Here is a 64,593-nt window from a genome sequence, read left to right as displayed (position 1 = left end):
CCCCAGCGAGCCTCGGGCCGGGGAGGCCGCCGCGGCAGAAGGGGTAGCCGCTGCCGCCGCCGCCGCCGGGGAGCCCGCCGAGCTCTGCGAGAGTGACGAAGCCAAGATGCGCAGACAGGCAGTGGCGTCCTCCTCTTCCTCCTCGTCCTCGGGGGCCCCCCAGGACGGGGAGGGAGATGCTGCGGACGCGGCCGGTGCCCGGGCCTTGCGGCGGGAGGTGGGTCGGCTGCAGGCGGAGCTGGCGGCGGAGCGGCGGGCCCGGGAGCGACAGGGCGCCGGCTTCGCAGAGGAGCGGCGCGTGTGGCTGGAGGAGAAGGAGAAGGTCATCGAGTACCAGAAGCAGCTGCAGCTCAACTACGTGGAGATGTACCAGCGCAACCAGGAGCTGGCCCGGCGCCTCGGGGAGCTGGGGGCCGCGGGCTCCTCCCTGCCCGCGCCCATGCCCCTGCCTGTGCCAGTCCCTGTGCCCGCGGCCCACGGCGGCCCCGGAGAAGAGAAGAAGGCCTGGACCCCCTCCCGCCTGGAGCGCATCGAGTCCACTGAAATCTGACCCTAGCCGGCCCCGCCCCCCCTCAGCAGAGGCCGGTGGGCGCTGAACTCGCTCCGCATTTTTTTTTTTTTTCTTCTAGTTTGGACAAGATGACCGAGGCCCCTCCCCCAATGACCTATGGTGGCCTTTGGTCCGGAATCTAGGTCCGTGGCCCCGGCCCCTGGCCCTGGGGAACCCCAGCTTCCACACCCCTTCCCCAGAGTCCCCAGACCAAAGAGGTTCACGAAGCTCCGGTGACCGTTCCCCTCCCTACCATGTCCCCACTGTGTCAGCCCCAAGATGTTCCATTCCTGCCCTCTGGGCTTCCAATTCCAGTCTCCTGCCTGGAGGGGGAGGAAGGCACTGGCTAGTCTGCTCAGGATCCCTGGTGGGGTGGGGAGAGGGGAACCTAAGAGTCATAAGTAGTCGGGGAGTGGAGTGGGACTTGGAGGAGAAGCTGAGGCTGGCCCTGACCACCGATGATCCCAAAGCACACTTTAAGCAAATCTTGGACCAGTGTCTTCCTGCATCTCCCTATCCTTGCCCTTGCCGAGTCCCCAGACCCCATCTCCGTGCACTTTCTCTCTAATTGGGGGTATCAGCTCGGCATGACCAAAGACCCTAGGGCTCTTCCCACACACACCCTCCAGTAGTGGCAAGGACCCCTCCAGCACCCTCTTCTCTGGGGCAGTTGGGGGTTGGGATTGTAGATGAGGTGCAGGAAGCAGGGTTGACAGCTGCAAGCCTAGGAGTTCCTGTGTGGATGGAGGTGGGAGTTGAGTGTTTCTCAGTTTGTCTGGGTCCTGTCATCTCACCACCTGTTCCATCCCCTCCCCAATCTCTGTCTCTTAATCCCTGTCCTAGTATCTCTTCCCTCCTCTTCTCCCAACCTGCCATGGCTGACCACTGCCCCCAGCCTAGCCACCTTCCCACCCCTGCCCTTGGGACGAGGAGAAGCTTGATCTCTGATGCATTTCTGACACATACACACCTTTGGGGTTTGGGTTATTTTAGGGAAATTACACCAGGCCTTCCCATAACGGGGCTAGAGGTGGGGGCCTTCTTGGGATTCACCAGCAATAACAGAGGGAGGTTCAGCTTCGTCATCTCCCCCCATCCCAGAGCTGACCTGGGGGGAGCTGGTAAATCCTGTGCCCTCCCAAGCCCACCCACCCCAAACCAATGGGCCCCCACAACTCTTAAGCCCTGACTGCCCCAGCCCAACCAGGACTGTTCTTGAGTAACCAAATTCAACACAAATTTTTCAGACCCTTGAGACACACCCTAGTTACTCAATGGCCAAACTGACCCTCAAGATGGATGGGCCAGCCCCCTGGGAAGAGAGCAGAGGACCAGAAAAGCCCTGGGGTAGGCAGGACTGGGAAAGCTAAGCCCTGGGATGAGGGCCAGCCTGAAGCTGCACAGCCTATAAAAATAGGAGCGACCTGGGCCTTTGGGCAGAAGCAGGTCATAAAAGAACATGACCCTTGTCTATCTGTTTCTCCAACTGTGCAAGACTTTTGGGGTTTCCACAAAGAAATAAAAAAGAGAAAGGCCAACCCCTCTAAAGGGGCCTTCCCTGGTCTCTGTCTTTATTGGGACTTGGCGGATTGTTAAGCGGGAGGGCAAGTGAGGTTCCCAGGCTAGGAATCAGCTCAGCCTACTATACTGACCTCAGCAAAGGATTGGGTTAGACTTTCTTTGCTGGCACCAGTGAACCCTACCCATCCAGACCCAGTTGAAGGCTTCTCCTTGTTCAGCTTTATGAAAGAGACTAATTTGAAGGCCTTCCTCAGTTTGCACTCCATAACTCCTTCCTTGACCTTCACCCTATCCTCAGGTGAAAGTGATTTGTCCCTTTTCAAAGTTCCCACTGGGTCTTTGCTGGGTCCTCTCTTTGACACTAATCTAACACTACATTATAGTTATTTTCAAATTCTATTAAACACTTCACTGCTAGTTAAAAAAAAGCAATCAATTCTTGCCATCAATGAGTCCGTAGAGAGGAATAAGCAGGGGGTGTTGGTAAATTTTTAACAAGGGGGGAGGCAGATGTGTGTGCTTTACTATGTATTTTCTTAAGACAATCCATCAAAACAAGCCTGGACTTTATAGCAATTTTTGATTTCCTAGGTATAGATGCTGAGAGAAAATTTTACAATTGTATGGCTCCTACACACCTGTGATAAGGTACATACAGTCATTGAAATATTTGGGGAGGTACAGAATAGGGTATAGTGGAGTCAAAGGGGAATAGTAGACAAAGCAGGAGGGAAATTTGAAGGAGAAAATCTGATCAATTCAAGGAAGAACTGATCCCTGAGCTAAGCCTTGAAGAAGATCCTGAAGGTCAAAAGGAAAAATGCCTTCTAGGCTTGGGGGTGTGCCTACACAAAGTTATGTGATTTTGAGTTAAGCAAACATCTAACTGTCCAATTTGGCTACTAGCCAAAATGCATGGAGAGATGGAGGTGGTTATATGAAACTGGGCTGGAGTTATTCCATAGGCATTAGGGAGCCACTGAAGTGATACGGGCAGCTCTGTGAAGTAGGCACATTCTTTTGGCAGCTGCGTGAGGACACATTGTAGAAGGGAAGGAATGCAGAAAGAGACAAATTAAAAGTAGGTCATTATAATAGTGCAGATGAGAAGCCATGAGAGCTTCACTTAGGGTTAAGATTAGGGGGTGGCCATGAGAGATATTGTAGAGTTGGGATTGACAGGCAATGGGGGTGGGAGGGGGGCAGGTATGGAAGGTAAGAGAAAAAAGGAAAAAATGACTCCTGAAAGACTATGAAGATGGTGATGCTATCAACAAACATAGGAAAATTAGAACCAAGGGACAGTTGGGATGTATGTGTGAAGGGGATGAATCTGGGGAGAAGATATGGTCACTTTAATTTTAATTGCCATTGGGCCTCAGTTTCTTTAGCTATAAAGCAAAGGGGAAAGCAAAAAGCATTTATGGAGCAAGCTTAACAAATGTTATTTGGTTTTCACAACAACCCTGTGAAGTAGGTGTTATTAGCTCCATTTTATAGATAGGAAACTGAGACAGATAAGTGACTTGTCCAGGGTCATGCAACTAGCAAGTGTCTGAGGTCACATTTTTACTCAGATCTTCCTGACTACAGACCAAGCATTCTTATCTATGTGTTCAGTCATTTTCAGAATCTTCTTGACTCCATTTGGGGTTTTCTTGGAAAAGATACTGGAAAGGTTTGCCATTTCCTCAATCAACTCATTTTTAGGGATGAGGAACTGAGGTAAATGGTATGTAAGGACTGCAAAGAGTGAATTGAGGTAGAGAAGCCTTCTTGACTCCAGGTCTGACACTATCTACTATACCACCTAGCATCTATAAAAATGAGGGCATTGAAGTAGTTGATTTAAGGTCCCTTTGGGCTATAAATCCTGTGTTCTCAGATAATTTGGCCTCAAGGGTGTAGATGAGATCATCCAGGAAGAGGGCCTAGAAAAGGACTTTGGAAGATAACTGTATTTTTAGGAAGTATAAAGAGGAGGATGACCCAGGGAAAGAAAATAACAAAGAACAGTCAGACCAGTTATAGGGGATAGTAGCATCATAGAAAGCCAAGGGTGGGAGAGCTTTGAGGAGAGGATGTGCAGTGGTGTTGAAAGGTTCAGAAAAGTCAGGGAGGAAGAGGATTGAGAAAAGACCAACTGATTTGGCAGTTAAGAGTTAACCCATGATTTTTAGTGGAGGAATTTCAATTCAGGGGTGAGGTCAGAAACCAGACTGCAAAGAGTGGAGGAGGCAGTGGCATAGATGACTTTCTAAGAGTTCAGCAAGGAAAGAAGAGCCATAGGATGATAGCTTGAGGGAGTGCCAGGATTTTTTAGGCTATGGAATGCCTGGATGTGTGTAAGTAGTTGTTTCCCCTACCAATCTCTCAACATGAGAAGAAGGAAACATCAAGAGATATCTAAGAAGAGTGGGGTAATGATCTATATATCCCAGACCAAACCCAGTTTGGAGCTGCTCTTCCCTTCCCTCCACCAAAAACAAATAAACTAGCTCAAGTTCAAGGTGGGCTTCATAAGACAGCATCCACTCAGAAACACAACTCCTTGTCAGCTTTCTACCCTTCTTTTTAACTGATTAGCCCCCAAACACACTATTTCAAAGCTAAAGACATTTAATTAAACAATATAGCATGAATGACCCACCCCACCCCCACATACACACATGGGAGTAGACTCCTATTATCAGTGGGAGAAGGAATATCTATATAGGAAACACAGCCAAGAAGCACACATGGAAAGGTCATATACATGGGAAACACATGCACAGGCAAGGCAAATTGTACTAAGGTGGCATCCCTTTGGATCATGTGGACAGCCTGGCAAGTGTCATCCAGTTGTGGACTTCTGAGTGGTCCTATTGAGCTATTCTTTTTTTTTATTTCTTTTCTTTTTTTTTTTGCTCATTGATCTGTGTCTGGTCTGGTCTCTATAATTCCTCTAAGGATCTCTGCTGCCACCTATTAATTTTTGACTGACTTGCTATTACCATGTACCCAGAATTCCCTTTTCCGTTTTTGAGTGGGGTTTTCAGCTTTGTTGGCATAAAGCTAACTCCCTCTGGACGTTCTTCATTTTATCAGTAACCTTCCTAAAGTCTGGCACCCAGAAGCAAGCCGAAAATACCAGGTGTGTTTTCTCCAGTGCAGAATACAGAAAGACATTTCCCTCCTTATCTATGGATACCTCTCAACCCAATCTGGGATCCCATTAGCGGGCTGCCATATCACAGTGTTGTCTCATTTTGAGCTTGTACAGCATTAACATCATCAGATAGTTGGGGGTTTTTAATCCTTACCTTCTGCCTTAGTATCAAAGAAGGAAGAGTGGCAGAGGCTAGGTAAATTAAGTGACTTGGCCAGGGTCACACAGCTAAGAAATGTCAGAAGCCACATTTGAACCGGAGAGCTCCCAACTCCAGACCTGCTCTATCCACTGTGCTACCTAGTTGCCCTAGCATAGTTTTCAGGCAGAATTCCCTAGGGAATAAAACCTCCCCAGTTTTGTACTTAGGAAGTAGACAACAACAACAAACGCAAGTGTAAGACTGCAATTATCTCTATTGAATTTCATTTATTAGCTTCGGCCCAATGTTTGAGCCTGTCTTTAGGAGCCTGAGTGCCATCCAGCTACTCTTCCTAGCTTTGGCTGCCCTTGCATGGATGGAATGCTAAGTATTCAGTGGATACAAATCTGTCTTCTCCATCCTCCTTCCAGCCCTACTTTGACAGCCGCATCATCCTTTTCTAGTCAAAATGCCAACTTGGACCTAAGCATCTAGGTCCCGTTGCTTTAATTAATAAAAAAAAAAAAAAATGCAGAGGGCCACGACCCCTCGCGGACCTTCTGGCGCAGCAAACGGAAGCGGCAAAGAAATTGATCCAGAACGCGAAGGAGAATTTGGCCAGATTTGAGCCTTTGTAGCCTCCGTAACGCCCGCCAGGCGGAAGTGGAGCGGCGCCCCTGGCCGGAAGTGGTTGAGCCGCTCCGCCTGAGGTCTGATTGCTGCCACCGCCCGCCCGCGCGCCCGGGGAACTGATGTGACCCTTTCGGCCCGCCTGGCCCAGGTGAGTGCTCAGGGCGTGGGAGGTGGAGGCAGATCCTCGTTCTCCGGTGTCACGTCGTGTCGTGGCCGATTCCGGAGAGGTGCACACCCTTCTCTCTTGGCTGCCTGTAACTGCCACGGAGCTAGTAGGAGCTGGTGACGTCGTGGTCCCGGGCCCGGCGCAGATTGAGCCCCCGGTGCTCCGGTGGACGAGGCTTGGGAATTCCGACGCTGGGTAGCGAATGGAGGCAGCCGTGTTTCTGGGCTCTGGGAAGCGGGGTTGCGGGGCTGGGATTCCCTGCGTTCCCTCAGGTGGTACGGTGCACTGAGATACCTAAGCTACTGTGGGCGGGGCGTGAACTTGAGAATCCCTCGGGAAACCGTGGGGCTTGGAGATCCCTACTCCCGGGACAGAGTTGGAAAGGGCTCCTTCTCTATTGTCTGGCTCATCGAGACAACTTCCCTTCCCTCCCCCTGCTCCCAGCTCGGGTCTTAGAACCCCCTCCAGTCACCCGGGGGCACCTTTGGCTTTCTTATATAAGCAGCTGCCCAGTTTCTTGGCACCCTGGGGAAATGGGGTGCGGGCTTGGCTAGGCGTTTTGGCCTTGAGTTATCCTCTTCAGGCCTATGCGCGGCCCTAGGGAACCACTCCCCTCCATCCTCCCTCCCTCAAAACCTTGGTCCTTAGTTGGCACGTGATGCAGAATTTCAGAGTGAGGTTGCTTTAATGTCTCATCGCCCTTTTGACAGTTAGTAGAAATGACGAATTTTCTTTTTAAAAACCCAAAATCCCATTCTAAGAAGAAAGCAAGTGCCCTATTGAGGGGAGGGGAAAGCCTAGCTGGGCAATATGACCTTTTATCTCAGAATTAACAAAAAGATAATAGGAATAATTGAGAATTGGTAGAATAATCATGTCTTGTACCTCTTCACCATTCCTCTCTGTTTTCATGCTTATCTGACATACTGGTCTTTTTTGGCAGAACTGTCTGCATTATTCTCCCAAGATTTTTGTTTTTTTCCCTGTGGTTGAGCACAGAACCAGTGCTGGTGAGGGATGGAGCCTCCTTTCTGATGGGTTCTGGCTTTCCTGGGCAGTTCTTTCCATGCCTATGTGTAGGGGCTGCCCTATTATTTATTTTCTCCTCTCTCTTTGGGGAAGTAAGTATGCCTCACCCCATCCTTTGATAGGACACTAAAGTGGATTCAAGTGAATTTATTTTTGCACCCAGCTCTGAAAGCTGTTGACTAACAATCTAGAATAACTAGTGAAGTATATTGGGGCTATTGAATGGGACTCTGAATAAGGGTCCTGACAATATAAAGCTCTAATTGCCTGAGTTTCTTTTTGTCCTTCCACCTAACCCCTTATAATTCCTTAGACCTTCAGTTCCTCTTTCTCTGTGTAAAATGTAGGTGATGATACTGTAAACAGCAAGGAGATAGAGAATAAAAAGAGGGAGAGTAAGGAGAATTACTGGCACCTTGTGGCCATAAAATGGAATTGGAATATTATGTGACTGTAAATGAGCCAGCTTTTCAGAGTAGTGCAGTTCTATTTCCTTTACAGCATAGTTTTCTTCCTCTGATCAGTTTCTTTTTTTTTTCCCCTTCTTCTTTGTAAGTCCATTAAATTATGGCAAGCTTTTAGGTTAAACCACATTAGTATCAAAGGAAACGTGGTGCTAGAAATCTTGTATATTAGAGCTCTTGATCCCATAACTGAAATGGCTCATTCTGGGAAAAAGAGAGCTAGTTGTTGCAATGACATCCTCACTGTTGGAAAATCAGGGAAGAATAAATGAATATCTGTTTGAAAAGTGATAACTGATATCTTTGATCTCACCAGGGATTTTCTTAGTGTTAGGACAAGCTTCCCAAATTTTCAGTGACCTGTAGCAGCATAAGTAGATGGCACTCTTAAATCTTTTAATTATGACCTCCCTGTCCCACTCTATTAAGATGATGTATGAAGTATTCTTACACATAGACTCAGAGAATGTTAGAGCTAGAAGGAACTTGAATGATCATCTTCATTTTACATAAGAGAAAACTTCTATTGTCCAGATATTTTTTAAACTCTTCAAAAAGGGAGTAGAGAGAAGAGGACCTGCTGCCCAATTTTTTTGCTTGACCCAACTTTTTAGGTGATTGTCTAATTAGCTTGGACAAATTTGGAAAACTTCCTGGCTATATAATTTGACCTTCTAGGCAGAAGTGTTCGTGTTTTACTGTGCCCAACAGTGAAGCCCAAGGAGGAGAGAAGATTTCTTGCCCAAAATTCTCTTCATTGGCGTTTGACTCTCCAAGACAATTGCTGTTTAAGTATCCATGGTGTGTATTCAAAGTAGGGTTAACATTGTAGCTGGAGAAGCTTAAATAAAACCTAGTATCTGACCCCACCATTCCATGATAAAATACTTGCAGAGTCAAAAATAGAGACCCATTTTTTTGGTTCTGTTCCTAGTTCATTGTTTTCAGGAAAATGTAAAGTGCCAAACCTTTTAGCATCTCTAAATAATTTTCATCTGAGTAAGGGGAGAGGCAAGCCTTTCTCCTAGAAACATCAAATACCAGAGTTAGAGCAATTTAAGATCTCCTGGTGATCATATAGTGACTATATTGATAGTGTAATATAGGCAGTTTAGTCAGTCAGTATTGCCTCCCTGCCCTACTCCGGCCTTCTCCTTGACAGTATGAAAGAAGCAGCTACACTTTGCTCAGACTAGCAGCATTCTTGCTGAGAGGGAAGAAGCATTTATTTTCATGAAATCACCATATTCCCAAATGACTTACAAAGTGACTTCACCAAATAGTGTGATGTCCAGATCCTGGAGGATGGCTCTTGTAAAGGTCCCTAGGGAATGAGATGGACATTAGTAGAATGAAGGGGGAGGGGGGGAACTTTGACTGAGGAAGTTGTTCTGAGTGAGCAGTGCAGGTAGATGTTGGGTAAAGGTGAGAGGGTCCTGTGAAGCTTAGCCAAATGTCAGGTTCCAGAGATCGGAAAAAATGAAGGCACTGATTGTTTTGCTTCCAAAGTTCTGTGCTTGAGATTTTTTTGTCACCAAACAGCTCAAGAGATTTTCTTTTTTTTGTGGTCTCTTCTCCATCATACTCTTTCTCCACTGTTTCACCTTAACCATTTGTCACATCTTGCTTGGCTTCTACTTATTCCCTTTTCTCACCTCTGTTTTTTCAACAGTATTCAGGTCACAATTGAGAAGCCTGGACATAGGGATGCATTTCCCACTGAAACATAAAGAAGTAATGCTCATTTAGTTGCTCTAGGAAAGCATTTCTGATAGAGAGAACATAGGTTTAATGAGAAAAATAGTGGTGTAAGTAATATTTTCCCCCTCCAGATTATGAACTATGAAATTGAATGCATTAAAAATAAGTAATGCATTCATTAAAAGATGCATGCCTCATTTTTTGTATGAAAATAGATTTAGTTTTCTATTTTTGCTTTAAAACCCCAAGTGCTCCTCATTATCTGTTTTATTTCCTACCACCAGTTTGTGCCAACCAACAACGGTGGGGCCTTAGCTGTATTTCAATTCCTAAAATGCTTTGTAGCCAAATTCATTTTGAAAATGTAGCTCTAGAAATAGATCCTTCTAGACCCCGGTAACTTGCTGACTGTATCCTTGTCCAGAAGAAAGGTCTAAGTCAGACCCCTCAGCAGATGTTTAGAATGGAGAACAAAAGTCAAGTGCCCCCACCTGCTTGGGTGCAGAGGAGTGTCCCTGACAGCCTTTCACAGAAGATTGGAACTGCAGAATCAGAATGTTAAGTTAATTATAACCCAGTTTCCTTGTCAGAGGCAACTTAAGATAGTAGATAGAGAGCAGAACTTGGAGGTGTCAGGAGATCTGAGTTCAGAACTTGATAGACATTTCCTAGACTGTAGACAAACCACCTTATTTCTTGTGGTCTAGATTTCCTTGTGTATAAAGGAGAGATAATCTTATTTCCATTGTATATCTCACAGGTTTTTTTTTTTAAACCCTTACCTTCCATCTTGGAGTCAATACTGTGTATTGGCTCCAAGGCAGAAGAGTGGTAAGGGTAGGCAGTGGGGGTCAAGTGACTTGCCCAGGGTCACACAGCTGGGAAGTGTCTGAGGCCAGATTTGAACCTAGGACCTCCTGTCTCTAGGCCTGGCTTTCAATCCACTGAGCTACCCAGCTGCCCCCTTTACAGGGTTTTTGTGAGGAAATCTTAAAGTACTGTATAGATGTGAATTGTTAATATATTTTCAATATATTTCCCAATGTGGATCCAGAAAGGCGAGCTGTATCAACAAAAGTCTAAGTCTGTAGTGGAGTGCTTCAGAATCTATCCATAGTTCTATTCCATTCAGTACTTTTATCATTGATTTGGATAAAGACATAAATGACTTGTTAATCAGATTTGCTGATAACACCAGACTATGAAGGAAAGCCTGACAAAGTGGGGTCAAAAAAATCTCTCAATATGCTAGAACTATAAGACAAAACAAAGTGAAACTTATTGAATATAAAGCTTTATGCTTAGATTTTGTTTTTTAAATCCTTATTGTTTGTTTTAGGATTGATATTAAATATCAATTCTAAGGCAGAAGAATAGCAAGTACTAGGCAATTGGGCCTAAGTGATTTGCCCAGGGTCACATAGCTAAGAAATGTCTGAGGTCATATTTGAACCCAGAACCTCCTGACTTCAGGCCTGGCACTCTATTTATTCTACTACCTAGCTGCCCCTTTTATGCTTAAAAAACTTTTTTTAAATAGCTGGATAGAAGTTAATGCAAAAAACCCCCACTTTTAATGGGCTTTGAGCTCATTTGGACCTAGCTACCAAAAATCTAATATGATCTCAGGAGGCATTAACAGAGATATAAAGGGTAGAATGAGGAAAGTGGTAGTCCTGCTGTCCTCTCCCTTCAATATTTCATGCTTGGAGAATTGAATTTAGTTTTACAACACTGCATTTTAAAAAATAGTAATATCATTGCTTTTATATCAAAAATTTTATTTTTATTTTCATAAATAATCACTCTTCCTTCCCTACCCAAACCATCTATCCTTTATATCAAAGAATTAAAAAAAAAAACAGTTTAGCAAAATGAACCACCCTAATCTGACAGTAGATGAAATAGGCCACAGTCATGGTCCCTTACCTCTACAAAGGAGGGTGAGATGCATCTTCTCATCTCTTCCTCAGGGCCCCCAGCCTGGTCACTGGAATTAAATAGCCTATTCAGTTTTGGTTTTTGTTTTTTTCCTTATACTCTTATCGTGATTATCTATATTGTTTTCCTAATCTTCCTTGTTTTCTCTGCATCATTATATAGTAAGTCTTAACTTTGCTTCTGAATCCTTGCTATTCGATGTTTCTTTTTTCTTTTTTTTCACCCTTAGTTTCTGTCTTAGAATTGATACTAAGTATACTAAGAATTGATTCCTAGATAGTGGAGTGGTAAGGACTAGGCAATTGGAGTTAAGTGACTTGCACAGGATCACACAGCTTGGAAGTTTATGGGGCTAGATTTGAATCCAGGTCCTCCTGACTGCCACCTAGCAACCCCCTAATCATTGTTTCTAATAGAAAAGTAATATTTCATCATATTCATGTACCATTCTGCACACTGCATTTAAAAATTCATAATTTATTGATGCTTTTAAAAAAATGGCACTGTAACTTTACAGTGATCTGATCAAACCCTCCCTCAAAAAAAATAAAATATAAAGAACCAATTTAAATTTCAGTCTTCCTTTTTCTGATTAGAGAAAATCAAGCAGGATTGCTGAATACCTTATTTCATAACATTTCATCAGCTAGGATACATCCTTTTGGATCTTTCTGACTATACATATCCACAGATGCAGGCCAGTACACTTGTGTATTTTACCACTCGTTAGTATCCAGACTGCGTGGTAGAAAAATTTAGAGTACATGTTTTGTTTCTTTGTTTTGTTTTTTTTTTAATTCAAAGGAAACTGAAAAGATTGAAAATAGAATAATTAGAAAATATTTTATGATAGAGGTGTAAATTTTGCAATGCCCCAAAGTATAGGTAGAGATCCAAAGGGGCAAGAGGGAAGCAAGATTGTGGGGTTATTATATTCCTTTCCATTTGCTGATAAGTTGCTTTGTAAATATGGCATTGTGGAACAAAGTATATGTTCTCTCATTTTGAATTATTATATTATTAATTATTATATTCTATTAAGCACCAGATTTTTCATGACTAGAAATTCAAGTTTCAAATGTTTTGTGAATTAGTCTGTCTTCTTGTATGTGTCTAAAAATAAATAGATGCCCATGAACTTTCTTTTTTTTTATTTTCTAAACTGTGAAACATTCGGTCTGGAGACTGAGAATATGACGCTTTGAGACTTCCCTTCACCTTTTCAGAAACAATAAGGCAAGAGCTAACTTTGGTTGATTGTCTAATATGTTGTGTTGCCTTTTAACAGGAAAGTAAGAACTGAGGTAAGCAGCAAACCTTCCAACTCTGATAATCCTGCTCTCTGGGATGTTTTCTTGACCACTAAAAGTGACTATGCTTTTCCTGAAGCCACTCAACTTCCAGAATCTCACTGTAATAAATTTGGTCAGCAATAAAGTGCGGTCATGTGTGGATAGTTAAATAACAGTTGGTTTTCTGGCCTTCTGTCACCTGGATATCTCCTGCGTGGTCCTTCTGTTCATCTTTAGTATTCCTGGATTTTTTAGCCATTGCAAGGTCCAAGAGCCATTTGCATTATCAAAAATTCAGTTATGTTCAATGTAATTTTAGTGTGATGGGTGCTATATTCTAATTTTTTTGAAAATTAGGTATAGTATATGTGGTAACTCAGATGATTTGAATAACTAGGACATGTCATACCTCAAACTTGCCAAATAATAGGTAGCTTATTTGTGCTTAAGATTTACCTGGATACAATGCCTATTCCCACAGATTCTGCACAGACTAAGAATACCAGGATCTAGAATAGGTACAACAAGAATGTTGTGGGGAAGAATTCTATTTTAGTGATAGAACAGCAGGATTGTCTGCCATAATCTGCATCCCCTGTAATACTGTCTCACACCAGCAGGGACTTGTTGCATAAAGCCAAGAGTTTGCCTTCTCCTGACTTATGGGGTCATGTGTACATGACCCTTAAAAGAGGAATATTCCAGACCAAGGTCCTTTTTACTTTCAGATTTCAAAGAGTGTCATTTGTAAGCAACCTCCCTCCCACTAAGTCTATAACAGATTCACTCTTCCCCACTAAGGTGAATACTTCTTGCTGTTTAATAGCTTTCGTTTCTTGGCTTTGGCCTGTCTGACTACTGGATGTCATATGGCTCTCATATAGAGTTTCTTCAGTGGAAGAAGAAGGAGGAGGAGCTTTTAAGGAAAGCCTAGAGTGCAACAGGTTTTCCTGGGAATGAGAATTATGCTAAGGAAAAGTGGTAATTGATCGACATCTGACTTGCTGTAAGCAGACATATTCCACCTCTTCCACTGGGATAGCTGAACAGCCCCTGCTCTTTGAAACAAAGATGTGACAGACATTCTCCATTGGGAACAGAGCTTGATTCTGGGAAATAAGACTGAGAGTACTCGTGCCCTGTGACTTAGTGGAATTGGAGCCCAGGTGACAGTTACATATTTCCTCATTGGATGTTCAGATGCTGTCACAGCTCACCTGGATTGGTGAAGAGCATCCTGGAGCGTTGGAACAATGACCCTCTAGAATAAATTGTTTTCCTTAAAGAAAAGGACCTCCTTGACTTCCAAGAACAGAGATCTCTGGTCAGTCAGTGAGCACTTTATTATTTATTGAGCACTTACCCTGTGCAAGGCACTGTGACTACCACATTGGTAGGGTAGTCAAATACTGTGCTGTATTCTACTTTCTAGTTTGTGTTGCTCCTGAGACAACTTTTTTTATCCCCAAATAGCACCTTTTTACATCTTTCCAAACATGGAATTGGCAGCTGTTTTGTTCTCACATGTCTGAGAGGAAGTTTGGTTTCATACTTGTTCTCTGGGCTTGAAGTTAAGAAGTTTTGTTTTGGTCAGACATTACTTCTTTCTTTGAATGAGGAGAGTCGGAACCATTCTTCTTTCCCCTCCATCTCCTTTCCTGAATTCTTCAGAATTTCCTTCTGTAAATTCATCTATCATTTTCCTTTGGGATCTACCATGACTTTGTACAGAGTATTTTTATGTCATCCTTTTTACAAGCTGGTGCAGAAGTTAAATAAAACTTAACATTATTGCCAATTGATTGGGTGGTGGTTTACTTTCAGCCAGATTTGTTGTAATTGAAACACTTTTTGTGGGTTGGTTTCTGTGTTTTGTTTTTTTTTTAAGTCCACCACAATAGGTGGAAGCCACTCATTCTTCATCTACCCTTTTTTCAGTACCTGACACCAATTCTGGCCCAGTTACTTGGGATCCATGGCTACTGTGATAATATGCCGAAGATTTCCAAGCAAGATCTGCAGGATATCTACATTCTCAACCACAGCTGAGAACCAAACCAGGGACAAATGGCCCACTCAGACCCCACAGGATTGTGTTCAGAACCCTGAAGAGATCAACGTTAAACCCAAAGCTTCTGCCACTCTAAAACTCTTGACTCCTCCAGGTTACCAAGTATTGTACAATCCTTTCGCTTATACTGGTACTAAAAGAGTGGCCTATAGGAACAGAGATAGCAGCACAAGACATGGTGAACAAGATCCTCCAGAAAAGGACAGTACCAACATTACTGAAAAACAAATCCAGAATACTTATTGTGTCCCTTCTTCTCGAATAATGCCAACGATCAAAAATGCTTTCTTGGATTTGGAGACCAGTGAGCCTTCGGTTCCTCAGCCTAGTGTGGTACATCCTGGCAGCCTGGAGGTTATGAAAGATGATGATCAAGAAGTTGGTGTAGAAACTTTTGACTCCTTCGAAGACCCTAGAGTTTTCCTCAAGCTCAGACCTGAGTACCAGCATCACAGTTATAATACATCTGAGGCTGGGCAGGTCCTGTCCATTAAAGAGGGTGAACTGATTTTGCACAAAGTGACAGTATTGCGAAGTAATCTTCAGCCCCAAACCATCACTGACTATTTTGGCAAATTGAGCTCTTTGCCCTTGGAGCAGCATTCTGCACTCTTGTCCAATATCAAGTTTACAATACTGTGCCGTTTAAGCCTGAATAACATAAAACTCTTTGATACTTTGGACCTAATAGGTATTTTGAAAGCATTTGTTCGATTGAGGATTCCTTATTCCCACCCAATACTAGCTAAATATGAAGGAGAATTTTGTCGTCGGGTATGGGATATGAACCTAAATGAGCTTTTATTGGTGGCTGACCTGTGGCGGTGCTTAGGCTACAATGTACCATGCTTTTTAAAGATATTTTACAGTTACCTTAACTTGCATTGGAAAGATCTGTCCTTGTCCCAGCTGGTACACTTAATTTATATTATTGGTGAAGGTCGGCAAGTGCCCCAGGATTTAATGCAGAAACTAGAATCTTTGGTTCTCAAGTATTTGGATTCACTTAGTTTAGAAGAGGCTGGCACAGTCTGTTTAGGATTCTTCAAATCGAGTAGCAGCCTTTCTGAGTATGTCATGCGCAAAATTGGGGATAAAGTTTGTGCTCAGATGGAACATTTGAGCAACTATGCCCTAGTGAATATACTTAAAATGTTTCGATTTACTCATGTTGATCACCTAGATTTCATGAAGCAGTTTGGACAGATTGCCCCTCAGCGTATCCCTTCTATGGGGGTCCAGGGTGTCATGCACTTAACTCTAGCCTGCTCAGCTTTACGCTTTCTGGATGAAAGATTCCTGAATGCTGTAGCTGCTTCATTGCCTCCCAGGATGGCATATTGTCGGAGCAAAGATGTGGCCAAAATTTTGTGGTCTTTTGGAACTTTGAATTATGAGCCACCTAATGTAGAAGAATTTTATTCTAGTCTGATAGTTGAGATTCACAGAAAGATGCCCGAGTTCAGAAAGTTCCCTGACCACTTGTTCACCAGTTTGCTAGGCTTGGCATTTGCTGAACGCTTTCCACTAGATCTTCTTAATTTTGCCTTAAGTCCAGAATTTGTCAGGCTAGCTCAGGAGAGAAGTAAGTTTGAGCTCACCAAAGAATTGTTCACGCTTGATGGTGCTGTGGGGATTGAGTGCCCAGATTACAGAGGCAATCGTCTTAATGCTGAGCTACGGCAAGAGGGGGCAGGACTTCTCTGGAATTTAGCAAGACAAGATATGACCTCCAAACCAGAATTCCTAGAAGCTTTCTCTTTACTTCAGATTATTTTAGGTGGTCCTCAGTATATCAAACATCATATGATTTTGCCTCATACACGATCATCTGATTTAGAAGTTCATCTTGATGTCAATAATAAACCACTCCCTTTTAACCAAGAAGTCATACTGACCGATATGACTGACACTCACCTGAAACATATGGGAGTTAGTCTTACAGATGATTTGATGACTCGGCTGTTAAAGGGAAAATCAAACAGACATCATCAGGCTAAGGCAGAGGCCAATGAGAAACCAGGAGCGGTAGAGAAGAAGCTACTGCCTTTAGCTGGCTGTTTGCCCAGTGTTGGAACCTCAGAAGTGGCCAGCTTGTGTTCCTTAACAGGTCCACAGGCAGGAGTATCAAAGTTGGCCATTCAGGTAACAAATAGGAACCAGTATTGCTTTGGTACCAGGCACCTGCTGGGGCTGCATAACATGAAGAGAAGGCAGCTAAAAAGGATGGGCTACACTGTGGTGGAGCTGGCCTTCTGGGAATGGTTTCCTTTATTCAGACGGACACGTTCAGAAAAGCTTTCCTATCTCCATGAGAAAGTATTCAATTCTGGCTTATGAAGCATCAGGGGATAAACCCATTGTCCTCCCATGCCAGTTAATAAGGAGCACACTGTCCTTAGCACTTTGGAATGATTGTTGGAGCCAAAGTGGAAATGAGGCATTATAGAAAACCAAGTAGCTTATAGCAAAGAAGAAATAATGGACTACACTATCCATGTTAACTTCCCTTAAAAAGGCTAGGAAAACATGGTAACCAGAGTTAGTATGATACTATCTGATTACAAGAGTGGATGCTTGCTTGATGATGTTACTATTACATAAATAAATGATTTGAAGTTATCCATCTGTCAAAACCTATTTCTTTCATGTAGGTTAGGTGTGTTGTGCTTTCTCACCTGCTTGGACTTGTTTCTGAATTTTCAGAATGAAAACATAATGAAAAATCACTACTGTTCAGATTCAGTTTATTTTGGCTTGCAAATAATTCATTTTAAAATGTAAGCATGATCCTAATTTCCCAAGCTTTCTTATGTTTTTGGAACTCTTTAAAAGTCTGATGAAACCTATGGACCCCTCAGCAGAATAATGTTTTTAAATGCATCAAATAAAATACATAGGATTAGAAAGAAAACATACTGAAATATTTTCCTATTCAGAATCATTGATTTTTTTTTTGACTTTTACCTTCTATCTTAGAATTGATATATCAATTCCAAGGCAGAAGAGCAATTAGGGCTAGACAATTGCCTGGGGTCACATAGCCTAGGATGTGTCTGAGTTCAAATTTGAATAGGGTCTCCTGACTCCAGGTCTGACTTTCTGGCCTTGAGCCACTTAGCTGCCCTGGATTCATACATCCTTTGAAAAATATCAATAGATTCCAGTTTAGGAACCCCTGCTCTCATGAGAAACACATCTGGCCTCCAGCATCCTCTAGGAGCAACGTTAGCAGTTCCAGTAGCCTTTTGTTAAATGTGTGACCAGGAATTTATTTCTAGAATCATGGAATCATATTTTTAACAACAATAACTGACATATGGCATTTGAAGTTTGCAGAGCACTTTGCATACATATCTCATTGAACTTCATAACAATTCTGGGAAGGTTAGCACCACAAATATTCTCATTTACAGATGAGGAAACAGACTCAGATTAAATTGCTTGTCCATGGTGTTATAAAAAGAAGGGAGAGGATAATCTCTATATTGCTACTAATATTATTATGGCTAATTATTATAGTTGTTATTAATCTGTATATAATCTGAGGAAGCTTTGGTTTGGTTCCCAGATGGCTGGTGCAGGGGCACCCGAGTCCTGCCACCCAGCTGGATGTTATAATAACTGCCCTTCTTTATAACAGTGCCCAGGCAGGATCCCTAAAGGTCAATGGATGGGTAACCTTTTCAGGTCCCACCTGGGGTTGATTGATTATTGGTACTGGGCTCTATCAGCCTTGGATAACGTTCATCTGACTGTGTTGCTCCCTCCCCAGAGTGGTGATGGAATAACTACTCCAGGAAGGTACTTAATGACTTTTATCTATGTTGTATACCAGGGAAAGAAATGATCAGGAATGGGTTGGGGAATAGGAGACTTTATCACTAAATCTATGACAATAATCCCTCAGGACTGTAGGCTGTTCAGTAATGCTGGCTTGTTCTTCACCTCCTCTGGCTCAGCCTGGTCACTGCCAAACCAGAGTAAGTAATCCGTTTGGATGTCACAAATATTGATGATGGTTTCTCGCAGCTTCTTACTGCTAGTTGTTTGCCAGCCCAACTGCCTTCAGGAAATACCACGCTTACCACCCTCTTCTTCTTCTCCTACACACTTCCTGAATCCCCCTCCCTCCCGGGCCCGGGATACCTAAATATCTAGAGATGGTTTAGGTGTCTAAATATCTAGGGATTCAGAGAGAATCAGAGGATCCACAGTCTGACCCACAGGTCAATCTATGTTCAAGATCAAATGTCCAAGGCAAGAGTTTAAACAAAGCTCAGCCAAAGCCAAGCCAAGGGTTCCCAAAAGACAAAGGGGTCCAAGGGTCTCTGTTAGAGGGTGGCCAGGGTATTTATATCCTTTCTGGCCAACTGCCTTTCCTCCTGTCCTCATGGCCTCTGGGAACATTCTGATGTCTCCAACTGTCTTCATCTGTCAATCAAGGTGAGACTCTCAACTCCCAGAGTCTAATTATGACAATGGTTATACCAGTGTTAGAGGTAAAGTTTGACACAAGGCCAAGCACTTTATCTGCTATACCAGTGATGGTGAACCTATGGAATGGATTCCAAAGATGGTGTGAAAAGTGCTCTCTGTGGGCATGTGGTACCCTGGCCCCCCCAGTTTGTTACTAGAAAGGCAGAGGGACTTGAGCTGAGCTGCTCCCCTCCCCCTCTCCACCATGCCCAAGGACATTTTTTCACATCCCCCACCCTTTGCCCAGCAGCCAGTGGGAGTGGACAGTGGGTAAAGTCGGAGACTCACCGGCAGCAGAGCTGGAGGGGAGCAGAGTGCTCAGGCCACTCCCTTCCCCTCTCTACACTTGTGGAGGACATTCCTCATTTTACCTACCCCTCGGCCCAGCAGCCCAATCAGAGAGCTTCTTCCCTCCCCTGTGTGGGGTAAGGGTGGGGACAGGGCACACCCAACATTTGATGGGAGTAAGAAGCATATCATGCCATGGGGGGTCGGGGGCAGCATAGCACTCATTTAGGGGGGGTTGGGGCAGGGCCCAGCACTCCATCTCTAAAAAGTTCACCATCACTGTGCTATACCATACTGCCCATAATACCCCTTAAGAATTTGCTCTAGAGGGCAGCTGGGTGGCTCAGTGGATTGAGAGCCAGGCCTAGAGACGGGAGGTCTCAGACACTTCCCAGCTGTGTGACCCTGAGCAAGTCACCCCCACTGCTTAGCCCTTACCACTCTTCTGCTTTGGAACCAATACGTAGTATTAATTCTAAGATGGAAGGTAAGAGATTAAAAAAAAATTTTGCTCTACATAACTTCCTATACTGGGCAGACATTTGAGAAGACAAGTAAGAGACCACAGATAAGACCCTTCAGGCTTAGTATGGGAGAAGAGGCATTGTATAAATAAATATAATACTTTGACCACACTACATTGACCCTGACATAATGATATTTTGGTCCTCTTTGAGTACAAAGGACAATAACCAGCCATAATAATACTACATATAAACTAGAATGCATTAAGTACCTAAGAGAGGTATGACCAAGCCATACCAGACATTGCACTAAACATTGGGGATACAAAGACAATCCCTGCTCTCAAAGACTAACAGAGAGATAACATGCAAAAGATTAAGCTATATATAGTAAGTTGAAATAAATTATTTCCACTTACTAGTGTTTGAGAAGCATACTACAGTACCAAGTATGGTAAGAACCATGAGCTTAGCAAGATGAGAACTGGGTTTCAATCCTGGCTTTGCCACTTATTTTGATGTTGGGCAAATCATTTATCCTATGGATCTCATGTTTGTCCTCTGTAAAATGGGAATAATACTTGTACCTTTTTAGTAGGAATATAGTGTGATGTTTTTTTCCCCCAATATGTACCTTTGAAAGTTACATTTGCACTATATTTGAGCACTTCCAGCTTTGAAACCATAAGTTGTGTATCGTGTACCTCAGCATACGTAAAAAAACATGGCTGTCTCCTGGAGCAGATGGGACATGCTGATCAAATCCCTGTTTGCTTTGATATTCCATCAAACGTCACCATTAATACTAAAAGCACCAAATCAGTGTTGATTAAAACTACTGGAAATGAGAAAACTAGAATGACTGTGATGCTTGCAGTCATAGCTGACAGGTGAAAACTGACTCCTTATGTAATTTTAAGGCAAAAAACAGAACCAAAGGAAAATTTACCATCAGAAATGATCTTTCATGTGCAGGAAAAGGATGAATGAAGAACTTGTGTTAGATTGGTAAATGTGGTCTGGGGTAGGCATCCAGGTGTGTTACTGTGTCAGAGAGAAGTGCTTGTACTGGATGTGTTCAAGGGTGTTATAAAAATAAATGTAGATGATGTAAATAAGAGAGGAGAGAAACCCAAACTGGATACTACCACTGGAAATTGTGTGACAAAAGTGATAGCCCAGATAGGTGGCTAGGGCAAGATCAACTGAGGCTTGCCCTAGCTAGATGATATGACACCTCCCTCCTTTATAACAGTGCCCAGGCAGGATCCTTCAGGTCAATGGATGATATCCCTTCAGGTCCCACCTGGGGTTGATTGATAGTGTGTATTGGGCTCTATTAGCTTGGTAATGGTTTGTCTCTGACTGCGTATCTCCCTTTCCAGAGAAGCTATAAATAACCACTTCAGGAAGGTACTTAAAAGGCTTTGACTGTATTTAGTAAAGATGGGATATTGGGACAGGAAAGAGGGATTGGGAAACCCTATCTACTTGGATGATGATAAACCCTCAGATCCGTAGGCAGGTATTGACTCAGGATGGTTAGCTTCTCTGGTCCAGCCTGGCCACAGCCAAACCAGAGTAGGCAAACTGCTGCTGTTTCAGCTTCTTCTTCTTTTGCTCGATGATATGCCTAACCAGTCTTCAGGATATCCACCCCTTTCCACCCACTTCTTCTTCTCCTGCCCACTTCCCGGATCCCTCCTGGGCCCTGGGAAACCTAGATAACTATAGATGATTGATTTCCTAATATATAGGGGCAATAGAATCAGAAGATGATGGTCTGGGAACAGGTTGATGATGTTATCAGGAACAAGACAGGAGGATCTTGCAAGGTTGAGCTCAGCAAGTCTCAATCCCACAAGACCAGGATCCACAGATCTCCAGTCCACGGGAAGGAAAGGACCCCTCAGTCAGGGCTACCAGGGAATTTATACCACCCTGGGCCAACTGCTCTCTCCCCTTTCCTCACGGCCCTCTGGGAACATTCCAATATCCAACGGACCCACCTGTCAATCAACAGTGTGGATTCCTGGCTCCCAGAGATTCAATATAACAAGGGTCACCTGACTGAGAATGTGAAGAGAATTGCTGAAATGTGAGGAGGAATGATGTTGCAATTACAAGTGTTAGATATAGTAATTAATAAGCCATTCAAAGATCATTTGAAGAAAGAATATAACGAGTAGATGTTGACCAATGTTATATTGAATCTCTGGGAGCTAGGAGTTCACTCGGTGATTGACAGGTGGATCAGTTGGATGTTGGAATGTTCCCAGAGAGGCATGCGGACAGGAGAGGGCAGTTGGTAGCCCTGGCAGAGGTTCTTGGTTCTTTACCTGTCCCTGAGGCGGGAGATCAGTGGATCCTGGTCTTTGGGGAAATTAAGACTTGCAAACTCAACCCTGCAAGCTTCTCCTGTGTTGTCTGTATCATCATCAACCTGTATCAGACCACCATCTCTGATTCTTCTGCCCCCAGATATTAGGAAGTCAATCATCTTAGTCATCTAGGTCTCTCAGGGCCTGGGAGGGATCCAGGAAGTGGGCAGGAGAAGAAGAAAAGGGTGGAAAAAAAGGGTGGATATCTCAAACTGATTAGGCTAATATCTACTGAAGAAGAAGCTGAAAGATTACACAGCAGTTTGCCTGCTCTGGTGTGACCCTGGCCAGGCTGTACCAGAGAGAAGCTATCATCTTGATTCCTTCATTTGCCTGCAGTTTAGAGATTCATTACTATCAGTTTAATTTAGGGTCTCCAATACCTCTATCCTATGCCATCATCCTTCTTTGCCAAATATATTCAAAGTTTTAAAGTACCTTCCTGAATTGATTATTCAGAGTTTATTTGGGAAGGGAGTCATGCAGTCAGATTACGTTACCCAGCTGAAGAACCCCATAAATAATACCAATTAACCCCAGTTGGGTCCTGAAGGGATATCATCCATTGACCTAAAGGATCCTGCCTGGGCAACTGTTATAAAGGAGAGAGGTGTCATCCTACCCTCTCTCTATATTCCATCTTCGTCTACATCTAATAGATAGTAGTAGCCTCCTTTTATTATAACACCAGAAACCATGAATTTACTCCATTGGGAAAAATAAACTGTCAGTCACTGTATTAGGGAACTGGATGAAAACTGCTTGGGACAATATCTCCACCCAGTCCATTGTGCTTGGATTTTAAAAATGTTGTATATCAAACAGTAGAGATGGTAGTGAAGATGGTGTTTTGTGGGAAGAGGGTGACTGCAATGACATTTCCACTTCAGGAGATGAGGAAATAAAAGAGGAAGGAGAACATGATTAAATATTGGAAGGTAGTTTCTCACAAGTATCTATATATAAAGTAATACATATTTAATAAAAATGTTGCCATTAAAACTAATCTGTTTTCAGGACCTTGTATTATTCACAAGTTAAGAAAAAGTTGTAATTTAAAAGGAGAAAATAAGTTTCCTCTTTTTGAGTTACCCTTCAAAATACTTGGGATTGCATTATATTCAGGGTCGTATTATATTCAGGCTAATATGGTAGTACCTACTATCTGCCTGTGTGTGAGAATCTGAAAATAATGGGTATCATGTACTTTGTAAACCTTAAATCATTGTATTAGTGAAAGCTGCTATTATTATCTAAGACATGCAGAATACTGTTAAGCCCCTAAGGGAGCTAGGTTTGGGACAATGCCCTCTCACTGAATTTTTGACTAGAGGAGAAAGATGACATAACTATAACATAATATTAGTAATATGGCTTAAATATAAATGAACATGCAATGAAAGTGTTAGGTAAGATCTGAAAGAATAAGATCTCCCTTCCAGCCCTCAGGGAGATCCATCATGGAGAAGGTGATACTGGCATAGGACTTTTTTTTTTTAATTTTTTAATTTTTGCCTAGTGTAATTCCTTTATTTTATTTTTTCATGTTATTAACATGCAACTTTATATGTATGTATTTTTTACTAGTTACTTGTAATAAATTTCCACACAAGTTTTCCTAAATCATATGATCAAACTTATCTCTCTCCCTCCCCCCTTTCCCTTCTCCCTCCCGATGTTGGCAAGTGATTTGGGCTGGGTTATACATGTATTATTATGGCATAGGATGTAAAAGGTTGGGTAGGAATGCATTAGGCAAAAAGGAAGGAGTTTGGTCATTCTAGGCATTAGGGACCATTATGAACTAAAGTACATAGGCAGGAAACTGAAACTTGTTATACCCTGAACAAGCAGTCAGTATTGGAGAGTTGGAAGGGATCTTAGTAGCCACTTCCCAAACATATATGAATGGAATCTCCTCTATAACATGCCCAGCAGTGTTCACTTTGTCTTTGTGTTAAAGACTTCCAATTAGGAGAAACCCTTTACCACTGGTAGACAATGCACGCTCTATCAGCTCTAATTGTTAGGAAGTTTCTCCTCTAATTGTTAGGAAGCTTCTCCTTGCATCAGGCCTGAGTCCACTTTGGTTGGAGCCTAGAGTTCATGAGAAGGTGTTCCTTAGTAGGACCTGATCCATGAGTATGCCTGGGAAACTGCTTTGGTTTTTGCTTCTGTACTTAATGGATCCTTAAATAAACATAGCTATATGCATTCTGAAGCCATTCTTTTTTGCGGTCCTGGTGTGCTCATTGTCAAGTGTCACATGGCAGTGCTTACGTTATGGTGATCCATTTAGGGCAAGCCTTGGTGTTGGGAGGTCCTCCACCTTACTTCAAAGCTCTTCTGTTAGACATTCTTTCCTCATTTCTGCCTGTTAGTGGGACACATTTAATCTGTGTTCATGTGATGAGGTTCAATGTGCAGGGAAAGGAAGATCACATTTCCAAGACCCTTGGTCATATGAAGCCAGAATGTTTCCACAATCCACAATATTTTAAAGAAAATAGTAATTTCACCAGCTAGTTTTTATATGGAGGGCTTGGATAGTTATCTAGCTCCATTGAATAAATCCAAATCTTCTCCCACCCCACTCCACCCCTTCCCCCACTGCCAAGTTCCTGCTGGTGAGGAAAACAAAAATGTTGATCCAGATCTGATCTATATAAGTGGTTTATCTTCATGTCCCAATTTACCAGTTAATTGTATGATCATCCACTTCTTGGTTTTGTCACACACCATCAAAAATATATCTGTGCTAATATACCTGATGTTCATCTCTTTCTTGTTTTCCAAGTATTGGTGGAATGATGTGAAGGGGGTTACTATAGATATATAAAGTAAAACAAAATTGTAGGTTTTCAGATGAAATCAGAACCTTGTCTACCCAACAATCTACAGTTTCCCATTGAGATCAGATTTCTACTTGCCAGAAGAGAGTTTCTCTCTATAAGAGTACTGTCATTACCAGAGACAGAGATCAGAAGTTCATAGATTTAAAGCTAGGAGGAACCTCAGAAGTCATCTAGTTTCATCCTCTCATTTTACAGATAAAAGAGTTAAGGCCAATTGGCAAGAACACTGGTCTGAGCTAATGATATTCTACTCTGCTGTGCATCTACTGCCTACTTACTTAATATTTGGTTGAAAACAGGAATTGTTAGTGTTGCCTTAGGTCCCCCAAAGCTTTCCCTTCTATGAAAGTTTCCAACCTAAAAGCTCTTTTTGAATCTCATAGATGGTGTCCTAGACATAGAAAACTTGAGACTTGTGCAGTGTGGAGAATGACAAGGGCCATTTGTGACTCCAGCCTGGTGATGTTTAAAGACTACAGGACAGACTTGTGAAAATTTCAGATTTAAAGATTTTCCCCATAGGAAAGGTCTTGGCTTCAGTGGAAAATGAAGGGAAGGCTTAGAGCCCTTTATTTTTCAGGTGTCTTCATCAGGTATTTCAGAATGGTGAGATTGCCTTAGGTTTTTATATACGTTGTCTTCTTTTGATGACTTTCTTCTTGGAATTATTTTTCACTAGGAAAGAAGTTTAGGAAGAACATTTTTCTGTCCTAAGAATAAAACCATATAGTTTAGGGGTACAAAATGGAGGTTAGTTTAGGTTTTTTTTAAATGCCTTTATATTGATTTTGATAGGAGATATCTAGAGGATAAGTATAAATTTTATTTTCCTTCTATTCAGGTACAGATTGAGGTAGGCGGGCTCTTGGTCCCTTCTAACTCAGAATCTATGATTCTGAGGAAGTGGGATTGTAAAGTAGGTTACTTCACTGCAATTACTTTATTATTCTTTTTGGCAACAGGAAGCCATGGGAAACTTTAGAGCAAAGCAGTGAAGTGATCAGAGCTGTGCATTAAGATTAATTTCATAACCAGGGAATGGATTGAAGAGGATAAGCGTGGGAACAGAGATTGGCTAAGGGGCTTGTGCAGTAGTCTAGGCATATGGCAACAACCTGAATTAGTGTAGTGGCAGTGGGAGAGAGAGAAGATTCATTGTGTCCCTGAGGTAGAATTGCCACTTGATGACTAGATGATTGTTGGTTGAGGGTGGAGGAAGGCAAGATCAGGCAAGGGGAGAGGACAGAAAAGAGGAAGCTTCAACAACTATTGTGAGGTTATGAACATAAATGACTAAGAAGAATACTATTAATCGAAGTAGGGAAGTCAAGGAGGAGCATATTTTAGAGGAAAGAGAATGAATTGGATTTTAGTCATGGTGAACTTGAAGTTCAGAACCTTAAGATGAAAATTTTATTCAGTTCTACAGCTATTGTTAGTTACCTGCTATGTAGAGAACAAACACTGCCCCATGCCAGAGCAGATTATTAATGAGGCATTATTTATTCCCTGGTGAAATTTAGGATCTTGTAGGTGTAATGGGGAAAAAAGGGGTTTGGGGTCAAATATATTAAAGATTTGGTCGCCAAATTCCCTAATTAAGGAATAACCTCAAGTCAAAATTGACTTTTATGTAAATTTATTTACAATTCAGAAGAGGTAGAAGAAATAAGGAAATAAGAATCTAACACAGTAGTTAAATTGCTACAATCCCCTAGTTAATCCAGGGAGATCTAATTAAACCAAGCTGAGAGTCAGAGGGCCAGAGGCCCAGAGGTGAATGAAGCAAAAGCTTCGGTCACAGAGTCTCTATTAAAGGGAATTTCTTTAAGAGAAGTTCAGGAAGATTCAGTCTTTAAACTCACCACGTGGAATTCCAAAGGAAGATTTTAAGAACAGTCTTGCCAAGGTTTCAGAGTCCCAGCCAGCTCTCCTCCACGAACCAGAAGAGCTCCTTCTCTAGTCGAAGACCTCCTTCTCCAGAATCCTTCTTCTCCAGAAGACCTCCTGACTCTCTCAACTCTCTCTTTTTAAAGGGGTCATTTATATGCGTCACTTCCTGTGCCTCCTTCCTAGTTTCTAGCAGAAGACCTTCTTCTCCAAAAGACCTCCTGACTCACTCAACTCTCTTTTTAAAGGGGTCACTTATATGCGTCACTTCCTGTGCCTCCCTCCTAGTTTGCGTGTCCAATCACAACATAGGGAAAATGTGACCTGCAGACAGATAACTGGTATATAAACTAAAACAGAGCATAAGAGGCCCCAAAGAAGATGTTATGTGAGTCTGAGAGCTGGGGCACAGAGGGCATCACAGAAAAGGTGACATTTGAACCTTTCTAAGAGCTATCATGTTTCTGTTCTAGAATGAGGGAGGAGATGATACCCTTGCTGCATTCCTCCCTGCTTATGCCACAGCTGGAGTGATTTGTTTACGTCAAAGCATCATGTATTGTTCTCAACACCACTGAAAAGCTGGAGTATAATTGGTCAGAATGGTGAAAAGATTTCTCAAAATCATAGCAAACAGGAATTAATTGAAAGAATTGCTTTGGAAATGGATAATGAAACACACTTCCTTTTTCCTGGCAAAGACTGGAAAAAATGAAGGCAGAATATTGTGCAGATTTAAAGACAAGGTTAATTGTATTAGTTGTCTTTACTTAAAATATTTTTAATTAAAATTTTTTTCCAATGGAAATCCACCTTCTTTTCCTTTCACCTCTTCCCTCTGTCTCCATTGAGAAAGAAAGAAAATCAAAACCCATTATAGACACGTGTAGTCACAGAAAACAAATGTTCCCGTTAATCATGTCCAGAAGTTTCAATCTGTTAACTATTTCAGTTTTGTGTCATCTATACATTTGATCATCAGGCTCTCTGTGTTTTTTCCAAGTTGTAGAAAAAAATGTTAATTAAAAGAACATTGGGGGCAGCTGGGTAGCTCAGTGGATTGAGAGCCAGGCCTAGAGACAGGAGGTCCTAGGTTCAAATTTGACCTCAGACACTTCCCAGCTGTGTGACCCTGAGCAAGTCACTTGACCCCCATTGCCCACCCTTACCACTGTTCCACCTAGGAGCCAATACACAGAAGTTAAGGGTTTAAAAATGTAAAAAAAAAAAAAAAAAAAGAACATTATTCTGTGCTCCTTCCCCTGATTTGAGCAGGTACTTTCTGGGCCAAGTTTGGCCCCTCTATTTCTTTTCTTGTCCCAGAAAACACAAGAGAGGCAGATCTACTCAGTCTGCCCCTCCAGACATGGTCTGCCCTCGTGGCTTGAGCCACCTCACTAATAAGGCCTTATTTGCTGCCTCAATCAAAATTTCTGAGAAATGGGAGAGATGAGCTATGCCAGCCTTTGAGCTCTCTGTGATCCAGGCACTAGGGCTACCTGGATAGATGGTTACAGAGATGTTAGGGGTGTGGAAGGGATTTTATTGATACAAAATAGTATTTGTTTTTATTCCCCAAATCATTGTGGTATAGCAAAGAAAGGAAATAGTAAGTTTATGTGTAAATTATAGAATGGGTAAATACAGAGGCAAATAATAATCATAGTGAAATCAGTGCCCTCACTGATCCAACATTAGGCTTTATCTTTTGAAGAGAGACTCATTGTTCCTGTAACTCTTTTCTTTTTAACTTTTACTTTCTGTCTTATAATGAATACTGTGTATTGGTTCCAAGGCAGAAGGGTGATAAAGGCAAGGCAATGGAGATTAAATGACTTGTCCATCACACAGCTAGAAAGTATCTGATGTCAGCTTTGACCCAGGACCTCCCCTTTCCAGGCCTGACTCTGTCCAGTGAACCACCTGGTTGCCCCTTTCTGTGAACCCTTTTGATCCCTTTTGGAAGATACTTAGGTTGTAGAATTGGGAGATAAATGCATTAGAGCCTTTTGGCTCTATCCATCAGAGAGCAGCTAGCCATTCAGGATTTTATAGTCCCAAAGAATGTGGCCATAACAGTGTGCGCTGGCAGAGCCTTGAAGACTGAATTCAGTAGGATATAGCTGGTAGAAGTTTGCTACTAATATAGGAATGATGTGGAAGGGAGAGGTTGAAAGGAGAGAAAATAAATGCTTGTTAATCTAAAAACAAAGCAAAAGAAAATTAGCATCTCCAAGCATTAGGTATTACTCTTGTTAAACTTAGGTGATTTGTAAACAGCCCCTTGGTGGCTCTCCTGTGCTTGAACAGTAAATGAATCACTTGTTAAGGCCTATTTCTAATTCCAAGGGAAGAATTTGAGGCATCTGATTTGTACGCGCATTCAGGTGAAGAAAGAGTGGTGCGAGTTAGTGGGAGGCTTCTGGAATAGTGGACACCTACCTATCTCTTCCTACTGTTGGTTCTCCAATACTGTATAAACGAAAATTCTGGGTTTATCTATGTATTCACTCTGTCTACCCCTGCTGCTAAAATAGCACGACTGCTTGTATTAACAAGAAGAAGGAGCTAGAGAACAGAAGAGAAGGTGGGGGTGGGGTGGGCACCTTTCTTGCCTGGGGGTTTCTCTGCCTTCTGGCATCAGCATTGTCCTCATGATCTATTCTAGTCTCAGATTTAGCCACCCTTCTCAAGGTAGCACTGGAACCACTACAATTCATAAAAATGAGAAAAGCCCAGTAATTATTAAGCCCAAGGAATCTTAGAACTTTAGATCTAGGAAAGGTCTTAATCCACCTTATTTCACATTAATGCAGAGGGAATTTGATTTTCCCAAAGTCACCTATGTAGTTGCTTCTATTAATGTCATCATTAACATTTGAAGGTTTTTCAAGCTCTTTACTCATTCTCTACCCCTGCCTCCAAAATGACCTGTTTCAATAGAAATTGAGAGTTTCCCAGTCACTCAGGCTTTTGAATTTTGACCAAGACTTTTCCATTTCACATCCCATATCAATTCAAAGTCTTTCATGACTTCCATAATATCTTTTCATCATTCTTTCTTCTTTACCCTCCATTTTGAAATAGCCACCTAATTGTACTGACAGTCTTTCCAGCAGCCAAAATAATTTTCTTAAGATGCAAATCAGACCTTATTCTCAGTACTGTGATCTATAATCTCCCTTATTTTACAGATGAGGAAGTTAAAGCAAAAAGAGCTTAAAGTTACTTAACAGGGTCTCCCAGATTTAGTGTTGAGACTTAAGTTTTCTTGACTCTAAGACCATCATTTTATCCACTGTGTTCCAGCAAGGCTGTATCTGGAGAACTTATGTTCAGTTTTTAAGAAAGGAACAGACAAAATGAAGCTTCACAAGAATGTCAGAACTGGAGAGTGTGCCATAAAGGACTGGTTAAAGGAGCTGAAGAAGTTTATCCTAAAGGAAAGATTTAGTAGTCAAATGATATTGTGCTTCAAATATATGAAGAGCTGTTAGGGGAGAGAGGAATTAATTAGACTTTACTATGTTTGTCTTCTGGGACAGGAAAAATGGGTAAAGTTATGGAAAACCAGATTTAGATTTTATGTAAAAAACTTCTGGACAATTAAAAGCTCTTCAGAAATGGAATGTATTGTTTTAGGGGCTGGTAGACCACTTAAGTGTGTAAGAAAGTAGATGTGAAGATACATGTTGGATTTGATAGGTTCTAACATTCATTTTCGATCTCATCTTTTTCCTCCTTGAGTTACTTCACAGGGAAGATGCAGAGATGGTGCAGAAGGGCAGTAGAGTTTTGAGAAGTCATTTCTAGATACAGACATATCTCTAGCATTCATTCATTGATTGAAGTATTTATCTACATCTCAAACACTGTTTTCAACTGTGCTCCATACTATAGTACTTTAAAATATAGACTTCAAATCCTGCCCTAAAACATCATGGTCGAATTCCCCAAATACAGCATTTATTATAATAAAGAAAGATCTTCTTAATATACTAATATATATTTCTCCAAACCTTTTTTTTTTTTTTTTTTTTTTTTTTTTTTTTTTTTTTGTAAAAATAAGTCACCTTGTTATAAGCAGCATGAAATAGTGGAAAAAGTACTTAATTCAAGTTTGGAGATCTGGATTCATGTCCTGGTTGTTGATATGAACTGAAAGACCATGGACAAATCTCTGAAACTGAATTTCGATCTTTTCCTCTATACAGCAGTATAACTAGTATTTGCTCTAGCTACCTTCAGGGTAAATTTACTTCAATATATATTGATTAAGAAAGCAAAAATTAAATTCCTGTACTCAAGAAGCTTGTTTTCTGCTGGAGTGAAATAATAGGTGCACAGGGATAGTACAAGAAAGATTAAAAGAGCCCCAACTCAGCTCTCAGAGAATGTTTTCAAGAGCACATAGCACCTGAATCTTGAAGGAAGACTGATTCAGAGAGAGAGAGAGAGAGAGAGAGAGAGAGATTGTTCATTTCAGGTGGGAGGGAGAGGATGTTTTGAGAGAACCAGGAGCCCACTTTTTCTGAAATGGAGAGGAAGGAAAATAAGACTAGAAAGGTAATATAGAAGCCAAATTGTTAAGGGCCTTAAATGATAAACTAAGCAGTCTGGACCTTATCTTATTGGCAATGGAGAGCCATCAATACAATTTTTTTAAAAAGGAAGAAAATCATAATCTTTGTAACAAATAATTTTTTAAAATGGATTTGCCCAGGATTACACAAGTAGAAAGTGTTTGAGGTCAAATTTGAACCCAGAACCTCCTATCTCTAGCTCTGGCTCTTAATCCATTGAGCCACCTAACAACCCCAGTTCCATCATTTCTCATGGCAAATTAATACTCCATTAATTTTCTATCCCATAATTTGTCCAGCCATTCCCCATTTGGTGGGTACCTCTTTTGTTTCTAGTTCTTTGCAAGAACTAAAGGGACTGCTACTAATAGTTTGATACTTTTGAATCTTTTTCTTTCTTTGATCATTTTGGGTGATTTCAGTGGATCAGAGGATATGCATAGATTGGTGATTTTGGGGGACATAGTTCCAAATTGCTTTTTTTTTTTTTTTAATTTTATTTTAAACCCTTAACTTCTGTGTATTGACTTATAGGTGGAAGAGTGGTAAGGGTAGGCAATGGGGGTCAAGTGACTTGCCCAGGGTCACACAGCTGGGAAGTGTCTGAGGCCGGATTTGAACCTAGGACCTCCCGTCTCTAGGCTTGGCTCTCAATCCACTGAGCTACCCAGCTGCCCCTCCAAATTGCTTTTTAAGATAGTTGGACCAATTCACAACTCTACCAACAGTTCTCCTGACCTCTTCAAGCCTCTCCATCGACAGGCATTTTTCATTTTTGTCATCTTTGACATTCTAATAGCTTTGAGGTAAAATTTCAGAGTTATTGTCACTTTCATTTCTCTGTTCATTTCATTACTTCCTTTGACAACTACTTGCCTATATTCTTTGACCATTTATCTATTGGAGTAATGGTTGCCATTCTTATGTTTGAATCAGTTCTTTTTCTTATTTTGGATATTTCACTTTTACCAAAGAAACTTGCTCTGAAGGTTTTCACAATTAACTGTTTCACTTTTAATTTTAACTATGTTTATTTTGTTTGTATGAAACATTTTATGTTTTAAGTAATCTAAATTGTCTATTTTATGTTCTGTGACACCCCCCCCCCCATTTCTTGTTTGGGAAAAAATCTTTCTCTACCCATAGTTGCAAAATATATTTTCTTCCTTTTCTAATTTGTCTATGTTATGACCTTTTATATATAGGTTGTATATCCATTTGAAGCTTATTGAGATAAGTAGTTTGAAATCTTAGTGTTGCTTAATTCCTACCAGATTGCATTCTAGTTTTCCCAGCAGTTTTTGTTGCATGTAGAGTCCTTAACCTAATATTTGTGTTCTTTGGGTTTATCAAACACCACATTATTATGTTATTTGCTTTAGTATGTTGTGTTTCTAATCCATTCCAATTTTTATATTTTTTTAGCCAATGCCTAATATTGTTATATTTTGTCAGAAGCATTTTCTGCATCTCCATATAATCATGATTTTGATTGTTGTTATTAATTTGGTTTATCATGTTTTTAGTTTTCTAATACCTAGTCAGGCTTGTGTTCCTGTTATAAAGTCTACTTGTTCATAATGTGCAGTTGTTTTGGTATTTTGCTATAGCTTTTTTTAAACTCTTATCAGATTCTGTCTTAGAATCAATACTGAGTATCTGTTTCAAGGTAGAAGAGTTGCAAGAGCCAATTGGGGTTAAATGACTTGCCCATGGGGGGTCACATAGCTAGGAATTGTCTGCCCGAGATCCTCCCAACTCCTGACCTGGTTCTTTATCTCTTGAGCCACCCAACTGCCCCTGCTGTAGCTTTTTTGCTAATTATTTTATTAAACATTTTTGCATTGGAGGTCAGCTGGGTGGCTCAATGGATTGAGAGCCAGGCCCAGAGACAAGAGGTCCTGGGTTCAAATGTGGCCTTAGATACTTCCTGGCTGTGTTTGCTAGGATGTCTGCTGCAGATGCTTTGCTGCCTTAGAACCAATACACAGTATTGATTTTAAGACAGAAGGTAAAGATTTAGAAATATTTTTTTTTTGGTATTGATATTCATTTATCCTGGAATCAAAGCATTTAGATGGGAAAAAATGTGTATCATTTTTATTTTCACACTCCTAACTGAAAATTGGCATTTCCTTTAATTATAACTATAGGCCACACTTATTTTAATAAGGAGTTTATAGGTTTTACCAAACTGTCAAAAGTGTCCATGGCACAAAAAAGTTAAAAACCTCTCTAAATTATGGTTATTGATATATAGGTTTCTTTCTTGGTATTGCCTTTCCTTGATTTCAGTACCCAGAAAATATTTATATCTAGAAGGAATTTGGTGGGATTATTTTTCCTAATTTTTATGAATAATTTATATAATGTTGGACTTCGTTATTCTTTGAGTATTTGATAAAATTCACATGTAAATCTATTTGATCCGAGGTAGATTTTTTTCTTCATTGCAAGTTCAATTTTGGCTTATTCATTTGCTTTTTCTGTAATTTGGTCATTTAAGTTCTTCCTTATTCTGCTAATCTAAGTTTTTATATTTTGATAGATAGTTATCCATTTGATTACATCGTAATTTGTGGAGCAAATAATTGGGTAAAATAGTGTTTGATAATTTTCCTTTCTTTTTATTTATTTGTGATTTCTCCATTTTTAGTTTGATACTGATAATTTGGTTTTTCTTTTTCTTTTTTTAGAAATCCTTACTCTCTGTCTTAAGGTCCATACTAATTATCTGTTCCAAAGCATAAGAGTGGCAAGGACTAGGCAATTGGGATTAAGTGACTTGCTCAAGGTCAAGTAGCTAGAAGTGTCTGATGCTAGATCTGAATTCCTTTTTTCCTAACGTCAGATTACCTAATAACTTTTCTTTTATTGATTTTTATTCATGTATTTTGTTTTTACATGGCCTAGATTAGCCTCTTAGGCTTGGTTTAATTTGCATTTATCCCATTACTAGTGTTTCAATCCTAACTATTCTTTCTCTGCATGCTTTGAAATATCTTCTCAGAATTTGGTCTATGTCAGATTCTACTTTAATAGCTAGTTTTCCTTGTTGCTTTTTTCATCTTTTAAAGGAAAAATTAGGAAATGGACTACTCAGGAATTGTTCAGTTTTTCTGCTTTTGGCAAAGAATGATCCCCAGTAACTAGATAATTGAAGTTTCCCCTCCACACAACACCATTCTTTCTTTTAATTTTGGATGAAGCATATTTTCCCAGGGTCATATTCCAGTCACCTGTTCCATTCCACCAAGTCTCTGTAATGATAATGAGAAGAATCCTTTTGTTTCTGATTAGTTTGCCTTTAGATTTGATGTAGCTAATCACTAATTAAGTTATTCATCCCTCATCACTCCAGGAAGTCATTAAGTAAAAGACTAGTCATTGGTTTGAAGGACAAAAGCCAAAAGTTTGAGGCAAACAGGTCCTTTTTCATCTAAGGACTTTTCCTTGGAATGGGTTTTCATTGATTTCAGTCCTAGGAACCAAGACAGCCAATCCCCCTAAGGATCCCTCTTTTCTGTGGTGGAGCCACTGGGTAATTAGAATAAGTTCTGCTTATACTTGCTGCCATGAAAATGCTCACAAAAGGCCAGTTTTCTCCCAAGATGGATAAGTAATACCATTTGGAAGGGCCCAGAATAGTTGTGCTCTTTCAAAGCTAAAGTGCTGACTTACCTAAATGATGTGCTAACGCTTCCATTGCTCACCCCCCACCCCTCCTTGGAGGTTAAATGCTTTTCTCTTATTTGAAAGGGAATATTTTTTTCTTTCTTCTTACTTAACATGCTTGAGCCAAGTTTGCTATCTACATTCCTTTTCTTTGAATTGCTGGCAGACTTGAAGCTAGATTTTAGAACTTAGGGCCTCTGTAGAGAGGAAAAGATGTTGTGTCAAAAAGAAGTGTGTTTGTACACTTTTAATGCCCTGTTTGGTTATTAATTCTACAGAGATGCAAGGAGTTCAGGGAGCTGAGAAATAAAGGGGAAAGATTTATGATTTGCTTCCTTTCAACAATCATAGATCAGAACTACCCAGATATCTTTCAGGCCTCAGAAGTTTATACATCTTGGTTCTAGAGGAGCAACGTCCTCCCACCCTGTTCCCCCATACCTCCAACAATTCCTTGTATTTATTTTGCATGCTTCCACATGTATGTCTCCCCACCATAGAATATTAACTCTTTGACAACAGACATTTTTACATTTTTGTCTTTCCATTTCTAGGGCCTAACAGTGTGTGGAATAGGATAGTGGGCACAAATATGCATTCAGTTAATTAAGGTGGTGTATGAGCTGGCCCTTGAGGGGTAAATAGGTCTGAGATAGGGGATGAGAAGCAGTAGGTAGAACATTCCAGATTTGACATGAGCAAAATTTCAGATGTGAGACTGAGTATGATGTGTTCAAGGGATGCCTGAATGGAATGGTGTGTATTACAGTGAAGGGGAAAAAAGATGGAGAGGGAAATTGGATCCAAATTGGGAAGAATTTTTTGTTTCAGTAGAGCAAATGCCCAGGATAGGGGGTCCAGAAGTGGTCTGTGTTCAGGTCCAAAGGCAGGTGTGTCAAAGTTGGCCATTCAGGTGACAAATAGTTGTTGCTTTGGGCTGTGCAGCATGAAGAGGAGGCAGCTTAGAACATCCTTCTACACTGTTGGGGAGCTGGCCTTCCTACTCCTCCACCAGCATCTGGATTTCCAGTTTAACTCTCCCAGTCATCCCTTGGGGACCTGACCTAACAATTAACACTTCCTCCTTATCAGCTGCTGAAGACTCCTGGTGGTGGTGGTGGTGGGTTTCCCACTAGTCTTAGGCACTGTAAGATGGTTCAACATTGGAAACACATGTGGTTTTATCCCTAGAAATGACACAAAAGAGGCAATTGCTATTTGCCTTATCACTGTCCTAAGTGTGCCTGCTCTGCAGCTGAGTCTTTTTATCTGTTATCCCCCTATTATTATATGAGTTTCTGGCTTTGTTTTCTGAATGTATTTCTAAAATGCAGAAGCCTCTCCATCTACCTCCTGTGCAGAATTCACACTGATGCTACCTTAGCTTAGTAATGCCTCCTCATTGGCCCCCTCCTAGTCTCTCTGCAATTCACACTTCACAGAGCTACACAAATCATCTTCCTAAAGCACGTCTGACCTTTCACTGTCCTATTAGAGAATCTTGGCGATTCCCTGTTGCCACTTCTCTACCCTTCATAATCTGCTTTCAGACTCATTTCACATCCCTTCCTTCCAGATCCTCCCTCTGTAGCTCCAGCCAAGCTAATTGACTTGCTATTTCTCAGATTTGGCATCTATCTCCCACCTCTTTCCCTTTGCACATGCTGTCTCACATGTATGGAATGGGCTCCCTCCTCTTAGAATCCATAGCTTTGGACTCCACTCAGGGGTCACCTCTTAAAGATGTTGTTTCCCTACTTGTTAATGCTCTCTTCTTTCTCAAGTTATCTTGTACTCCACTTGCACTGTATATGTAGATGTTCAATTCTCCCAACAATGTAAGTTCTTTGAAGACTGGACTGTTTTTCATTTTACTTTTGCATAACCAGTATCTAGCATAGCAAAGTTGGGACTTTAAAAATGTTTATTAAATTGGAATGAATTGAATGGATCAGTCCATTGTACTTTTTGACCAGACTTCAGCTGAGTCAGTATGAAAGAAGCATTTTCCTAAAATCAATTGCTGAGTTGGTGGATTCTTTTCTTCCTCCTTCCAAGCCACAGGTAAATCCGATGATTCCCTATGCAAACACCATTTCTGCCAAAAATATTTACTAAGCTTAATTCAGTGCAATTTCTTCTTTTTTTTAAACCCTTGCCTTCTGTCTTAGAATCAAAGACCTCTTGTCTCTTGGCCTGGCTTTCAATCCACTGAGCCATTTAGCTGCCCTTTCAGTACTATTTCTTAGAACTTGCTTGTGAGAAAAATAAAAGGACAAAAGAAAAGAGAAAAAAAGGCCCATAGGGGGAGGAGGGGAGTCATCCTTTTGGCTTGTCTTTTATCTAGAACTGGGATATAACAACTCTTAGGGAATTCCTGTATTCTGTCCAGAAGAGAGAGAAGTGTGAAAAGAAATAGTTCCTCTCTCTTTCCCTCTATCCACACTCTACTTTTGCTTCTTTGTAGAATAGACCACTGGTCTGACTTGGAGGTTTCTTTGAAGATTGATGCTTACAGACTGATCAGTGAAGGAATTAGGTAGCCCTTAGAGCAATGATAGGGAACCTTTTAGAGACAGTGTCATGCACTCCCCCTACCCCTGTGCTTCTCCCCTTCAAGTGTTGGGCATGCCCTGTCTTTCCCCCACCCCCACTTACCCCACACAGGGGTGGGAGGAAGTGCTCCCTTTGGGCTGCTGGGCAGAGGGCGTAATGAAAAAATGTTATCAGGCATGAGGGAGAAGGGAGGAGAGCAGCTCTGCCTGAATCTCTCTGCCTTTCTGGTAATGAAAGGGGTCAAGTGGGCAGGGGAGCTGTGTGCCATAGGTTCACTATCACTGCCTTAGAGATTTTTTTCCATGCCTTTTTAAAAAATATATCCATTTCTGAATGGATATATTTGAATGAACCTCTCCCTTCCCAATAAGCCTATCTTGAAAGGGAAAAATAAAAGTTTAGCAAAACCACTCTATTTGTTGATTACATCTGACAGTATCTGCAATATTTCATACCCATAGTCCTCAAATTCTATAGTAAAGGAAGAATTGTGTACTTCTCCTCTGGGACCATGCTTGTTCATTATTATTCTTTCCATCAACATTAGTGTAGTTCTGATTTTTCTTACTTCACTATGTATCAATCATAAAATCCTTTCATGTTTCTCTGAATCATTTGTAACTTTTTTTTAGGATGTGGAGTTATTCCAGTACTTTCATGTACCATGATTTCTTTATCCATTTCTCAACTGCAAAGAGTTTTAAAATGGGAATATTTGAAATTTCCTACCTTGCCTGTACAATATCAGTCTTAATGTATTGTTTTTAAAACCCTTACCTGCTGTCTTAGAATCAATACTATAAGGGCTAAGCAATTGGGGGTTAAGTGACTTGTCCAGGGATATACAGCTAGGAAGTGTCTGAAGACAGATTTGAACCCAGATCCTCCCAACTCTAGGCCTAGCGCTCTGTTCACTGTACTACCTAGTTGTCCCATCAGTCTATTAAAATGTTGTTAAGAGGGGGCAGCTGGGTAGCTCAGTGGATTGAGAGTCAGGCCTAGAGATGGGAGGTCCTAGGTTCAAATCCGGCCTCAGACACTTCCAAGCTGTGTGACCCTGGGCAAGTCACTTGACCCCCATTGCCCACCCTTACCTCTCTTCCACCTATGAACCAATACACAGAAGTTAAGGGTTTAAAAATAAAATAAAAATAATAAAAAAATAAAAAAATGTTGTTAAGAAAGTGGAAGGGGAGTCGGGAAAAGAATTAGAGAAAATTACAGAGTCTTTGGGAGAGGAAAAAAAATTGCAATGCTCTGTTGCCTGCCTAGCTTAGGAAAGTTCCTTTGTGGTAATTTATAAGAAGCCGAGGCTTTAAGCATTAAGAGACTGTTTTGGTTGTGTTGATCTGTTCTTGGAGATTTCATATGAACTGTTAAGTTAAACTCAGAAAGTTAATTATCAAGTTACACCACCTCAGTAATCCCAGGTTTTGTTTTTCCTTCAAGGCTACTTCTGATGCTTGGATGCTGCCCTTTCATCTGCAAAGATGGTAATAAACCTTTGCCTACCACAGTTCAGACCAAGAATTCACTGCAACAAGGTAAAAAAATAGTTAAATGATTGTTCTTTCCAACTTATGGCAAGTGAGCAGATCCACTGTTCAAGTTTAAATATATTGTAAATTTTTCTAGTTTATATTTCTTGACTTCCACTCCCCCATTTCCTCCAAAACCAATTAAACGATCTTTGTCTAAAAGAACAATCCTCTAATTGTGTTGAACTGGTCAAAGTAAACTGATTTGTAAGATAGATGGGACTGATTTTATTGTGGAGTCCTAATCAGATTCCTCCATATTTTCTCTTCTTAAATGGTAAGTTAAAATGTGGTTCAAAGGCATAACTAAGGTAGAAATTCTGCTAATCATGCTTAGTCTGGAGACTCCTTTATTAGTCCTGACTTTGGCTTAACCAGCAAGAAGTGCCTGTCAAACAAAAATTCCATTTCCTTTTCAACTCCACACTCCATTCCAATAAAGCTCAAATGAGACCTTTGTAAAGTACTTGGTAGATCACATAGTCCCACCTACGATTAAGAATTAAGCTCTGTCTGGTTAAGAATTAAGCTCTGTCTGGGCTCCCGAGTGTGGCTCATTGTGAATCCCAGTCAGGGATTCAGAAGAGGAACACTGAGGATGGCAAGTATGGACACTTAGTAGACACACCTCTCTCATTCTGTGTCTAGGATGCCTTTCTAAGAGAATTGTCATTGTTGGTAAGACCCAAATACAAATGTGGGAAAGTTCAAGGAAGGACAGTTTTCCCAAAGCTATGTACCTTGAAGTTGTACAAGGGGTAACTCCTGTGGGTAACCTTTCAGTGACATTTATTTATAATTTGGAAGTTTGTACCCTTTGAACTATGAGAGTTTGTACCTATCTGAGCTAAGGCTCAGAAATGTTATTAAATCCAGACAGATGCTCTTGCTTATTTATGGCAATTCTGCCTTTGCAGACTTACCTGCCTGAGTAAGGGGGAACCCAAGCTTCGTGACTTGTGAATTAATTCTAAGCAACAACCACATAGGTTTTCTTAAAACAGTTTTTCTTTAAAATGGTAATTTCTTAAAATCTAGCCTGTCTGCCTTGGGTCAGCTCAAACCAGCATGTTTCCTGTTTGTTGTTAAATCCAGATCTCAGCAGATGGCTATGAAGTAGAAAATCTCATCTCTGAAGACCTCGTGAAGAGAAGCCGTGGCTTCCGCACTGAGTATTTCATTAAACCACCAGTCCACGTGACTGTGTCCTTTCCCTTTAATGTGGAAATCGGCAAGATTAATGTGGACCTCACAGCAGGGGGAGTCCAAAATATCACTGGCCTGGAAATGTACACGTCTGCCTCATCAGGTAAAGCCTCTTGGAACAGCCTGGAGTTTCAGCCCTCACTCTTGGAGCAGGCCACCACTGACAAAGAGGCTTTCACCTTGGTAGGGAGAGTCTTATTAAAAAACCAGAGTCGAGTGACGTTCAGCCACAGGGGCTTCAAGGCCAGGCCACCTTTCCATCAGTTGGAAGCTACCCTCTCCTCTCCTGGAACTGTAACTCAGGAGCTCTGGAGTAAAGGCCCCTCCTCTCTTAGTCATGTATCCCACTTAAAGATCTGTATCACCCATGTCGCTGGCAGTGGGGTCACTTGCATTAAGAAGGTGGAAGTGTGGGGCCAACCAGCCAAAACCTGCCCCCAGGAGGTCATAGAGAGCATCATGCTGGTAGCCTCTCAGAGCCTTCCTCGAGGCTTTAATCCTACGGCCTCTGTCCCTACCCCGGCATTGCCAATGGAGAGTGACTGTGAGCCCTGTGGCCATGCCCAGAGCCAGCAGCCACCAGGGCTTCAGGAACTGGCAGATGTGATCCAGGATGTGCCTGAGGAATTCCTGGATCCAATCACTCTGGAGATCATGCCCTTCCCCATGCTGCTTCCCTCTGGCAAGGTCATTGACCAGAGCACCTTGGAGAAATGTAACCGGAGTGAAGCGGCTTGGGGCCGAGTCCCCAGTGACCCCTTTACAGGGGTGGCCTTCAGCCAACACTCCCAGCCACTGCCCCATGCTTCTCTGAAGGCCAGGATAGACTATTTCCTGTTACAGCACACTGCTCCTGGCTGCAACCTTCTTGGAAGAGCCCAGATTCCTGGGGTGGCAGTTCCCTCTTCCATTGCCGTGACTTCTCGCAAGAGAAAGGGGGATTTCATGGAGCAGTCGCCAAATGACAGCCCTCCTGTTGAGCCTTCCTGTTTTTCTACCACAGACTCACCAGTCACATCTTCTACCTCGGAGCACAACACTAAGAAAATGAAACTCGATGTGGAGCCAGGCCTGACACATATGGATTGCTCATCAGGTAGTTTCCCTGATCTTTAAATAGGGGTGGCTTCTGCCACAAGGCTTGGTTGCCATGGAGTGTCTGGGCTTGCATCCATTTATGCAGCATTGTATGTTGCTGGGTTAATTCTCTGAGCGCCTATCTGGGCTGCTGCCGGCACCCAAAACCTGAGTTTTGGCTCTACTCAGTGATATTCAGGATATTCTCCCTGTTATTTTTCCATTTACACCTTGTCTTGTACTTTAAAGGTCTAGTTAGGGGTTAATAAATTCCTCTCTGATTTGGATACTGTGTCCCAAAGGTTAGTCATTTTTCTAGAACTTTTGGGGCCTGGAGAAAAATTCTTTTTAATTCAAGAAATATTAAGTATTTCTTATTTATAAGACAATGAGAGGAAATACAGTAAATACAGAATAAAATACAGAAAAATAAAATCTGTCCTTGAACATCAAGGAGCCCATAGTCTACTCAAGGGAAAAAATAAGATATATAGATATATAAAAAGCAGATTGTGCCATAAAAAAAGAATATTTTTCATCTGAGAAGGTGGTTTGATGGATAAAGTGGCACCTTTGTGGGGGCCTTGACAGGAGGAGATCATTTATTTATTTTCCTTTAATGCACACACAGAAACACAAATTCTTTTGTTAATACTTAAAAAATTTTTTTTAAATTTTTTAATCTATCCTCCCAGCCTTATCTACCCACAGAACAATCTCTTGTAGTGGAGAATAAAAAAGAAAGCCAAAAAGTAGTTCAACAAAGCCATTCAGTATTATTAGGCATGAGTGACATGTAGTATTCCCCACCCACAGAATCCCATCTTTTCAAAGAAGGGAGGAAGATACATTTCTGTAACTCTTAGGAGAATGAGATTTTGGCTAGCAGTGATGTGGGAAGGGGGCATTCTAGGTATAGGGAGTGGACCTTAAAGGTCATCTAGTCTAACTTTCTTTCCCAGGTAAAGAAATGGACCCAAAGAATTTAAGTGATTTGCCTTGTATTGGAATACAAGAGATAAATAACAGACTTTAGATTACTGTGTAGAGGCTGATTCTCTGCATAATTCAGTGGCTGCCTTCTAACAACTTCTCCAAGGAACTTCAGTTTCCTCAGCTGTATAAAGGAACTAATACCTGTCCTTCCTACCTTATTTGGGTTAAAAAGTGTTCTATGAACCATAAGCCACTAAACAGATGTGAGTTGGTGCCATCCTAGATCATCTGGAAAAGTGAATGTTTAGAGTGACCAGCCTGTTGAATAAGATTTCCTTGGCCTTGCCACATAGACTGTAATTATAGCCTGTTGGGAGAAATTGCCCACAAATCCACAGGACTAGAGTTGTAGCTATGTTTATTATAAAGCCAGGCTGGCCTCATGGAGGCAAGCAGAAGGCGGATGAGAAGCTTGGCTGGATGAACACAGTGGAGGAACAGCCTCCTTTGGCTGCCTGAAGTAGAGCTGCAGGAGATGTTGGGGACTAAAATAAGGAGATCTGAGGCAGACATCCTGTCGGGTTTCTGGATGCAGAGACCAGACACCACCACAGCTCTCTGCTGCTGCTTCCTAGACTGGACCATTGCTTTTCGGTGGCTACTTTGGTACTGGACCTGCTCAGGGACTGGTCCCTTTGCAGCAAAATGTCAGCAGCCCTCACCCTTGTGGTATTACCGACTCTGGCATTTGCCACCCAGTTATAATCAACTCACCAAGCATTTATTAAATGCCTGCTATATGCAAGGCATTGAGCTAAGAGCTGGCACACAAAGGAAGAACACCAAGAAAAAAACAGTCCCTATTCTGGAGGAGCTCACAGTCTAATGGGGGAGACAGCATGTAAACAGCTAGACTGGACAAGTGGTAGGTGGTTTCAGAGGCTTCTTGCAGAAAGTGAGACTTGGAGGGAGCCAGAGAAAGCCAGGAAGTGGAGATAAGGAAGGAAAGAGTTCCAGACATGGGGCCAGCCAGAGAAAAGGCCTGGAGTCAGGAAATGGAGTGGCTTGGGTCTTTTTTAAAAAAGTTATTTATTTGATTAATTTAGAATATTTTTCCATAGTTAACATGATTCATGTTCTTTCTATCCCCTCCTGACTTCTCCCTCCCATAGCCAACGAGCAGTTCAACTGGGTTTTACATGTATCATTGATCAAGACCTATTTCCGTATTATTAATATTTGCAAAAGAGTGATCATTTAGAGTCTACATCCCCAATTATGTACTCATCAAACCATGTGATCAATCATATATTTTTCTTCTGTGTTTCTGCTCCCACTGTTCTTTCTCTGGATGTGGATAGTGTTCTTTCTCATAAGTCCCTCAGAATTGTCCTGGGTTATTGCATTGCTCCTAGTAGAGAAGTCCATTACATTCAATTTTGGGTGACTTGAGTCTTAAGTAAGAACAGCAAGGAGGCTGGATTGTAAGTACAAGGTGTCATGGAGAAAGGAAGACCGAAAAGGTGGAAAAGAGGCAGATTAGGAAGAGTTTTTAAAGGGGGAAAGGGAATAAGTAATTGTTAAATACTTTCACAGATACTTTTTCACTTAATCTTCATCACAACCTTGGGAGGTAGGTGCCATTATTATCCCCATCTTACAGTTGAAGAACCTGAGGCAGACAAGTTAAATGACTTACCTAAGGTCACACAGCTAGTGTGTGAGGTCAGATTTGAATTCAGGTTTTTCTAGGTCCAGTGCTTTATGTATGGTATTGCTTAGCTGCCTTTATTAAGCCAGGCACTCTGCTAATAACTCATTTGATCCAAATAGAAGCTTTCCTGTTTGATACAGGAGATCATAAGGAACCACTGGGGTTTATGGGGTGGGGAGTGGCCACGCCAGAACTGTACTTTAGGAAGATGTTTGACAGCTGAGGAGAGAACGGACTGCAGTGAGAGAGAACCTGAGGCAGGTGGTGTCTTGGGCCAGGAGGTGGTGATGAAGACTTGGAGTAGGGCGTAGGAGACCTGTGAGGAAGGCAGAATGGGCAAGACTTGGCTTCTGATTAGATGAGGCAGAGTGAGAGAAAGGGAAGAGGTGAGGATGGCAATAAGGATATGACCAGGAGTAGAATGGCATCCTCAGGGATGATTGAGAATCTAGGAAGAGGGGAGAATTTGGGGAAAAGATAAAGAGTGCAGGTTGGGATATGCCAAGCTTCAGATAATCTGGGTTTGTAGATGCTCACCTGGAGGTCAGCAGAGAGACTAGGGCTAAATAAATGAGGTCACCAAATGAAATAGCATAGGGGAGAAAAGAGCCCACGATGGAACCTTCAGGGATGCTCACAGTTAGTGGGCCTGCCCTGGAAGAGGATCCAGCAAAAGAGAACAAGATGGAGCAGACAGGTAGAAGAACCAGATGAAAACAGCATCATGAGAAGAGCAGAGAAGTAGGGAGAGCCTGCAGAGATGTTAAGAAAGATGAGGACTGAGAGTAGGCAGTCAGGTTTGACTAGATCTTTGGAGACTGCAGTTGCAATTGATTGTTGAGGTTGGAAGCTGGACTTTGTGTGTGTGTGTGTGTGTGTGTGTGGGGAGATGGAGATAGAGTGAAGGTGAATGGAAGAGTAGAGAGAATGAAGGAAGCAATCTCCTGGAGAAGATGGAAAGAAAGATCACTTGTGCATGCAGAGGAGTTTGCCTTGGCAAAGAGAAGGACCACCCCTTCTTGGGAGAAGATTGCTTCATTAAAGAACCTCTTGGTTATGTAAATGCCTAGCACTAATGGATGGGCTGCTTTAACAGTTAGTAGTGCAGGCTGGCTACCAACAGAGAAAAAGGATCTCTTCTTATAGCCTATAGTTGCCTTTCCCCTCACAATATAAAAGTGGCATTTTGTATTTTCAGAATTTGTAGAATCTGAGGTATAAGGAGCCTTAACAGATGCTTATCCAGTCCCGTTTCCCTCAGTGAGATGAAGTTCACTGTCTCCAGGCAGCAATTAAACATCTAGGTCTACTTAGAAGTTTTTCTTTCTGTAAAGTCTAAATTTGCTTCTTTGTAGAATAAGTCTAATCCCTTTCCCTTAAACATTCAGTGGCTCCTCTTATCTACAGGATAGTTCAATTTCTTTAGCCTGGCCTTTAGTATCTTTCACATTTTTATTCTATATTTTCTACCTTTCCAGTCTTATTTATTCTCATTCTGTGATCCTGATGGACAGCTCATTGCCCTTCACATTATCCTAACCTTTTATTCTATCTCTTTGCATTTGGTCATATTATCTGTGTTCCATGTCTAGAATGCCCTTTTATCTTCCCATCCTTTATGACCTAGCTCCAATAATATCTTCTATTAGGCTTTACCTATGCCCCTCTTTCTCTCCCTGCAAATGAAATTTCTCCTTCTTCAAGTCTTCCAGAACACCATGTACCTCTCTGATATATCCATTTTGTATCATAACTCCTGGTGTGCAGTGCTTTGGCTAGACTGAGAGCTCCTTGAATACAAGGCTAAATATTGAATTTCTTCAGCACCAACGACAAAGCCTGGTATGCTCTAGGTGCTTAGAAAATATGCATTGAATTGAATATAGAAAATGCTTTTCTGGTTTGAATATGCCCAACTATCCTGGCTACAAAAGTAGACCCTCTCTCCCTGGTTGAATTTTGCTGTTCTGATATATTTGTCCATGTCCATATGCATGCTCCACTGGTGTCCCAATGGTATGTTTCTCCAAAGTATAGCCTTCAAGTAATTCTTAGTTTTCTTGCATTTATTTACAGTCTTCCTCAGTCCTGTCCTCATGTTTGGTGATTTATGTGATATAATTTATCCCATTTTACTTCTCTTTTCCCATTTCTCTTAGTATTGTCCTCTTTTTCACCCCTAGCTTTATTTTTTTTTTTTGATATATCATCTTAAACAGCTTACTGCCACACCTTCTATGTATACTTCTAACTACTATGATAATGATAACAATTTTTAAGAGTTAAAGGTATCATCTTCCTGTATAGGAATATAAACCATTTGACCTCCCTTAAATTTTGTTCTCTCTTATTTACCTTTTTATGCTTCTTTTGAATTTTGTATTTGGACATCAAATTTTTGTTTAAGTCTGGTCTTTTATTCAGGAATGCTTGGAAATCTATTTTACTAAATGACCATATGTTCCCTGAAAGAATATAGTCAGTTTTCCTGGGTGATTCTTGATTGTAAACCCACTTCTCTTTCCCTCTGGAGTATCATATCCCAAGCCTTCTGGTCCTTCAGTGTGGAAGCTACCAGGTCCTGTGTGATCCTGACTGGGGTGCCTTGATATCTGAATTGTTTGTTTCTTGCTGCTTATAGTATTTTCTCCTTGACCTTGGAGCTCTTGAACTTGGCTATACATTCCTGGGAGTTGTCATTTGGGGATTTAATGCAGGAGGTGATCCTTGGATTCTTTCAATCTATTTTACTCTCTTATTCAAGAATATCAGGGCAGTTTTCTTGAATAATTTCCTGTAGTATGATGTCTAGACTTTTTTTTTTTTTGATGGCTTCCCTTTTTGCTGACCATCCATTTCTCCTTAGATACAGCTCTCTCTGTTTCTCTCAGCAGGTGCCATCTCCCATGAGCAGAGATTGTCAGAAAGCTTGGATGTTGCCTTGACTTCGGCCCTCAGCACTTTGCCGTCCTTTACAGGCCGCCTGATGAAGGCTCAGCCTCAACTCCTCAGTGCAGGGAGCCCCAGCAGCAGCTCCTGGAGTTCAAGCAGTGGGTCTGGTACTGTAAGCCCTGCCCATTTCCTGCCAGGCCCCTCCTGACACCCCTCGTCTCCTAACCCAGGATTTCTCTGCCCAGGCTCTGCTGCTGTGCCTGGAAGCCAGAGAGGATGCTTGTCACTGTGCCTCACCGGCAGAGTTTGACTCTTTAAAGCAGATAGGATCTTCAAAGAAAGGTCTCTTGACTGACTGAGTCACCCTTTCTTTAGAGCTAGGGGCTGTACGTAGGGTTTTGGCAGTGTCTGACAACCTGGCCTCCATGTTCTGACAGAAGCCTGCTAGGTTCTGGCAAATGTTTCTTGTGTTTGCTAGTTGTCAGACTGTCTCCCTGAGTCTTTGACCTCTTTGCATGAGTTTTAGATATCTGCTAACAGGAAAGGTCTATGAGGTCTAGGGGGCAAGCTCAGTGTCCAAGGAGAGAGACTAGAAGAGCTTGGACCAGAGAACCTATAGTAGGTTTCCTCTATGGCCACTTTGGTGGGTCTCAGTCTAGTAGGGCTCCTTGCATGTATACACCTCCACCTGGCTGTAGTCTGAACCTTGGAGCCTCAGTCACAGGCTCTTTCCCAGTCCTTAGCTGGCCCAGTGGTCATGGACAGATTTCTTAGCCTGCATGCTTCACTTTGCTTAAATGAAAAATTAGGTCACAAAGCTTGATAGGCCCAGAGAATTCTGACTTTGTAGAAGATAGTTAGCGCAGTGCTGACTTAGCTGTCCATGTGTAGAAGAGAAGGCTTCCCCACAATGCCAAGTTCCCAAGGTCTATGGGGAGACTGTGGGGCATTTGAGAAGATTTAGAAATGAAGGTAAATCTGACTGAGAGAAAATCAGGGGGATATAATTGTGGGCTTCAAGCATCTACATGACTGACATAGGGAAGACAGAGTGGACTGGCTTTGCTTGGGCTGAGAAGTCAAAAGTAAAAGCGTTAGGGAAAACCGGAAGGAGGTACCTCGTACTCTGTAAGAAAGAGCTTTCCAGGCGGAGTGGCTTAGCCTTTGAATGAGTTCGTTAGGTAATGAGTTCCTTTTCATTGGAGTTATTCAAGCAGAGCCTGCATGGCCTCTTGTTGAGGATGTAGTAGAGGGTCTTCATTTAGTCTCTCAAAGTTCTAAGGTGATAAGAGTTCATGATTCCCTGCCTTAAAAGTAGGAATATTACCTGAAGGCAATTTCCAGAACACCAACTTTTTCATATAGATAGGGAAATGCAAGGAATGCTAAAGGTAGGTAGGCTTTGCAGCAAGGTTCTGGGAGTCTGCAAGGAGAATGACCTTACTTTCTCAGTTTAAAAAAATATATATTTCTTCCTACAAAGGGACCACATATTAGCTATGGTCAAATGTCTAAGACAGATGTGTTAATGATTACATCTGTCATTTGTGTGTTAAAGGGCCTCTCTGATCACTCACAAAGATTATAGAGGTTGGACATTCCTTTGGCATTTTGTTGACACTATTTGCTTAGAGATTATGTTTTTATCCTGCAAAGAAAACTTGACTTTTTAAAAATAGATGTAAATGTTTTATTTATTTACTTTTAAATTAAACTTTTTATTTTTATTTCTAAATTCTTTCCTCTCCCCTACCAGTTGAGAAGACAAGAGATAGAATACCCATTATACATATGAAGTTATACAAAACACATTTCCACATTAGCCATGATCCAGAAAAAAAAATAATAAAAGAAACAAAGGGGACAGCTAGATGACTTAATGGATGGAGAGTCAGGCTTGGAGGTAGGAGGTCTTGGGTTCCAATGTGGCCTCAGATACTTTCTAACCGTGTGACCCTGGGCAAGTTACTTAACCCTCATTTGCCTAGCTATTACCACACTTCTGTCTTGGAACTGATACTTAGTATCAATTCTAAGACAGAAAGTAAAGGTTTTTTTTTTTAAAAGAAAAGAAAGATAAAGGAAAATGCATGCTTCATTCTGCACTCCGAATCTATCAGTTCTTTGTCTGAAAGTGTTTAATATTTTACATCTCTTCTAAAAAAAACTTGGGCCTGGACAGCCCTAATTTGGATATTCAAAGTTTAAATTAGTCGAATTGTAGCAAATTAGATTTTACTATGTTAATATTTGGGTTGAATCAACTTATAAAGCAACCTGCAGTCTTGGTGGGTATAGGACACTGTCTTCTGCCAGTTGGGATATCATTGACTAAGAGCTTCTTTTCACTAGATATTTCCCATGGCGAGATGTATCTAATAAGCTTCCTTTAGATCTGCCCTGGTTTGGTCTCAGGAACGTGGAGCACATTCTTACCAGTAGAGGGGCTTATTCTCCTGTGATAAGGACTGTAGTTAGTGGAGAAACGTTAGTAATCTTAGGGGCTCTGGAGAAGGTAATTTTTTTAGCTTACAAAGCCAATTTAGAGCTTCTGAAAATCCTGGAATTGGGGCCACTATGTAAGAAAAGATCTTAGGACCCTGGTCCTGAAGAGATTTAGTGAAAGGTATGACTAAAAAGAAAATCCAAGCATATGATTAACTCTCCCCTGCCCATTTTTAGAAGATATACTGCTACAGTGATTAAGTCTAAAAATGGGCAGGGGAGAGTTAATCCCATCTTCACAGTTCCTGCTTCCCAAAGCCACAAAGATAGAGGTCATCTAACCAAGTCCATAGATAGCATTAACATCTTCTATGACTGGCCTAAGGCATGAAAATGTTATAAGGTCCTGCTGCTCTCAGGATCCCCAGGAAGACATAGAGTAAGAGAAGATTCTGATTTCTTGATTTGTAGGCAGATAGCACTTTTCTTTTGAGGAGCTTAGAGCCCATTTGAACCCAATTCCTTCCTCTAGTTTGGGGTACCCCATGATTCCTCCAGCTATTCAACATAGGGCCTGAAATTCTCAAAGCAAAATTCATGGGACTGTCTACGTTCCCTAAAAACACTCAAGAATCATTGCTGGTCTGGCTTGAAGGAGAGGTAACTTGAGAAGCAGAAAGGACTTGGCACAAGCTGAGCTCACATAGAAAGTCCCTGATGGAGGCAGGGTTAGGCCATTGCCCCCATGGCTTCCTGAAGTCACAGTCCAGTTGCCTGTGCCTGGAGCTCTCCCAGGCCTCTCTCCTGGCCCACCCACCCATTGCTGTTTCCCACCACTGTGGCTGCCACTTGGTATTTCATCCCCTTTGCTACTGCTTTGCTCCTCAGAGTTGCTTGATGCTCACTAGGCCCATTCATTTATGTGGAGCTGAACCAGAAGCTGCCAGGGTTTTAAAAATTCTGTTTATTTTGTACTTCTAAAATTTTATTTCTGTGTTTTGTTTGTATATTACAGACATTCTCAGATTACTCCCACCATAATTCTAAGAATTCTTTGTGAGCAGAATTTGCTTGAATACCTGTGGGATCTAGGAACATGTTCGCCAACCTTTTTGAGCCTCCCTTTCCTAGTCTATAGAATGAGGATTTCTAAGGTCCTTTGCCTGATTGAATCCTATGACTTTGTGAACTATTGATCCTTGCTTTCTGGTGTGCCAGGCGCTCCATGTAGAAAGCCTGCACTCGTCTGTAGGCCTGGGACAGATGGACCTGACTTCTAGGGCCTCCTTTCTGTAGACCCAGATAAGTGAGGCTTTTTCCTTGGGTGTGATACCTGTGAGCTGCCATAAATGCTCAGCAGGGGTTGCAGAAAAATGTTCCTTTAAACTGCTGCTCTGGGCCCTGCTTCCCAGGCCCCCAGCATGGAGCATGTGTGTACTAATCCTGGCCTCTGTTTTTCTCCCCATTTCCCAGAACAGACCTGGAGCAGCCTTGGTCCCGGATGCACCTCTTGTAGCAGAACGTTTTCTCCTTACTTCAAAACTGAGCCTGTTTATCAGCTTCCCTGTGGCCACCTGATATGCCGCTCCTGCTTAGCTGAGAGGCAGAGGGCACTGTCCATCCTTTGCGGGAGCTGCAAGAAGCCTGTTGCCAGCCAGGATGTGCTGAGAGTCCACCTCTAAGGCTGTGCTCCGTGGAGTAAGGGGAGGATCTGAGGAGAGCTGGGGGGAAAGAGCACAAGTGGAGTTCCCTCAGGGTGGCCTGGGCCAGAGCACTCTTGGTCAGTCTGCTAGGTGGGGTTGGGCTCTGTAGCCAGCCTTCTCTCTCCAAGGGCTTTGCTCAAACTGAGTATAACAAGGGTCCATCCCTCTGCACCCCACCTGAAGTGGTAATAGGATAACCAAGCCATATGTTTCCAGGGCAGGAGTTTGTGAACTGCTGGGGCCACCCTCCCACCCCCACCCATCACTCCCTGGGCCAGGCACCCTGTGAGTCAAACCTTTATCAGCTGTGGGCATGCCTGGGCCAGACTCCCCCTCTGCCATAGGTCTCTGTTCCGGGCAAGTCTTCCTTTGGGTTGACTGAGAAGCCAAGAGCAGCCTGACTCCTCTAACAGGCCCTTCCTTCCTCTTTCCCTCTCCCACCAGCCCCTTCCTCCAAAGGGACAAAAGCTGGCATTCCCAGTGGCCTAGTTTGGCAGAAGTAAGTAAGCATGTGGCCTCTGGATGGTGGAGGAACCATCTCTCCCAGGGAACAAAGTGGCATTAAATCAGGGGGAGGGTGGGCTGGTTTGGGAGGGGAGCTGGGAATTCTTTGGTGAGAACAAACAGGTTCTTGTCTGTCTATCTGAGAAACTTCAAGCCTTAATAAAGGGATGGTTTGGGCTGCCTGGGGTTGCACTGTCTTATTTTGCCTATGCCCTCACCTGTTCTGCAGCTACAGCTTCTCCTAGGAACATGGAGGACACGTCCACCCTGAGTAGTGGGGCTTCCTGCCTCAAAGTGGTCACTGCAACCTAGAGAGTCCATTTGGTAATGTGTGTAAGTGGTCCAGGAGGGAAGTGAGGGCGGCAATTTCTGAGTCATTTCGCTTAGATAAGACAAGCTTGTGATAGTAGGAAAACATGGGAGGAAGACCGAGCTTGGACCTGCCTTCTGTTTCCTTAGCAAGCTCTCCCAGAAATCAGCTTTTATTGTCTTTTTTTTTTTTTTTTAACCCTTACTTTCTGTCCTCCTAATAGCTCTAATCGAGAAGGGTTAGGGCTAGGCAAACAGGGCTAAGTGACTTACTCAGGGTCACACAGCTATTATGTATCTGAGGTTAGATTTAAACCTAGGTCCTCCCCACTCCAGGCCTGGCATTCTATCCATTATGCCATTTAGCTGCCCCTCTCCTTTGTCTTCTAAAAATACCTAATGGAGACAAAATGTTCTGTGACCTTCCCAAAGATGCTGGTCTGCACAGGGCCAGGGAAATGAAGACCTTGGTTCAAATCCTGACCCTACCACTTGTTTGACCCTTGGGGAATTGCTTAAACTCTCTGGGCCTCAGTTTCCTAATCCAGATTTTAAAATGCTAAAAATCTCACTGCCTAGGGTTGTCCCTCATGAACAGTCATTTTTCTGGGAATAATAGCTCTGAAAACACTAGGAATTGTGTTTTCTAGAAATCTTGGAAAATTAATGGGGGGAGGTAGACCTGGTGAAAGGGGCTCATAATTATTGTCGAGAAGGATAGGTCAGAAATGTTCCCAGCTCTCCTTTTCCTATATGCTTGTCAGGAACAGGCTATTGGTCAAGATACAGAGCTTGGGAGGCAAGTTTTGCCTTAGAGGCTAGATTATGTATGTGATCTTGGGAGAGCTGTGACTTGCTTTGCTTTCTGGATCTTAAGATTTTTTATTTAAACTTGAAAGAAGAGAAGTAAATCACTCCAGCCCTCCCTTTTTGGAGGCTTGCATCATAGCTAGGCTTATATGGCTCTGAAGAGCTGATTTTGTAGTATGAAAAGTGTCACAGGGCTATCTCACAAGACCAGCCCAGACCATAAGGGAATTTCTCCAAAGGCCTTTGTTGCTCAGGACATGAAGGCCTCAGTGCTTGCAGCACCCCCATATATGGGAAAGACTCTCCTGGAGGCTCTGGGTCTCATTCAAGGAAGCTTCCAAGAAGTAGCTATCTGGGATAGCTCTCTTCTTATCCATCTTTTTGTCCAATCCTTTCTACACATAGCCCTAGAGGGTGTATTATCTCATTAGAGCATAGGCCAGGCCACTTTAGGGAAGCCACATCATTTTTTCTACATGTTAGTTGTTTTTTGAAACCCCAGAATTTTTATTAAACTCTGTCTCATACTGTTAAAGCAGCTAGATGAGGGTTCCATATAGTTGAGGTGGAAGGGAATAGCAGATACCCTCCATGATCTGTAAAGGTTAAAATTAATGGTTGATTGATTATATGAAATTATGTGATTGCCAGTATTTATTATATCTTGAATCAGAAATTTATTTACAAATAGAGAGGAAACAATAAAAAAATGTGAGGGGGATAGAGAAGTTATCTATCTTATCAACCTAAATGTTTTTACTCCAGGTCTGTTTAATCCAGGGAGAGATTAATTAGCTCTCAACCAGGAAGGCTGGTAGTGAGTAACCACATTGCCTCCTCCAAGATGGAAGCTGGTCTCTCCAGAAGCTAGGAAAGGGGTCAGCCTTTCACTCACCCAATGAAGCAGTCCAAAAGTCAGAGTCCAAGTAGAAGCTGAGCTCCGAGTCCACAATTCAGTCTGTAGTCTCCAATGAAGCTCCCTCGAAGACTATCTAAGACTATCTCCAGAAGACAATCTCTTCAGACTATCTTCTCAAAGACAATCTGCTCTGAAGGAGTTTGGGGCTTGCTTTTTAGGGTGACTTCTTGTCCCCTCCCCTCTTCCCAGGGGCCAATCACAGTTTCCCAATTGTCCAGACACTGATCGACTTCTCACCTTCTGAAGGTTAAGTTCTCATCAAAAAGATTCACAGATTCCCTGCTGATTGAATTTCTAAGGGTGTGAATTCTCTAGGTACCTTACTAGCTTCTCACCTAGTAGTAAGTAGGATATTTAATCTTTTGTTGATTCAATTCAAAAGTAGACAATGGAGAGTTATTCCTGTCTTTACAATCTAGTGAGGTACTAAGTAGGGGTACTTAAATTATTGTTAATCAGGATAGACAGTAAAGAATTCTCTTGCAGATCACATTCTGAAGTCTTATAGTGATCTATTTCCACTTACTCTAACAACTTTTAGGCCTATGCCATTGTCTTAACACAGAAGACCATCTTAACATATCAATATGGGAATGGTGCAGTTGGTGGCTAGCTCATGAAAGGAAAGTTCCTTAGACATTGTTTTGGTTTCCCAAAGATCACAGGCTTTATATTGAGACGTTTTTTGTATCTAGGACAGCCTGGGCCACCAGAAATCTGGGGATTGTCACAATATCCCTACTGAAAGCATCAGTTTGTATTAGGAACATTTGAACACATATCCCAAAATAAGAGGCTTTATTTATGTCAGTAGTTTACCAGAGTTGGGCGGTTGTTCATTAATAAGGTAGTCAGGGATACTCTGAGATTAATCCATTTGTTTAGGGCATCAGCCAATCAAAAGGAAGAGTCAGTGCACCCACTGCTCCCCAGGCATCACTCACAAGAAGTAGTGTGGGAAGCACAAATCCAGGAAGCAGTCTTGGACCCTTCCCTTGCCAAAGAGGAAAGCAGAATCCAATCCACGGGGAGTGGAAAATCATGGTGGGAAGGAAATGCTTTTCTGAGCTAGATAAACATGGAGCTCACAGATCTGGTTATTGCCATGGAGGACTGCAGGAATGAAATGGTTAGAGAGCCCCACTCGATCACCTGGAAGTTGGAGAAGGAAAAGTCCTTGGTCACCATAGTGGCATCTGCTTTCCAGCAAGGGAACATTTCAGGCCACCTACTAGAGAGCCAGGTGGAGCTGGCACATCATTATATTGATCAGCTGGGATCAGATCAACAAAGTATTTGGAGATGGGAAAAAGGCCAGTTACTTAGGCATATATGGGTTTTCCAAGGCTTACTGCTGGCAGGTAACAGCAACAGAGAAGATTTTTGCCACCAAAGAAGAAAAATCAGGGGCAGATGAATATCTGTTAATGTTACTGAGCTTGTCCTTCTTTGACTACGTGTGCAACAATAAACAGCAAACGCCAAAGTGGGCAGGAGTGAATTAGGGTTCACTGGGGAAAATCAAAGGATTTTCAGGAGGAATATGGGTGAAAGATAGCTCCCAATATGGACCAAAAGGCCTTGGTATGAGATGCATATGGAATAAAGCTAGAGAAGAGAAGGGAGAAAGTGGTAAGGGGAACAGTGGAGAAGTTAGGGAAAGAGAAAAAAATTGGAACCTGGCCAGAAAAAACAGGGCCTAACAGCAACAAGAGCTATAGTTGAGGTCCACTCAGAGTAATAGCCATCAAGGTAGGAATATCAGAATTTGGTAAACCAAGGAAGGCACCTTTAGCATTGCATGGTATCAGAGCATCTACTTTGCCCAGGAAATCCTTTCCCAAGATGGCCAAAGAAAAAAGCATGTTTGGTTTTAGGGGACCCCATTTATACAGAGACAGTAGGAAAGAAGGGAGCTGGAAATTGTCCTCTTGATATCTATAGTCCACATCTTGTCTGCTGTGTCAGGGCCTCCATAGGCAAGCATCAAGAAAGCACATAATGAATTGCCCAATATCAGAAAACTTGGTACCCCCAGAACAATGGTAGCAATGGGGGTGGAGCACAGAGGGTTGTCAAGGGACCAGGAGGGAAAGCAAAAATCAAATGGGTCCCTTGTCACTGTTATGTGTTGGGTCACTGAAGATGAGCCAAGCAATCTTTTTCAAGTACTTTTCTTCCTTTTTCTCTTTTTTTAAAAAATGGTGACTTTTTAGTATTATGCCTGCCCTTTCTTCATCTTCCTCCCCCTCTCCTTCCCTCTCTTTCCCTCTCCTTGTTTCCCTTTTTTCTTTTTTCCTTCCCCTTGTTTATTGTAAAGTGAGGCTGCTGCTTCAGTGACCTCAATGATGGCCTTGCTTCCCTCTTCGCCACCACCATCATGGTATTCTGAACACTGTGGGAGACAGTTATTTGGAAGCCAGTGACTGACGATACTTCGTGACAGCTTTGATTGTAACGAATTTTCTGGTCAGGGTTGCCAGAATGCTTTTTGAAAATGGCAAGCAGTCTGCTATAATAGTCAAAAGGGCATTCATCAAGCTTTTTACTGATGGCTTCTTATCTGTTTGGAGGGGGGGCTGCCCACATGATTCCATGAAGATGTCGGCAGTCTTAGAAGCCTTTTTTTTTTTTTTTAAGTAAGGGTTTATTGCCTTCTGTCTTAGAATCTATACTAAGTATCAGTTCTAAAGCAGAAGATTGGCAGGGATTGGGATTAAGTGACTTGCCCAAGGTCACACAGGTTGGAAGTCCATTTCAGGGTAGGGTGTGCTTGGCCAATTTGAAGTCACAAAGAGGACTGAGAGGATGTTTATTGGGTGGCAAATCAGAAAGTCATTGAATAATTAGTTAACTGCAGCCAGGTGGACTGTGACAGAAAAGATTTACCTTAATGAATTCTTTTTTATTTTTTTTAAGCAAGACTCAAACATTTATTAAGTACCTCATGTTAAGAGCACCAGAGGTTAAGACAATCTCTTGCCCTCAGAGAGCTCACTACCTAGTATATGTCTAACAGTACTACTATCTACCATTACTACTGTATAAAATACAGCTAACACCATAGAATCAGTGACTTCCATACAAGTCTTTCACTTATCACATAATTAGAATTGGTAATTTTCAATTAACTGGCCACCCCTTTAGCAACCAGGTATTTCTGATGACTATTATGTCATTGTTTACAGAGGATTCCCAGCCAGAATGGATGTGGAAACAGCCACTTCATCTAGCTAATACTTTGAACTGAGCAGCCTCTGAAGGGAATGGCTGACCGCCAATATGACTGCTCTGCAGGATAGTGCGAGCCCCGTAAACGGCCTGTTACTGTGTCCATGTTCCACACACCCAATTTGCCTGGGATTATAGCCTTTCAGTAACTGCCAAGAACAGTAACCTCCAACTCTAAGGCTCTCCTCCTTGGGCTTCCCAAATGACAAGATTTTGAATTGATTTATTTCTTGTCATTAAGTTGTTTCAGCCATATCAAAATGTCACCCCATTTAGGGTTTTTGATAAAGATACTGGAATGTTCTGCTATTTCCTTCTCCAGCTCATTTGGAGGTAAATGGGGTTGTGACTTGCCCAAGTTCATACAGCTAGCAGCTCTCTGGGGCCAGATTTGAACTTGGGTCTTCTTGACTCTAGGCTTCCTGACTCCAGGCTTGGCACTCTTATCTACTGCATCACCTAACTGCCCCAGAAACTTGATAGCTTGCTTCCAAAAGCACATTTAACTCTGAGTTAGCATCTGATGAAAGTTATATTGCCAGCTACATTTTCAGGCATGAATTAACTTTTTCCACATGGGAAAAGCCTCATAATATGGGGCTTGGATTACTCAAGCATTTTTCCTTTACAAAACAGCAAATGTGAGACCAAGGACCCTCAATATGATATAGCTTCAATATTTTGTTTTTAAGAACATTTAAAAAGGTGACGCTTGGAACTGGAATCACTTGGTTTTTCCTCTTTTTGTCTCCTTCCAGTTCAAAAGGCTTACATCTCTCTTATTTTTTTAACTGAAAATTTGTATTTAATTAGTTTAGAATATTTTTCCATGGTTATATGATTCTTGTTCTTTCTCTTCCTTCCCTCCACCCCCCTCCCATAGCTGATACACAATTCCACTGGGTTTTACATGTGTCTTTGATCAAGACCTGTTTCCATATTATTGATATGTGCATTAGGGTGATCATTTAGAGTCTACATTCCCAATCATATCCCCATTGACCCATGTGATCAAGCAGTTGTTTTTCTTCTGTGTTTCTACTTCCACAGTTATTTCTCTGAATGTGGGTAGTTTTCTTTCTCAAAAGTCCCTCAGTCCTGGGTCATTGCATTGCTGCTAGTACACAAGTCCATTACGTTCAATTGTACCACAGTGTATCCGTTTCTGTGTATAATGTTCTCCTGGTTCTGCTCCTTTCACTCTGCATCAGTTCCTGGAGGTCCTTCCAGTTCACATGGAATTCCTCCAGTTCTTTATTCCTTTGAGCACAATAGTATTCCATCACCAAAAGATACCACAATTTGTTCAGCCATTCCCCAATCGAAGGGCATCCCCTCATTTTCCAATTTTTTGCCACTACAAAGTGCAGCTATAAATATTTTCATACAAGTCTTTTTCCTTATTAACTCTTTAAGATATAAACCCAGCAATGCTATGGCTGAATCAAAGGGCAGGCAGTCTTTTAGCATAGTTCCAAATTGCCATCCAGAATGGTTGGATCAGTTCACAACTCCACCAGCAATGCATCAATGTCCCAATTTTGCCACATCCTCTCCAACATTCATTACTTTGCTGTCATTTTAGCCAATCTGCTAGGTGTGAGGTGGTAAAAAGGCTTACATCTCTTAAGAGGCAGCATTAGATCTACTGTTGGGCTCAACACATTCAAGCCTTAGTACCTAGTCTTTATGGTCTTGGCCTTCTATTAAAATGGCCCTTGTTAGGGGGCAGCTGGGTAGCTCAGTGGATTGAGAGCCAGGCCTAGAGACGGGAGGTCCTAGGTTCAAATCCAGCCTCATACACTTCCCAGCTGTGTGACCCTGGGCAGGTCACTTGACCCCCATTGCCTACCCTTACCACTCTTCCACCTATCAGTCAATACACAGAAGTTAAGGGTTTAAAATACAAAAAAAAAAAAAAAAAATTTAAAATGGCCCTTGTTTAGGGGGCAGCTGGGTAGCTCAGTGGATTGAGAGTCAGGCCTAGAGATAGGAGGTCCTAGGTTCAAATCTGGCCTCAGACACTTTTCAGCTGTGTGACCCTGGACAAGTCACTTAACCCCCATTGCCTAGCCCTTACCACTCTTCTGCCTTGGAGCCAATACACAGTAATGACTCCAAGATGGAAGGTAAGGGTTTTAAAAAAAAATGGCCTTTGTTTGGCTACCATAACCATTCTTTTGGATTCTGAGGGTCCCAGATCACAGGGACAGCTGAAGTTGCTTATCTTTGATGCATTATTTGTTTTGGAGAGGTTTGAGAGGTCATGGAGTTTGGAGAGAACTGTATAGTCTACCATCTTGTTCATGTGACTCAGAACTTTAGAATTCCCTTGGAATTCTATCACCAGAGGTAGAAGATTGTGCAGAGGATAGGGTGCTGGACCTGGAGTCAGGACAACCAAAGTTCAAATCCAGCCTCAAACCTTTACTAGTTGTGGGCCCTAAACAAATCATTTAACCTCTATATGATAACTATTATCACCTGTAAAATGGGGACAATAATAGCACCTACATCCCAGTGTTGTATGGTTAAAATATTTGTAAAGTACTTTGTAAACCTTAAAGCACTATATAGGTGTTAGCTATTATATATTTTAGGAGTCACAGTCACAATTGACAACTTCCATTTCTTTGCCTATTCTGACCCAACCAGATGATGGGAACAGATTTAAAGTTGTAAGGAACCTTAGAGGTGTTCACAAGCATACTCTAATTGTACCCTTGGTCCAACAGTAAAAGATTCACTCTAAATCTCTAACTGGGTAGCCACCAGAGAAGCCAGTGCTGCTGAGGACCAGAAATCCAAGAGGGAGCACAGCCTGCAGTAGAAGGTGGAAGAGGTGGCAAAGGGGGATTGTAGGGTGAGAACCTGACTCTTGCTTCAATGTCAATTCCTTATCATTACAGAGACTTGCAATAATACTTTGTGGTCTTCTTTCCGACTGCCTTCCACAGAATTCTTGCCTCCATCAGCTAAGGATAGGAACCATCTCAGGTCTTAGGAAGGTGTTTGAGAATTCCATTATCAAGGGAAACTGCAGCAAGTTATTATCTCCAGTAAAAGAGCTTTATTGTTTCCTAAATCACAAGTGGAATGGGAGCTGTATTATTACATTTAAATTGGCTCTGGAGTCCCTTTTTAGAAAAGATGGATTGGAGGTTTCGGAAGGGATGGAGCCTATAATTTAAAAAAAATAGAGGTCCGTGACAGCATTGCTAAGTTGTCCCCAATATGTTCTTCAGAATCTGAAACAGAAGACTTATGGAACTACAGCCACAGGAGAGAGCCATGAATGGGACATGAGGAATAGACCAACTAAAATTTGAAAACACCCCAAATGCACTCACCAGCTGGATCCTCAGCTGAGTTTTGTCATCCTGCTTCTGAGACCAAATGACAAGGTAATAGTCCACAAGGGTGACTGCATTGCAAAGTGAGGAATGAGCCATTTATCATGAAGAATTGCAAGGAGAGAGTCTGAGGTTGACGTCTCAGGAGCAAGTTTTGTATAGACTTTCTACATTTGCACAGAGAAGTATTAGTTGACTTACAATAAGCAAGGGAACCAGAAGCTGGATATCTTGACTTTCTAGAAAAACAATGCAATTTGCAATTGCATGTGTCTTCTTGGGACTATAGACCTTCAAGATTCTATAAATGCCCTTAGACCCAAGGAGTCACTTATTGTCAGATCTTGCATTTAGCATTCCAAATTCTTCAGGAACTGCTCACTAGGAAAATGTGAAATGCAGAATTAAACCATGGAATTTCAAGGAGAAAAACTAGTATGTGAATGAAATTGTTAGAAGAGATTATGAGAGATGAGGAGAAGGAGGTGGTAGGTGTGTAGGTAGTCATAAATTAGCATTCGGAGTCCCTGAACAACAAAATTAGGAAACTTGCACTCAGTAAAATATCCTCCACATCCTAGCCTTCTTGGGGAGGGCAGGCAGATGCTAGACTCTTCTGAGCTTTGGTGTCTGGGTTATCCAGGTAGAGGATTGGGAGGTGGTACTTTGCATCTTTGAAGCTATACCAAATATATCCAAAGTGGATTGAAGGAAATTTGACAGTAGCCTCCATCCAAGATATCATAGATCACTACCTTGAAAGTAGATATTTGATGGATGACATATGGCCTTCTCCTTGGTTCTCTGTTGTTTGAGATTTTAAAAAATGAATAATCAAGATGAAGTCTTAAATGTGAAATACAAAATTAAATTGTGAAATTTTAAGGAGAAAAATCTAGTAAGAGTTGTAAATTAGAATTCAGATTTCCTGGACAACAAAATTAGGATCTAAAAGTTAACAGTCTAGAAAATGGTCAAATTCAATGACATGGAAATGGCTGGAATATTATAGAGATCCTGCTCTATAACCAGAGACTAATCTGAGTGGCCTAGGGTAGTCGTCAGACGCAAAGAATGAAACAGATTGGAAGCACGGCTTGTTAGCTCATAGTACTTCAAAAAAATACTGAAGTAGCCACTTTATTATAAAGGAAATTAAAGATCCCTTTCCCCCAAAAGCCCAAGAAAGTTTCCCACAGTTACAGAGAGCAAGATTTTTACTATAGTCAAAACAAAAGTCTTAGAAGCCTCCAGGCGTAGACAAAAAAAACCTATGCTAAACTATCAACTATATGTGTTATCTTTAAATGAATCCTGGGACATCTCTGTTAGGTCGGAAAGCCCCGTCAGTTTCTCAGCCTTGATGGTATTAAACTATTTTTTGAACCTCATTATTTTACTTTAATTCTGGGCAAAATGCCCTGCCAAGGGTGTGACCTTGGCCGTACCAGCCATCTGTGTTCTCAGGCAAAGGGGAACAGAGTTAGCCCCCCTCCTGCTGGATTGCTGAGAGCCCAAAGCTTTTTCAATAAGACTATAATGCATTTTGAAGGAAGGTGAGAATTATGAAAGGAATCAAAAGAGGAATCTCAGATTTTTATCTTAGATATCCCACACCTGTCTTGTCCCGTAGTCCTGATAGGGAGGAAAGTCAATACACGGCTCTGCTGGTCTTTATTGATCTTTTGAGGGGGTCCAGATAAAAATATCTACTTGAGATTCTAATTTTTCTTAATAGCTCCCAACAGAATATTTAGTATGGGGAAGACCTCTTTGGCTAGATCATTGAGGTATAGACAGCTGCCTAGGGGAGAGACCAAGATGAGAAAGGAGCTCTCCTGCAGGACAGGGACAATGTAGGGGACTTGTTTGGTCAGAAGTGAGTGGTAAAGGAGCTTGGGCACACACTCTACCATGAGCTGCTGCACAGCATTCCAGATTATAATTAATGACCAAGGGCTAGGAAGCCTGGTTGGAATTAGTGGGTCAAGGTACCTCCAATCTGTGGAAGTTGGGTGAAGCAAGGGGAGTCAACAATAATAAATGAAAATTGGAAGGGAAGAGGAGTAAACCTCCAAGCCCAGAGCATGGCTGGGGCTGAGAGAGTCAGGAGCATAAGCTCCATGATGTCTGATATCTGATAAAGCAATCTCTCCATTCTCTTGCCTTGGCTCACCCTTATCTGCTTTCCACCAGCCTTCAAGTGACCAGTGCTGGGGCCAACCTGTTTAACAGCAAATGGGAACTGCAGCCCCTTAACTTATTTAGGCAGTCTGTAACTCAGTCTCAGAAACCAGGACCCCTTTTTTGAGAAACACCAAGACTGGAAGTGGGCCCGAGAATATAGGGAGAGGTAGGACAACTCTCAGTTTATCCTCTCCACATCAGTGAGGCCCCAGTTCTCATCTACTAACCCTCTTGTGCTTAGCAAGTACTCAGCCCCCCATTTCTTTCTCTTTATTCTTTCCCATTGGCATCACCCTAGTACAGCACTTTATTAATATCCAACTGGATCATCACAGAAGCAAGATTACCTGATCTCTATTCTGTCCCAAAAAGGACAATAGACTCAGCTCAAGAAGGGACTGGATCAGAACAAGCTAAGGCCAGATGGACAGAGCTAGGCTTGATGACTTCCTCAGTTCCCAAGGTAAAGGCAGGATATACAATTGCATGACAGGGATAGGAAGGAGGAGGATCAGAGCAGACAGAGCCTGAGGAACCCTTGGGCTTCATACTCAGGACAGAAGGAAGGGGCACCTATGTTTTAGTGGCAGAGGGAGCAGGGCCTGGAATCCTGGCCCAGGGAGACCGTGACCTCACTGCTCAGAGCTCAGATGGGGTGGGGACACTTGGTGTCATGGCAATGGCCAAACTCCCTCTTTTCATCCTTCAGGAACAGTCCTGAATCTGGAAGGGCCAAGAAGTCCAAGACAGATTGTTCTTCCTTGTTGGTACACTAGTTGCTTATCTCCTGCCTTTCTCCTGTTCTAGAACTATTCATACCCTTTTACTACCAAAAAAGTACAGATCCTAGGCCTCTACATCTCTGAGAGCTGGATCTGCCCAAGGGAGCCCCCACCTGCTTTCTGGGGCCTGATTGCACTAAGTGATGTGGGGTAGTGCCTTCCTCAATGCTAACTCACCCAATGTTTCCATTAACCTTTGTGGGCCCTCAAGGGGCTGGCACAGGCCCATCATTCCCCTCTTAGAATTCCAGACACAGCCAGGCACTAATCTGCATTAGGTTACAATAATGAAGAGCCAGACATGGGGAGGGGTAAACACTGGCCAATTTATGCATAATTCTCTTCCTGTCTCCCTTCTTTTCATCTCTTACTTGCCCTTCTGCTTGTTTCCTTCTCCGGAGGTTGAGTGAGCCTTCTCACCCCTCTCCATCTCTTCCCTGTTGCAGAGGTGAGATCTTAGCTGCCCATTTCCTTCCTCATTCTCCTCTTTAGGGTGGAGTGGGGGGATAAGCCAGGCTCCTCTTCCCTTCTAGCCCTCATCCCAAGACCTCAGGAAGCCTCTCATGTTTCCCTAAATCATCTTCACCTCCTCCATTTTCCTCCAAGGTGTGGAGAAAAGGCTCTAGCCAGCCCCACACTTACACTTCTCACATGGGCACTCCTAGGACTGGGCACTTGGGAGGAAGGAAGGATAGGGTAGACCCAAACTCTGGGGTCTCATAAGTCCCTGTGTCATAGCTTGGGAACAGGCCACCTGCTTTGTTGGAGATTAGCGAAGAATCCCTGAATCCTTCATGTAAAGGAGTCTGTGGAGGAAGGGTCTATTCTGACCCAACCAGATGATAGGAACAGAGATTTAAAGTTGTAAGGAACCTTAGAGCTCTTTGAGTCCAACTGATGTGGGAGAAACACATCCAAGGTTGTAGCATGGTCTTGCCCCAAGAATGGGAGACTCAAACTCTGTTCACTCCGAAGTAAGAAAAGAATTTTATTTGAAGAAGAGGTTTATGGTGGTGTGATGGCCTAATAGCAGGTGGAATAGTCTGGGGACTAATCAGGCAGCCTTAGGGCTCTTTGGAGCTGATGGTAGCAGCTGCTCTATAGATTGGCATCTTCCCCCAAGGAGTGGAGCTTCCACACCCTGTGGATCGGGGCTGG

The 64,593-nt window shown here is 42.0% G+C and overlaps 3 protein-coding genes across 5 annotated transcripts in view; all 3 read left to right on the top strand.

The window, feature by feature from the left end:
- The first annotated feature begins 5,478 nt into the window (after nucleotides 1-5,478).
- On the top strand, nucleotides 5,479-52,022 carry UBOX5 (U-box domain containing 5). Of its 3 annotated transcripts, none has more exons than XM_044680331.1 (5): nucleotides 5,479-6,142; nucleotides 39,279-39,373; nucleotides 40,463-41,669; nucleotides 47,195-47,359; nucleotides 51,111-52,022. In XM_044680331.1, exons 2-5 carry the CDS (start codon nucleotides 39,320-39,322, stop codon nucleotides 51,317-51,319), a joined length of 1,635 nt encoding a protein of 544 aa, XP_044536266.1. In that variant the 5' UTR covers nucleotides 5,479-6,142; nucleotides 39,279-39,319; the 3' UTR covers nucleotides 51,320-52,022. The 3 variants fall into 3 exon arrangements, with proteins under 3 accessions (XP_044536266.1, XP_044536268.1, XP_044536267.1); XM_044680333.1 differs by having other exon boundaries at nucleotides 51,116-51,246; XM_044680332.1 differs by lacking the exon at nucleotides 47,195-47,359.
- FASTKD5 (FAST kinase domains 5) lies at nucleotides 14,563-17,280 on the top strand. The gene has a single exon (XM_044680330.1). It carries the CDS (start codon nucleotides 14,563-14,565, stop codon nucleotides 16,996-16,998), a length of 2,436 nt encoding a protein of 811 aa, XP_044536265.1. The 3' UTR covers nucleotides 16,999-17,280.
- Nucleotides 52,023-54,960: 2,938 nt separating the features above from the next.
- Nucleotides 54,961-64,593, top strand: part of LOC123252500 (neurophysin 2-like) — a 49,378-nt gene continuing 39,745 nt past the window's right edge. Inside the window, exon 1 of the mRNA XM_044681796.1 lies at nucleotides 54,961-55,125. Coding sequence (XP_044537731.1) covers nucleotides 54,961-55,125 — 165 coding nt within the window. The remainder of the gene's footprint in view (nucleotides 55,126-64,593) is intronic.

This window comes from Gracilinanus agilis, chromosome 6 (assembly GCF_016433145.1).
Source record: "Gracilinanus agilis isolate LMUSP501 chromosome 6, AgileGrace, whole genome shotgun sequence".
NCBI classification, from domain to species: Eukaryota; Metazoa; Chordata; class Mammalia; order Didelphimorphia; family Didelphidae; genus Gracilinanus; species Gracilinanus agilis.
This window is presented reverse-complemented; position numbering and strand designations above follow the sequence as displayed.

Bases quoted from the DNA above. Each gene is read 5' to 3' on its own strand.
- FASTKD5 (XM_044680330.1), top strand. From the start codon at position 14,563: ATGGCTACTGTGATAATATGCCGAAGATTTCCAAGCAAGATCTGCAGG.
- UBOX5 (XM_044680331.1), top strand. From the start codon at position 39,320: ATGGTAATAAACCTTTGCCTACCACAGTTCAGACCAAGAATTCACTGC. The intron at 39,374-40,462 runs GTAAAAAAATAG...TGTTAAATCCAG, and splicing joins CAAGAATTCACTGCAACAAG to ATCTCAGCAGATGGCTATGA. The intron at 47,360-51,110 runs GTACTGTAAGCC...CCCATTTCCCAG, and splicing joins GAGTTCAAGCAGTGGGTCTG to AACAGACCTGGAGCAGCCTT.